Here is a 69748-nt window from a genome sequence, read left to right as displayed (position 1 = left end):
CCATCTTGCAGAGCAGGGAAAGGCTCGGGAAGGGGAGCTATCTCCAAGACCTCATGGCATCTAAGTGGCAAAGCTGGGATTCAAACTGGGGTTTGTCGGGAGTCTTAATCCTAGCACTGACTTCAAAGTTCTTCTAAAAAAAAACACCCCAACAGACTGGTCCAGGCTTCCCAGAACACTGTTCTGAAAAAACAGCTTGAAGATCAACTTTCCAGAGAGGGATGGGTAATCAACTAGCGATGTCTGTCATGAATGCTAAAAGGGATAGCGGTAATGCATGTTCTGTGTATTTGCCAACCCTTCCCCACACACTAAACTCTACTTTTTTCCCTCTACCATCGAGGAACTCTTTGCCTCCCCAGGGAAGTATAAGCTCCTTGGCAATAAGAACCTGGATTTTCTCTGAAGCACTGCCCAGAATAAAGTAGCACCATTTGTAAGATGCCAATGGTGGTGACGGTTGCATGACAATGTACTTGATACCACTGAAGTTTTCACTTACAAATGGTTAAGGTGGTAAATTTTATGTTATTTTACCACAATTAAAAATAAAATGCCCCATTGGATTGACTTCTAAGGTCACGGCCTTAAGGAAAGGCTGACTCATTGGCAGGGCCTCACTCGTGTTCCTTAAAAATACCACTGGTCGCCGCTTTCTCCCAAACTACACGTCCCTCTGTCTCCCAGGCCACAGCGAATTCCTTTGTTGCGAATTGATTTTTAATATCAGAATGGTGTTTTACACAGAAGCAGCTACATTCATGGGTGAAGACAAAAGCCAGGCGGCGCGCCATTGCTAGATCCACGTAAAAATCTGATTTTTAATCTGCAGTGAAATTTCCGCCCCCGCATTCAACACCCCCTGAGGTAATGACACGGAAGACAAACACCGTTTCTGGTCTGGTAGAGTCAAACACTGGATCTCTGGATAGAGGACAGACTCTGAAGAGGGCCCCTGTTGGGACCAGCACCCCACCCTGGGGGACCCCTAGCTCAGCATGTCACACTGCCACCAGCACAGCCCACTCCGTCAGAGCAGCCTGTTAGGAAAAGGTTGGCATAGCGCTTCAGATCGGGAGGCCAGTTGCTCAGCTCACAGTTCCTCAGCTTCCTCCTCTGCTCATGGCAACTTGGTGTTGAGTGCATTCAAAGGCAGGGTGCGTGGGGGAGAATTCCAGAGAATGTGTGTACTTGGGCTTGGCTTCTTCTGGCACTAAGTCAAGTGTCTCTGTCTGTCTGTCTCTCCCCCCTAGACTATCACAGCCAGCGCCAGCCTCGAGGTTTGCCTCACCCCAAACCTTCTGCCTCCAGGGACAGAAGGTTCGTTACCCACCAAGACATATTTTTTTTCCCTCTCTGGGACCAGGATCGGCCTCTTGGAAGCTGACTGCACACTTGAATCTCCCCCTTCCAGCCACACCAGCCACAGGGATCCCTCCTGCAATGAGACTCTCTTGCAGACTCGAGTCCTGTGGCCACGAGAGTCTCCCCACATCTTCTCCAGGGGCCACATGCCACCAGGGGATGACACGTTTCAAGACTGCTCCCTTTTCAAGTCCTCACGGTCTCCTAAGTCTTCTTCTCTTTCCAGTCATTGCTGAGCGGGGCAAGGATGTGTGCACCCTGCTTATCTCGAGATGGACCAAGGGATCCTCCTTGTTTTAAAACGTTCTAATCAGTTGTCTAAAATGTGAGCAGAGATCACTATAAGCTCCTCCAAGTTCCACCTGGGCTTAACCAAAGGACCAGCTTAAAAGTCAAATCCAACATCTCACCTTCTCAGGCCACATCCATGGCTCCTTAGTGACTTCAGGATAAAGTCCAATCTCCCTGGCAACAGGCCCAGTACTTGTCCATTTCCCCGTCTCCTGCTATGTTCCCCCCAGGAGCCTTCCAGAACCTCCTTGGATCCTCCCCAGTCCCCAGAACTTTGTGTCCATCCCTCTCATTGCTTGGAACTCGCCCCCACCCACACTCCGCCCAGCCGGGGCTCCGTTTAGGTGCCTCCCTCTTCAGAAAGCCACCTCGGAGTGGACTAAGTGTCTCCTACCCCTCCCCACCCCCACACCCGCCCAACGCGCTAGGATTAAAGCTCCCGAAGCCCAGGTGATGCGTACTCTCCACTACATCCTCGGTGCCCAGCACGGCGCCTGGCACGGAGGAGGTGGACGTCAACCATGCCTGTGTCCTGGGTGCTCCCGCAGGGCCCGAGCGGCCCTGTCATGGCATGCATCTCACTGCATCACTGTCTACTTCCCCACTGAGCTGGACAGGCACCATGACGAAAAAGCCCATGTGCACATCCCAGCACCCAGAGCACTGCTTGGCACGTAGTAGGTCCTTGGTAGCATCGGATCTTTGCATGTGAATAAAGGGCAGTTCCAGGAATGGGAGTGTTTCTGAGCGTCCTGCTTTGAGTGAAATAGGGCAAGGCAGCCACTAGGGGGCGGCAGGCAGGCGCTCGCCCACCCACAGGCATGGGCTCCATCCCCACACCAGGTCCCTGCCTGCAGCCCAGGCAACCTCTCAAAGTTCATCCTAAGGCATCTCTGTTCCCTTTGCAACTCAGGCTTCTGGATCACCCTTCAGGCCTCACTGCCAAATAGTCTGTCAGCTCAGAGTTGGTGGTTGTCAGGGAAAGGGTCTCAGCCCCAGACTACCATTCAGTGACACAAGCAACCTGCCTGTATGGCCTCCAGCCCAGCCTTTGACCTGTCCCTGAGCTGATCCAATCTCCCAGAGACTCAGCTACCATACTGAGCCAGCAAAACAGGTCTTTCTTCCCATCCCCACAGTGACCTGGTACCGCCTCTTACCCCCACCCAGAATCCATGGCCTCCTGGCTCTCCCTTTCTTTCTACTCCCAAAGGGCCTTCCCTCAGCCTAAAAGAGGTCAAAACTTCCTTCCAGCCAAACTCCCATCTCTTCATTGCAGCTAAATTGAAGAGTTTATACTAGAAGGATTAGAAATTAGAAGCAACTGAGCTAATTTACACTATGGTGTAAATGGCTGATGGATTTATAACCTTTCTGAATACTGTGATCTAACACTTACTGTCCTACAGCTTCCAAAACACTGAATTCCCCCAAAAAAAGACTCAAGGCCCTGGCCTGGTGACTGATGGTTCCATACATAATGGCATATCCTCGGTAGACACCAGATAGGTATTTCAAGGTATATAAGTGCTGCATCTTCTTGAGTAGACTATTGTAGCTATGAGGCTAGTTTTTAAATAACTGAAACCAAACGCAGATTATAAGGAGTTAATAAGATACGTCCAATGACCAAAACCTTGGCAGGCCGATTATACTTCTGACCCCACCTGGGCGGGTATCACCCCTTCCTCAGGCCTGGGCCACACCAATGCCCTGGCACCTACTTTAGAGAACTGCCACCTTTAATGACTCCTGATTGCCCTGACCCAGGAGTTACCAAGTCCAACATTACTAGCTACCCTGGTCCTTGTGTTAACCAAGTTACAAACTTGTGTTAGCCCCTTCCCAGCCATGCTGACATCCAAGCTGTTAACAGTAACGAGGAGTGTTAGACCTGTTGTTAGTCAGAAAGAAATCCACAAGCCATTAGTCTCTGCTGAAAGGAACAGACCAGGAAGGCAGGAGTTAGTCAAGATGAAGGAGACGTTAATTAAGAGCTGGTCAAAGCCAGGCCAGGAGCCTGGAGCCCCCAGACAGGCTGGGTTGGTTGTTAGTGGCCAGCCTCTGGGGCAGTCAGGGGGGATTAGCTGGGTGAGAGCAAGAGTTAGTGCGAGGGAGCCAGAGATTAGCCCAAAGAGACCCAGGTGCCTACTGGAGGTGAGACACGAAATCACTCCCAGGTGTGGCCCTGGCTTAGCGGCTGGCGGGCTCTGGGGGATCCGGCCTGGGGCAGGGACTTGGGTGGGAACAGGACAGGGAGCCAGGGATGAATTCCTGGGCAGCCCGAGGGACCGCGGAAACTCTGTGGGTCCACGCTGCTCATTTCTTGCTCCACACGTCCTCCTGCCGCTGTCTTTCCAACATGGCGACTACCGCTCTCTAGCTTCCGGGTGTGGGACCGGTCTTTCTCAATGACTTCCGGTGCAAAAAAAATGGCCCCACATCCACTTCCGGTATGGGAACCCCGCCTCTCCTAGCTTCCGAGATGGGCAGGGCCCCTCTAGCTGATTTCCTGTGTAGAAAAGGGCCCTCTCGCTGATCGCCGGCCCGCCCTGTGACAAGGGAACGCCGTCTCTCTGACTTCCGGCGTCCGAAATGCCCCTCTTCCCGGCATTCAAACATGGGAAATGCCACTTTGGCTGACTTCCTGTGTACTAAACGCTCCACTGCGTGAAAGACTTCTTTCATTGACTTCCAGTGTAGGAAAGGCTCAGAGTACTGACTGCAGCGTGGGCACGCCCCTCTGCTGACTTCCGGTGCTGGCCACACCCCTCCCCTGCCGGACACGCCCCCTCCCGACTTCCTGTGCGGAAGGGCTGGCGTCCCCGTGGTTTAATGGAGGAAGTTCTACCCTGGCTTCCTGCCAGAGAAGGCACCCAGGCCCCTTCTCTCTGCTCACTTGGCCGAGAGGAGCCCCGAGCCCCGCACTTGAGACCCACAGGCTCCACACTCACGGCCCACAGGTTTCCCTGGTCCCGCTCACTCCCAGTGGCAACCAGTCTTCTGCCCAGAGGAGCGGTGTCATGCTCAACAGCCACAGGACCACCTCGTCCTCCTCCTCCTCTGCGCACTGCCCACTAGGCCGCCCTGCCTTAGACCTGCCCCAGTGGACTCTGATCTCACAGGCAGCCAGGCGGGGCGGCAAAGTGGGACACACCTGTCTGCAGAGCCAGCCCATTGACCTCTGTTTGCCAAAAGGAGGGGACCAGCCCCCGGGGAGCAGGGGGCCCAGAGCTCGGCAGGGCTGGGGTTAGTAAGAAGAGAAAACAGGGTTAGTAGGAGCTGGGTTAGTAAGTCAGAGCACAGCACCAGCGCACAGGGGCACCTCAGCAGACACACACAGGAGTCGCTAGGAGAGAAGGAAGAACACACGCAGGTCCGTTAGTTTGTTAAAGGGATGGTCGGGGTACAGTGGAGGCACCCCGGGGTTAGACGGGTTAGTAACCGAACAAAAGAGCTGCCTACAGAAAAGAAAGCTGAGAAGAAGGAAGAATGTGAGGAGGAGACAGTTAGGGGTTCAAAGCAAGTGTCTGGCCCCAGGCAGAAGGGTCTGTGTGCAGAACACCCAGAAAGACCAGGCCTAGGCAGGAGAGATGTGATCAACCAGCTTTGGGGGGCCCCCCACGCCCATCCTCACACTTTTTTAAAGTATCTTTTATGTGCCAAGACCTCTGTATTCAAGGATCTCCTCACTGCCACCTGTGAGGTTTAGTAGCAGCACTCCCGTTCTACCACTGAGGAGACTGGAGTTCAGAGACGGGAAGCCACTTGCTCAAAGTCACCCAACAGGAAGTGGCAGGGCTGGCAAGTCCCACATGCATGCCTCATCCTGGAACGTGTGTCTGCACAAAGATCCCAGCCCACAGGCAGGGCCCTCTAGAGCCGCATCTGCCCCTTGTCCCAGCCCCTCGAAAGGCCCATGAGCTGCATGGTTAGTAGGGTTTGGCTGCGGGCGGGTTAGTAGGGCATGCTCGGGCCTGGTTAGTGGGTTAGTCGGCTGGCAGAAGGCCAGGCACCTCATCACACGCCACAGCGTCCCGGCCGAGCCCTGGGTTAGTAGGTTAATCACACCATGCAACACTGCCCGGCCCCTCCAGCTGCAGCTCCGAAGGCCTCCCACCCCCTCCAGCCTGGGAGTGGGGCTTGACCAGGGCAGGGGGTCTGCCTCCAAGCCCCACCTGAATCAAAACTAAGCCACGTGGACCCCGTCTGGAAGCGTTCTTCCCCTGTTTCTTGACTGTGGGTCTCAGAGCCTCCCCCACCTCCCAAAACACTTCACTTCCCCTGACAGTGAACCCTACTTGTCCTGGGTTCATTGTCCTGGGTGGAAACCCCCTGCCTGGTTCTGGTCAGCTCCTTCCCAGCAGGCTGGATCCTGTCACACTCAGGCACACGCACTCGCACACACACACACACACACACACATGCCCCAGCACCCTTCCACGACAGATCTGATTCCCCCAGAGCCACTATGCTCGGCAGACATCTCTTTCGTCACCGACTGCAGGCCTCTAGCTCCTCCAGCCACTGGCCTGCCCTCCCCCCAGGCAAAAACTGCATCAAGCTGATCTGGCTCCTAGAACCAAGTTCAGACTTCCCGGCCCCTCCTGGTCTGCTTCCTTTCCAGCCAGTGCTACAAAACACCTGCGTGTACCTTTGTTATGCTGTCTCCTAGCACCTCTGTATTTCTCTCACCAAAATCCCACCCTGGCTTCTCCCACAGTTCTAAATGATGCTCCATGAGAAAAGGATTCTGTGGCCAGGAAAGTTGGGGAACACTTCATCCTCTGTTCTATCCCATTAGTAAATTCCCATTAGCATTTTAAAGGGTCTGATAAGTCCCGCACTGCAGAAACCTGCTGAATTTGAACTCAGGTTTTTTTGAAAGAGCAATACCATCTCCTAGAACTAACTTTGGAAGTTTCCCCTAGAGGCTCTCCGCTAAACCACATCTTTCTTATCCTTCAAGGCCCTGGTTGGTTCAGCTGTGCCAGGAAGATGTTCCAGTCTGCCGCAGCCCCCTCTGGGGTCTGACTCCCACCCCAACCACCCCAAGCGCTCAGAACCTGTGCCTCGGGCGATTGTTTATGACACTGTCCCCTTTCCAATTCTTCTTGGGAGCTCGTTTTATGCCACCCGGCATGGCCATGAAATCCTAAAGATTTGGACCGTGGCCAGATTGCCACCTATATTTCCCCCAAGTGGCTAGCCCAAGAGTGGGCCCAAAGTAGGTGCTCCATTCTGATGACAGAAGCAACATTTAAATACCCCAGGAAGCACTGTGAGTTACTAGGGAGGCCATGAAATGCTGCTACTGCCCCAAGCTGGTTAGAGAGGGATATAGGCCAAACAGGCAGGGAAAAGGCCAGTAGAAATGCCTCTGGATCGGAAGATATACTAAGTTTTATAGCCCGGAGAGCCAAACATAGAAAAACCCTAAATCTAAACTCCCAGACGGATAGGAGCATTTATTGAGCACCTACTAAGGGTCAGGCACCGTGCTAGGCACATGGTCTCTGTGAATCCTCCCTGCAACCAGCGGGCAAGCACATGCCTCCCATTTCATGGAGCAGAAATCAAGGCTCGGAGGCCCGGTAACTTGCCCGAGGTCACACAGCAGAGAGCCCACCCGAGACGTGATCTGGCTTCAAAGCCCAGGCTCCTGTCTGGACAGCACTTTCCCGGGGGCCTCCTCCTCTCTGCACTGGGTCCAGCCAGTCCTATGTGTCCCCAAAGCACCCCAAGCCGCCTCAGTGCAGGACCTGCCACTCTTTGTGTCCCCTCCCTGTGGCAATGGAATTCTGGAGGGACATGGCTCCAGCTCTGCACGATGGTGAGGACCACCCTGTTACAGACCGAATTGTGTTCCTGCCCTGAATTTCATATACTGAAGCTCTGACCACTCACCTCCCCGCCAGTGACTGTCTTTGGAGACAAGGCCTTTAAGGGGTTGATTAAGGTCAAATGAGGTCATAATCTGACAGGATTGGTGTCCTCATAACAAGAAGAGACACCAGAGCTCATGTGCGCATGCGCTCGGGTTCTCTCTCCCCCTCCCCCACGGGGAAAAGGCCGTGTGAGGACACAGCGAGAAGATGCCATCCGCAAGCAGAGGAGAGAGGCCTCACCAGAAACCCACCCTGGCACCTTGATCTTGGACTTTCCAGCCTCCAGAACTGCGAGAAAATAAATTTCTGGTGCTGGAGCACCAGCCTATGGTACTCTGCTCTGGCGGCCACGCTGATGAACGCCCGCCCACCCCCGCCCCACCCCGGGAAAGCACATCAGGCCTTTACACCTGCCCGAGGAAGGCCACAGGTTGCTCTCCTGCAAGCTCTGGGCCTGTCCCCCCTGGAGGGGCTGTGATCGGAGCTGGAGAATGGAGAGGCGAGTGGGGGGACTGCGCGTGGAGAGGCGGGCGGGCTTGTGGCCGGCGTCCCGCCAGCCTCTGCTCCCCAAGGACGGGACACGGGCCGACGCAACAGCAGCACGGGCCGACCGCGACGGGGCGTCCTGAGATCAGGCTCAGGTGGCCCTTCAGGCCTTGGGGGAGGCTGGTTCCCTTTGAAGGGCAGGAAGAAGGCCCAAGCCTTCTAAGGAGTTTCCCCGGCCCAGGTCCCCTCAGGTGTCAGAGACCCTCTCTTCTCAGGATGGAGCACCCTCAGTCCCCTAGCTGTCCTCCCAGAGCGCGACAGCACTAAGGGGAGGCCCGGCGGCCCGGGCCCTGAGTCCTCCTCCCCGTAACCGTGGGGCGGGGGGAGAAGCACGGGAAACCCCACCCAGGAAGCGCCTACCAAGATGACAATGACGCACAAGGCAAAAGGCGCGAGACGGACGCCGGTGGCGCACAGAGGAGCTGCACCTGCCCACGCACTCACAGCACAGCCGCAACACCCATCCCTGTCCCTGTCCCTGTCCCTGTCCCATCAGGTAGGGTCCTCTGAGACCCAGCCTGGGGCGGCGGAGTGGTCAGTGGGGCCTGGGCCCAGGCCAAGCGCTGTCTGGTCACCGGCAGGGAGGCGAGGAGGAATCGAGTCCACGCGGCGTCAGGAAGTGGCCGCCAGCCCCGACGGCAGGCCCCAGGCAGGGTGTGCGCGGGTGGGGAGGGCCGGCCCCGCTCAGACCCTTCCCGGCGCGCTCCGGCCGCCGGATCCGTCCTCGGCCGGCACTGACCCGGAAGGGCTCTTCTCCACGGGAAGCTCCAGCGGGTCGTCAAAGGATCACCCAGGGTTCCAGAAAACCACCGAGCGCCGCTCCCTGCGTCACCACGGCCGGAGTCCGGAGTCAGCCGGGCTCCCAGGAGAAGGCCGGGCCGGGCGTCCCCGAGGCCTGGCGGGGCAGGGCGGCCTGGGGGAGGCACAGCGGGCGAGGATGGGGCCGCAGCTCCCCGCAGGGCCCCAGCCTCGCGCGCATCCCAGGGGACACCCATTCAGAGAGCCCCAGTCTCCTTCCCGTGCCCCCCACCCCCAACCCCCACCCCGCGCGGGCCCGAGGGCTTTAGACGCGAACAACGTGCAGAAGCCACTCAGGAATGGAGAGGGCGCGGTGGACGCCGAGAACGCGCCACCGGGCAGGGCCAGCGGGCGCCGGGGACGCGGTAAGGGAGCCCCAGCCAGCCCAGGGCGTCATGAGCAGGGAAGGGACAGGGTCTGGGTGGGCAGAGGGGACCCGCGGAGTCCTCGGTGGCTCGAATTCCTTTTACAGCACTCACACTAAGGACGTCTGCACACCACCTCCCCGACACGCACACGCGCGCGCATGCGCACACGCGCCCCTCGCAGGACCGGGAGCCACCCGGTCGCTGAGACCATGGTAAAGCGTGTTCTTACGTGAAGATCCGGGACGGGATCATGTCTCTGGTGCTCACCGCTGGATCCGGCTCGGAGAAGGTGCTTGGTCCACGTCTATGCTGAACGAAAGGACGCGCTAAAGTCTCTGCCATGCGCCCCCCCCTCCATGGTGGTCTTGGTTCCGCCCCACCCTCCGCCACCAAGACCCCCAGAATAAGCCTCCCAGCCACCTGGCTCCAGGCCGGCCTTCGCGTGAGCAGGAGTGTTATGACCAGGCCCGGGCCTGGGGAGGGGGCGAGGGTGGGAAGACAACCTGCCCCTGTGAAACTAAGCTCAATGCTACCTCCCTCCCTCCCCTGCCACCCTGCCACCCACTTACCTGACTTACCTGGCAGCAGCCAGCCAGCACGTTGGCAGCCAGCGCCTGGCTCCCGGCTCCGTCCCCACACAGCCCCCACAAGACAGACCCATCCTGGAAGACAAACAAGCCAACCACACGGCAGGGGAAAACCACACCCAATGCCCCCTGCCCAGGCCGGGCCTGGCCAGAGCTCTCTGCCTAAGAGAAGGCAGCCCAGGGGCTAGGGGGGCTGGGCCTGGGCATGGCACCCTCCACCTCCCTTGCCCCCTCCCCAGAACATCCTTGGAGAGTGTGGGGTTGTGGGAGGAGGGGCTCCCTTCACCCACCGCCCTGTTCCCTCCAACGACAGCAGAAAGTGACCCAGGAGAAAGTGGTATACACTCAGCACTTGGTGACAGGTGAGCAGGAGCACTGAACAGGGAGTCAGGAATCTGGAGTCCTGATCCCAGCTCTGCACCTGCCGCATTGTGTAGCCCTGGGAAGCCCGTCCCTCTCTCTGGGCCCCAGGGGACCCTTTCTTTTTGGTGACAGCTATGCTACCTCCATCAATTGACAGACCAGAGCCAAGAGAGTCAGGGGTCTTCTCAGCACATTTTCAGAGTTTGCCTCCAGCACCTGGGGCTTGGGCACGAGTCCAGAGCTGGAGATGTACCCAGACCCCTGCACCGAGAAGAATGTGCCCAAAGGCACCGTGCTAGGGTCCCCACTTGACTACAAGGTCAAGGAGCCCTGGCCAAGGTGTATAAACATGATCACAAAAGGCTACAACTGAGAAGAGAAGGGTCAGTCCCAGTCACCAGGGAGTCCTCAACCTCCTTCCAATACCACGTCTACAGGGACACAAAATGAAGTCATTTAACTCAGATTTACAAAAGTTCCTGACGGTGCGGTTTGTAAAATATTAGCCACAATGGCAAAAGTGGGGTGTAAAAAATCACCTTTTCTGGGGCCCCTTAAAATGGGGACAAGCTCTTTCTTTGTTCCTGGCACAGAAGTAAAAAAGTGAATGAGCTACACATCACCAACTTCCCCTTCTGCTCTGGCATTCTGTTGTGTTTTGTTTTGTTTTGTTTTTTCTGAGACAGAGTCTCACTCTGTTGCCTGGGCTAGAGTGCCATGGCGTCAGCCTAGCTCACAGCAACCTCAAACTCTGGGCTCAAGCCATCCTCCTGCCTCAGCCTCCCGAGTAGCTGGGACTACAGGCATGCGCCACCATGCCCGGCTAATTTTTTCTATATATTTTTGGTTGGCCAATTAATTTCTTTCTATTTTTAGTAGAGACAGGGTCTTGCTCTTGCTCAGGCTGGTCTCAAAACTCCTGAGCTCAAGCGATCCTCCCTCCTCAGCCTCCCAGAGTGGTAGGATTACAGGCGTGAGCCACTGTGCCCGGCCCTGCTCTAGCATTCTAGAATACTACACTCTTTCCTGCACAGACCAGGAGAGGGCAGGCTGGTGGGCTGTGGGTGGTGAGTTTCAAAACTTATCTGCAAGGCGGCTTCCAATGCGTGGCTGGGAATGTCCTCCCTTCTCTCTCCTTTGTCCCAGGAACTTGCTGCGCTCTGAAAATAGACCCTGGGCTGCTAGGAGGAACATTGCCTGAGTAACAATGACCCTTTCCCTGGCCCTGTGGACCCAGAATCCCTGCTGTGGAGACGATGCCCCCCTCACCCCATGCACTCAAGGTGTGACTCCAAGTTAATTATTTTCAAGGCTTAGCCAGTGCCTGGCATGGAGTAAGTGTTCCAAAAATTATTTTCACCAATGCATGATTTACACTTTAAATCAATGCATGTGTAATACTTATGTTCCAGAAACATGGGCCACATTTATCCTGTAGCATTATACCCCAGTTAGGCTGCACGGATCAGATTGAAACCTCCTGTCTTGGTGATGGATAAGCCAAGTATGGCATATACATCCACACAGTGGAATCTACTCAGCAATACAAAGGAACATGCTAGTGATACATACTGCAGCGTGGACAAGCCTCAAACACATCAGAACACATATGGCATGATCCCATCTATACAAAATGTCCAGAAAAGGAAAACCTATAGAAACGAAAAACAGATTAGTGGTTGTTGGGGTTAGGAGTGGGATGAGGATTAATGGTAAATGGGCGTGACGGATCTTATCGGGCCAGTGGAAATGTTCCAAATCTGATCTTTGACGATGGTTGCACAACACGGTAAATTTACTAAAAATCATTGAATGAGCAAGTGATATACGATGAGCAAGTGATACTTAACTATGCTTCAATAAAGTTGGACCAAAAATTAATTGAACTACTGAGACATACGACAACAAGGGTGAGCCTCAAAAGTATTATGATGAGCAAAAAAAGAAGCCAAACATAGAGGATTCCATACATATAGAACTGTAGAAAAATAAATCTGATCTATAGTCGTAGAAAGCAGATCAGTGGCTTACAGAGGCTTCGAGGGGACTGGCAGGGATGGGACGCAGGGGAACATTTTAGGGTGATAAAAACGTTCTATATCTTGAATGCAGTGTTGGCTACAGAGATGTATACTTTTGCCAAAACACACTGAAATGCATGGTGTTTTGTTTTTTTTTGAGACAGAGTCTCACTCTATTGCCCAGGCTAGAGTGCCATGGCGTCAGCCTAGCTCACAGCAACCTCAATCTCCTGGGCTCAAGCGATCCTCCTGCCTCAGCCTCCCGAGTAGCTGGGACTACAGGCATGCGCCACCATGCCCGGCTAATTTTTTTTCCTGTATATTTTTAGTTGGCCAATTAATTTCTTTCTATTTTTAGTAGAGACAGGGTCTCACTCTTGCTCAGGCTGGTTTTGAACTCCTGACCTTGAGCGATCCCCCTTCCTCGGCCTCCCAGCGTGCTAGGATTACAGGCGTGAGCCACCATGCCTGGCCATGAAATGCACGTTTTAATGGCGCATTTTCTTGTATGTAATGGGAGCGTTTTCTTGTATGTAAATTACACATCAGTAAAGTTATTTTTTCAATACTTGTTTAGTTGTGATGAAAGAGGACAGGAACTGAGAAGTGCCAGATCAAAGGCGACAGAGAGACCTCGCTGGTGGGTGCCAGGGCCCCAGCTTCTCAGCTCTCACTAGGCTACAAGAGACCCCTACTTCAAGCCAAGGTCAAGGAGCCCATCAGGGAAGCCTTGATTGAGGGCTTCACACCCTAAGGGGCGTCGGAGGGCTCTCCTACCTCGGAGAGTCAGGAGGTCTCAGGACATAGGATTTCACGATGGATCTGACCTCAAAGGGTGAAGCTGGGTGCCCAGGAGGAGGAGGAGGAGGAGGAAGAGAAAGATCACCTTGGTTACTCCTTTGATACCAATGGGGTCACGGCAGCCACATTAACGTGTCTGGAGCCACGTGGGTGGACAGGTGCCTCCGGCTGTCATCAAGAAAGAAAGAGACAGGGCTAAGAGACTACATATATACCTGTGGGCACGCTGGGGAATAGATACCAGGGTGCTGTTTCGAATCACAGCGTTTGCCAAAACTGATCTCCTCGGACACAAATCAAAAGCAAAAACATGAGACAGGGAGGTGTCTTGGCCAGGCCAGTGTCAACCCAAACATCCTAATGTACTCAAAGGGACATGGACTTTGTGGCCTGGATTCCTGTCCTGCTCTGCCACCAGCTAACTGTGTGACTTTGAGCAAGTCTATCACCACTGTGAGCCTCATCCTTCTAATCTGTGAAATGGGAACAATAACAGTGCCCAGGATTAAATGAGATGGTAAGTATCACCTATTAGCTTGAATGCTACCATTTCCTTACATTAGTACGATTAGCATTGCCCACAATGCTCACTAACACCGTCCATGGGGTGCCCCTTTGTCCCCTGCGCAGTATGTGCGCACCCGTCCTGGTAACGGAGTCACAGCTGCCAGGGAAACGTGCATCGGTTGCATTTTAGGATCTCCCTGGTGGTTTAGTCTTTTTTCCCTGACTCTGGAATAAAATCCCTGCTCAGAGATTTGAGGCATACAAAAGAGGCTGGCCTGAATTGCCCTGGATGAGGGAGGGCCCGGAGAGAAGGGAAGTCCCCGCGCGAGGAGACGTGCGGTCCGTCTGGCGGGAGACACGCTCAGGGAAAGTGATGCCTCTGCCAAGAGGAAGTACTGTTTCTGGATGAATCCAAGCGCAACGTCCAATCCACAAAGGAGAAGATTTGAAATTCAAACCTCCTTCAAGCAAGGGAAACTCTGAGATGGGGAGGGAAGGAAGAAAAGCAAGGAGGAAGGAGAGGAAACTAACATGTATTAAGAACAGATACTAATTGAGGCACCTTTATCTACATGGCAAAACAACGAGTTGGGTTTTACTATCCCCATTTCACAGATGAGGAAAATGAGGTTCAGAGTGAAGTGCCTCGCTCAGAGGTCATCAAACTGGAAAATGGGGCAACTGGGATTCGAAACAGTGGGTGGAGACTAGATGAGAGAGGGCCCAAGGGGCTTCTGTCCACACTGCAAACATCATGACCATTTGCATCACTCTGACTGTGAACAAACTGGCCCGTGACCGCTAAACCACGTGGGATCTGTTTATCCCAGTTGCTTTCATGGTCTGTAGGCAACTGATTAAGTCCACTTTTCTAAGAAGCCATGGCATAGTGTAGCAGTTACAAACACATGTTTCAGGGTCAGCCTGGACACAGGTTCAAACCCTGACTCTACAACTAACTTGCTGTGTGACCATGAGCTAGTCGCTTCACCTCTCTGAACATGTTTCTCACCTGTAATGGTTCATTCCCTGCCTTATCATGGGGCGTCCATGAGGCAGCACTGGGTAAGCACCTCGGTAAATGGCTACTAGATGGTAACCAGATGGTAGTTAGGCTTGGTCACCATGCATCCTCTCCTCCATACCTTTGAGTACACAATAATCCAGCCCCCTCCCTCCCTCCCGTGACTCATCGAGGAGCTCCCAGAGGGACCCACCTGGCACCACGAGAGAGAAGGGGACACCTGCCTCATCTTATCGGAGCAGTGTGTAAAGAGACGGGGCGACAGATGTCACCCTCAGCCAGCCTGAGCCTCTGCCCCTGAGAATCTCTGGCTATTGTTCCCCGAGCTCCAGCTGACAGATGAGCCAGGCCTCAGGCACAGGGGAGAGGATCCTTCTGGAACAAAGGGCTAGCCTGTAAGTTATTCACCAGCCCATTGAACCTGCACAATGGACCCAAGGCCCCAGAAACACGCTGCTCAAACAGCCCGATGGTCACCGGGGAGACCAACCCACAGCCTCGAAAAGAAAGAAAAGCGAACAAGCCGGAATCGACACAAAACCTGGACGCCCAGTGGGTGAGCTCAGCTGGCACCCAGAGGGTGCACTGTCGCATGCATTAACTATCTTTATTAAGCACCTGGGGGACATCAGGGACTTCACACACACTGGTTCATAGCCTCACGGCAGCTTTTTAAAGCCAGGGTTATGATCCCTACCGGAAAGATAAGGAGATCCAGGCTCAGAGAAGAGAAACGCCTTCCCGCTGAGGCCGACATGGGTGGAGGGAGCATGCCAACTGCTTCGCTGTCCGCCACCCTCACCGCCTTGATGAATAAACTCTGTAATACTGCCCTGGAAAGAAGCATGGGTCAGGTTTAGAGAAAGGACCTTAAAATAAAGATGTACGGGGGGGGGAAAAAAAAGTTACAACTAGCAGGAACAATCATGTTTGTGTACTCCATGAAACCCTAACATCTCTTACAATGATTTACAGTAACAGAGAGAAACACATCTCATGTAATTTTTCAAATGCAGTGTACACATAATACGACTTCAATTATTATTTTCCATCATGAAAAAACATATCAGAGGGAAATACGTTGAAAATAGTTTTCTTCTCTTCTTTTTGGATTTTCCAAAATCCTCTACAATTATCATATATTTTATTAAACTTATCACACTCGTAAAAAAAAAATCAGCAAAAATTATAAAATTCTCATTTTTCGTGCAAGCATAGAGAATGATTCTCCTGCAGCCGCTGCTAGGGGTTAGGTGGCTCCTTCCGAGGACTCTCAATTCTTCATCTTTCTCCTCTGTTAAGGGGCAGGGTCAAGGCTGAAAATGCAGCAGGAAGGACGCAGGGTAGATTTCAGCACCAGTCTCAAAGGGAAGGGTCATTAAACAATAAAATAGGCAGGCGCGGGGGACACGGAGGGTCTTAACATAAAATTCTTTCAACGTGACATTAACCAAACTCGGAGCCTGGTAAGTGCAACGGCCCCACCGCTAGGAGCTGGCAAAGTGCCCCGGAAACCGTTTGCCCAAACTGCTGCATGGCTCTGGTCTCGGGGTGAGGGGCGAGGGGGGCACGCACTGTCCCCAGGCCGATGATCCGACCCACGGCAGGGTGAGTGAGATCTGGGCAGGCAGCAGATCTGAGCAAACACCCAGATGCTCAGCCCCACCCCAAACCTGCTGACTCATCCCCGGGCCACGTGGCCCGGACATCTGCGCCCTGGAAGCGACGCCCCGCACGTCTGGGGACGGCAGTCCTCAGGTTTCCCTGTCTGTCAAGTGGAATTACTCATCCCTGCCCCGCGTCACCCCGCCCCGCTCCCGGGCCGTCGCCACGCTCCCACTCGCGCCCAAATGGGAATGCGCTTCGGAAGGCAAAGCGCTGCGTCCGCAGCCGGCGTTCTGCGTTGGGGCGTGCTTGGGCTGAGGCTGGCACCGAGAAAAAACAAAGCCGTTTCCCGCAAGTCCCCCCCCCAGGTCCTCCCTCCCTGACTCCCGCCCCTCCCCTGCAGCAGGTGGGGGTGTCTTCCCCGCGCTGCACTGCAGTGGGCTGTGCGCGCCAGCGGTCCCCGGCTCTGGGCAGCGTCTGGTCTGGAGCCAGGGCTGAGGATGGGAGTCCAGGGGCCCCAGAGCCTGCCCCCAACACAGTCCGACAAACAATTTCTCTAGCTCAGGGCCCTCCGCTGCAGGAGCGGAGAGGTCTGGCCCCTTCCCTCCCAAATTCCCAGCCTCTGGTGCGTGTGCTGGAGCCAAGGAGAGGTGGGGGACCGAGCTGAGGGGATCCGGGGTCTCTCCAGACCCTTTTGGGGATGCCACACCCGCTTTAGAAGCCGACATATCTAGATTCGAACTCACTGGCTGTGTGACCTTGGGCGTGTCGCTAACCCTCTCTGGGTCTCCATCTCCTCTTCTTTAAAGTGGGGCTCCTACCACCCCGCGGGGCTGCTGTGCTAGCGCGCAGCACCTAAGCAGGTCCCCGGCGTACGGTGACCTCTCCAAAACTGCCCTGTGGTCCTTTTTCATGGTCATTGTCACTATTCTTTTCAACCAGCGTGGCTTTCCAGCCCTTGGAGCCGCGCCGGACGCCGGACACCTGGGATGGAGTCCCAGAAGCGCAGGAAAGGCGCGGGGAGGGGGCGCTCCAGGACCCCGCCCCGCCGCCCCACCCCACCCCAGTTCCGAGGCCATCTGGGCTCTGTCCGTGGCGTGGCCAGTTAGCTGCCAACCTGGAGGGCCCGAAGGTCCGGGCTCCCTCCCTGCACGTCTGCCTGGCGGCGAGGGAAGGGAAGGGTCTTTGTTCCCCATTAGATGAGGACTGCGAGCCCTCCGTCCGCACTGGACTCCCGACGTGTCCCCGCTCTCTGTCCCCGCGCCCCGCCCCGGCCAGAGTCTCGGCTGCGTTTAACCATCGCGGGCTGCAGAGCCGCTTCCATCACTCGCGGGGCGCTCCGGGCAGCGTCTGCCATCCCCTGAAACCCCCTGGGACTCTCGGGCCCACCCTCGACCCCAGCCTCGGGGAAGGAGGCTGTCCCCCGCGCGGGGACAGGGACGCCCGGGGAGGAGGGCCGTTAGAATGTGGGCGGCCACTTACCTCGGTCCGCGGCCCTGCGGCGCGAGTGCAGAGGGCTCTTTGTGCCCCGGCTCGCAGCGCAGAACTGGGGGAGCCCCTGCAAGCGCCTCCCCTCGCAAACTCCTCCCCGCGCTCGTCCGCAGCCTCCCTCCCCCTGTCCCCCAGCGCAGCCGGCGTCGTCTTTGTGGCTGCTGCAGCGCCCATGAAATTTTAATGCGGGAGCGGCTGGCGGGCGGAGGCGCCCCGCCCCGGCCCTCGCCCCTGCCCTCCTCCCGCCTCCCCGCGCCCCTGCAACCCCACCCGCCACCCCTCCACCCCTGTCCCAGAGTCCCCGCCGGGGCCGCGGGGTGCAGCCCGGTTCGGAGGGAGCACACTGCCGCCCCCGCGTCCGTCACAAAGGGCGAGCCGGGCGGCGCGCTCAGCCTCCCGCATCCCCGCCCGCAGCGCTGCCATGGCAACGCTTGCCCGGCCGCACTTGGCCGCCCAGAGCCCAGGGCCAGACCGCGGTCGGGGAAAGCAGAAACCTGGACCCAGGTGTGAAAACAGAGAGGACACTGGCGGTGGAGTGACGTCAGCTGCTTAGCTCCAAGGCTCGGGTGTATGCCCCTCAATTAACCCGACTAGATGGGCGCATGGTTATGGTAGAGCCAAGATTTGAACCCGTGTCTGTAACTCCATGCCTCTGCACCATTTGGCCTAAGTGCATTTATAGGTTTAGTCTTTTATTTTCTTTTAACTGCCCTCTCCTTGGTGCCTACTATTTTCTGGAGCAGGGATGCCAGAAAGTGGTCCTGAAGCAGTGGCTTGGAGCAGCATTTTCACCAGAACTTACAGAATTTGCGTTGAGAACTTGTTAGACATGCAGATTCTCTGGCCTCGCCCAAGAGCCACAGAATCAAAAACCCTGAAGGTGGGTCCAGAGATCTGTTTCAGCAAGCCCATCAGGGAATTCTCATTTGCATTCAAGCTGGAGAACCACTGTGCTAGAATATTCCAAGGACCTCTAGAACCAGACTGTCCGGGGTTTAAATCTCAGCTCTTTCTATGCCCCTGACCAGATGTGGCCTTAGGCAAGCTCTACACGAAGCGTCGTCAAACTACAGCCCGCGGGCCACCTGCAGGTGTTTTTGCCCATTTGTTTTTTTCCTTCAAAATAAAGATATGTGCAGTGCGCATAGGAATTTGTTCATAGTTTTTTTTTTAAAACTATAGTCCTGCCCTCCAACGGTCTTAGGGACAGTGAGCTGGCCCCCTGTTTAAAAAGTTTGAGGACCCCTGCAGTCTACACCCTTCCTGAGACTCAGTTTCTAGTCCATAAAATAGAGATAATAGTAAAATCCACACCATTGGGTTTAAATGAGGGAGAGGTGTTTAGTACAGTGCCTGGCACTTAGTAAGGGCCTAGTATTATGTTTAACTAAGATATATTATTATTAGACTATGACATCTCCTTTAAGTTTCACACTTCTGTGGATATTGTGTATCATCTTCATTGCTCAGATACAGAGGCTCAGAGACGCCACAAGACCTGGGTCCCAACAGAGAGCACAAAAGACACAAGTGGAGTCAAGCCCATCCTTTTGGGTTCCAACTCCCCTATGTGTCTTTTAAACTACACATCACTTGCTGGAATCCCCACCCGTGGTCTTCGGAAAATGCAAACCCAGTTCAACAAATCTATAACACAATTCCAGCGTGCCCAGCCCAAGGCCATTGAAGGAAGCTGGAAGGTCGGACTCAGGTTTCCATTTCCCGGTCATGTTGCCAGTGTTAGAATTCCCCTGGAAGTCTGGAGTTGTGAAGTGTCCCTCATGCAAAGACTATTTAACTGGCAGATCCTTGAAGCCGTGGTGCCTTGCGGGGAGAGGGGAGGTAACTGGTCCAGCTTAAAGGAACAAACTTGATTCTGAAGGGCATAGGGTCTCTGCTTCCGTTGCTATGGCAACAGACGCTCCAAAATATGGCACTGGGTAATGCTGGGACCTCCTTTGGGACTCATGTCTAGCTGGAGAGCTAGGGCTAGCATCCTTCTCGTCTCCCCGGTAATTGGCTCTGCCCCTCACGTTATCCCGTGGGTAGGTCCAGGGCGTGCCCTGAGAAGAGCACACCCCGAGATTGTAAGTGGCACGCCCCCACGGCTGACCAAGGATTCCTGCCTTCCAGGAGACATTGATGGGGATAACTTGGGCCCCCGAGAGCCCACGAGCAGATAAGAGGATCCCGAAGAGACACATCAACAGTCCCCCCTTCTGCTTCTCTTGAAAATAACCCAAGCCGCACAATTTGGAATGCCGGTTGCCATGGCAACAGAAGGAGGGACCATATGCACTCCGGAATAAACTTCGTTCCTTTAAGCTGGACCAGTTACCGCCCCTCTCCCCGCGAGGCGCCACGGCTTCCAGGGGCTGCCAGTTAAACAGCCCGTGCGCGGGATGCAGCCCCAGACTCCCAGGGTCACTCTGACAACGTGCCCAGGGAGGGGGGACCTGCGTCCCTCTTGTCTTTGTCCCTCAAATAGCCCCTGGAGAAACCAGGGTGGCCCAGGAGGCCAGGGCTCCGGTTGTGACTCCATTTCCAGCTCCCTGGGTTCCTTTTTTAAAAAAAAAAATCAAGGTGAAATTCACTTAGTATAACGCTAACCATGTTAAAAAGTGTCCACTTTGGTGGCATCTAGTGCCTTCACAGGGTGGGGCAACCACCGGCTCTATCAGGTTCCGAGACATTCTCATCACCCCAGAATGATACCCCACATCCTGAAGCAGTGACTCCGCGTTTTCCCCTCCGCCCCGTTGTGCGGAACTGTGCAGTGTGCGACCTTTTGTTCCAGCCTCCTCCGCTTAGCATGCTTTTGTGGTTCATCCACATCATAGCACAGATCAGCACTTCGTTCCTTTTATGGCTGAATAATATTCCATTGCGTGAATGAACAGACCGCAATTCGTCCTTCCATTCATCCGCTGCTGGACGTGGGGCTGTTGCCACCCTTTGGCTACTGTGAGCGGCGCTACTAAAGCAGGCATGTCCACGGGTTTGTTTGAGCCCTGCTTTCCAGGGTTCTTTTGGCTATACACGCCTCTGTGCTTGATTTCTTTTCATACTCCCAGGGGCATTCTAGAGCCGGTGGCAAGGTGGGCTTCTTCACCTTGTCACCTGAGCTAGTCTCACATACCCTCCCTGCTCCCCGTGCCACTTCTCTGCCTGGCCACACCTAAGGAAGGGCCTTTTGGTCTGCCCTCCAGCCGTGTGACCACTGGGAGACCGGACATGCCCATCAGGGGACCGGGGACCTCCTCTCTGACAGCCGTTTCCCAGAGCGAACGGCTCCCAGTCTCACCCAGATAGAAAATCTCATTTTGACTCATCAAAGCAGCCGTCCGTCCTCACCCTGGTGACAGTGGGCGGGGCTTCCTGCATGCGGGAGGGTGTGTTTGTGCCATTTGGTGTGGCTCGGGAAGACTGCGCCACGCCTTTCAGTTCTCTGCAGCTACAAAATACTGCTGCCCTCTGTAATCACCTGCAGGTGCCAGGAGCCTGACCCCGTGCCACTTGCTTGCCAGACACTGTTCCAAGTGCTTTACCCAAATTCTCTTCCAGCACCCTGTGGAAGTGTTGGCACCATCTGCCAGATAAGGAAGGCGAGGCTCAGAGAGGGAAAGTGATTTATGCAAGGTCAGCCAGATAGAAAGATTGCAATCAGCGCCGATCCCAGCAGCTGCGCTGGGAGTCCCGGCTAAGCCACCCGCAGCGTGCTCCAGCCCTCCTTCCCTAGAAGGGACGCACCCCCCCATGGCCAGTTGGGCAATGGCCCCACCACCATGGTGGGGTCTCTTGGGGTCTGCTCATCACCCTGCCCTGAGAATGCACAGTGGCATGGTGTCCCACCTGAGGTCAAGGAAGCCGGGGCACTCACCCGCCAATATTCATCCGTCATGGCCGAAGGATGCTCCTGGTGCATCAGCCCCTTGCCATCTCTAGACTGCCACCTGCACGGGCCACGCATGGACCCTTGGCCAGAGAAAGTCACCGGCAGGGAGTCACGGGGGGCTGCGGGAAGAAGCCATTGGTGTGCGTGGGGATGGTAAGTGTCAAGGGAATGTCCAAGGGGGCAGTGGGTCATCCGCACCCCCATCCCCTCTACTCACTGCCCAATCCCACCCTAGCAGAGCCCACCGTGCGTCCAGGGTCTACCCAGTTCGAGAAGATTCCACCCAATACCTGCCAACCTGGCACATGATAGATGTGATCCATACAGCCCCTGCCCCTCAGAGCTCACCGCCCATCTGGGAAAGACACAAGTCATTTTGCAAGCAGAAGTCACTACAATCACTGGGCTCATAGTGGTGACACCACCAGTCTTTGAGGTCAAGAAATTGCCTAGGCCGGGCGGGGTGGCTCACGCCTGTAATCCTAGCTCTCTGGGAGGCTGAGGCGGGCGGATTGCTCGAGGTCAGGAGTTCGAAACCAGCCTGAGCAAGAGCGAGACCCAATCTCTACTAAAAATAGAAAGAAATTAATTGACCAACTAATATATATAGAAAAAATTAGCTGGGCATGGTGGCGCATGCTTGTAGTCCCAGCTACTCGGGAGGCTGAGGCAGAAGGGTTGCTTGAGCCCAGGAGTTTGAGGTTGCTGTGAGCTAGGCTGATGCCACAGCACTCACTCTAGCCTGGGCAACAAAGTGAGACTCTGTCTCAAAAAAAAAAAAAGAAAAAGAAAAAGAAAAAAAGAAATTGCCTCCCGAGTGCTAGATGATATACCAGAATCAAAAATCGTAACAATAAGTAGAACTGCATCACTTGCTTTTATTTTCAGAACCTTCTTGGTTTCAACTAGCAGAAACAAGTCCAAGCCTATGTATGCGTGGTTTCAGGCACAGCTGTATCAAGGTGTTCAAACAACCATACCCCCAGGAATCTGCCTTTCTCCATACGTTGGCTCTGCTATCCTCTGTGCCACTGGTTCACAGGCAGACCCTACCCAAGTGAGGACCAAAAGGCCCTTGGCAGCTGCAGCCTCACAACCTGCCAGTTTAGCACACCTAGCTCCAGCCCAAGTCCAAGGCCAGCTCTCAGTGCCCTGGCCTGGGTGTCATGTCCACACACCAAGAAGTGGTGAGTGGTGAAATGGAAACTCAAGGTGCTGCCACTAAAAGAAGAGAGCATGACACCGGAGGGAGTGTGTTAGTTTTCTATGGCTGCTATAATGAACACCACAAATTTGATTGCTTAAAACAACAGGTTTATTATCTTACAGTTCTGGAGGTCGAACACAGTTTGCATTCCCTTCCGGAGACTGTAGACAAGAGTCAGTTTCCTTGCCTTTTCCAACTTGTAGAGGCCGCCCACATCCCTTGGCTTGTGGCCCCTTCCTCCGTGTTCAAAGCCAGCAGTGGAGGTCTGAGTCCTTCCCCCACCGCAGTGCTCTGACCTTCCCCCGTGCTCACGGTTCCCTCTCTCCCTCCTGCCTCCCCTCCCACCTTTAAGGACTTCTATGATCACACTGGGACCACCTTCACCGTCCAAGACAATGTCCCTGTTGTCATTCTGCCAAACACACATTCTCCGTAACGTGCCAGGCTGTGCCGGGTTCCAGGTAATATACTTCGAGGCGAATAATCGCCTTCGTACTGAAGACCTACTGCGTGCCAGCCACCGTGCCAGGCCAGCCCTCTGCCTCATCCGCACTAGACTCCGAACTGCTCCAGGACACAGTTATGTGATCTCATCCAACTGTCGGAGGCGGGCGCTGTGGCCTGCACTTGGCACACAAGGAAACTGAGGCTCAGAGGGGTGGGGAGGTGCTGGGGGCCTGGTCTCCTTCCAGCTGCAGAAATAGTGGGAGGAGCCCCCCGAGGGACAGCCAGACCCTCCATCACTCAGCACGTTGTCTTGTTTCCTTTCCTTGCCTTCCTCTCAGCCCCGGCAGGCAGCCAGGACGTGGACTCGGGAGTCAGGCAGACCCGAGTTTGAACCCACCTCTGCCCCTTCCTCACCACGTGACTTTGGACAAGGAACCTCAACCTTCCCGGCTTCGGTTGCCCCTTCTGCAAAGCGGAGGTGACATAACCTCTCTTGCTTTCAAAAGAATTATGTTATCAGAGTGTAGAAAGCAGGTGGCCAAGTCACCATGCTCAGTAAAGAGTGGCACCCACCCCCTCTCTCTCCTCTCTCATCTTGGTATGAAATACAACTTTGATCTCTTATTTCTATGATTTTTTCCCATTCCTGTGCATATTCTGCGACTCCTCCTCCCAGTCCTCGTGCAAGTGATTTGAGACTTCGGTCCCATAATCTCTCTCTCTCTCTACCCTGAAAGGGTGATTAGAGACTCCCCGCAAGACCTAAAGTTCTTGTTTTATTTTTAAGAGACAGGATCTGACTCTTTCTCCCAGGCTGCTGTGCAGTGGTGCGATCATAGCTCACTGCAACCTCAAACTCCTGGGCTCAAGCAATCCTCCTGCCTCAGCCTCCCAAGTAGCTGGGACTACAGGCATGCGCACCACGCCCAGCTAATTTTTTAAAATTTTTTGTAGAGACAGGGATCTTGCTATGTTGCCCAGGCTGGTCTCAAACAAGATCTGGAGTTCTTATGCCTTGGTAGTTATTATAAGGAATCTCAGAAACGAAACAGAAAGCAACGCTGTCTGCAGAGCATGCAAATATCGAGTCTGCTGCAGGGCCACGGTTGCTGTTTTCCCTGCATGAGCAGGCGCTGCTGGTTAGACTCTGGCACAGGTTCATGCCCACCCTACACCACGTTCATTAGGCTTTTTCTCTGTTGGCAGGACCTGAGTGAATCCGCTGCCCTCTGGAGTCTATGGCCTGTTTTTCTTTAAGAAAGAAGCCATCAGACTGGCGACATCCAGGCACCCGAGGTTTCCTCCAGCCTCTTTATTTTATGGTGCACAGGGCAGGGCTCAGTGGCAAGGAGGCCTTGCCCGAGGTCACAGGGAGCCTCCCCCGCTGCCCCCCTGCCTCCTTCCTTGCTCCCTGTGCCTCACCTCTGCCCGCCTCCCTTTTGTCCCCAGCATGTGCACGCGGTGTGTGCATGCCTGCGTGCAGGCCCCTGTCCTCTGTCCCGCTGCTCCTTTGTCTGGGCTTTTGTGTCCAGACAACAGAGAAGGGGGCAGAGTGGGTGTTGTCCTTGTCCATCTGCAAACAGGCCCTCCAGATGCCCTGCACCTGCTCCCCAGCCCGCCCCGGCGCCCGGCAGGTGCTGCAGCCCGGCCAGCCCCTCCCTGCTGCTGCAGCCACCGCTGCAGGGAGACAGGCAAGACCTCAGCCACCAGCCTGCGCGGCAGCTGCCTCCGAGCCCTGCCCACCCCGCCTGCCACCGCCCTCTCAGCGGCAGGAGATGGCTCTCATCCTTTCTCCTGTGCGGGCAGATGCTGATGGAGCTGGAGTCGGGCCGGAAGGAACCCGGATGGGCGGACGAGCCCTGCAGAGGACTTTGCAGCGACACCCTCCCTCCTGCTGGTTTCACAGCCACCTCCCCCCTGTCCCCACCAGGGCTTCATGTGCGCCCCCAGTCCCATCAATGCATCCTCCTGAACATTCCGCTGAGTCATCCCCGCCCTACCCCGTCTGCACCGTGGTCCCTGCCTCCATCACCCCCTTCTGGGCCCCCCTCCAATCTGCTCTCCTTGCTGCAGATTTTGCAAATGCAAAGCTGACCTGGTCCCTCTCCCGCCCGCCCACAGCCCAAGGTCTCAGGATGAGGACGAGCTTCCTCTACCTTCCCTGGCAAGGCCGGGCCCCAGCTGGCCCCTGCCCGGGGCTCCGCGTCCCCTCCCCCACGAGCTGCCACCCCAGCCGCCCGCCTCCCAGAGCAGCCCGCCTTGTGGTCTGCAGAGAACCTTCTCTGACTCCCGGGTTAAAGTCTGTCGACGGAAAAAAGCCAAACTCTGTAAAATAATTTTAAAGAGATTTATTCTGAGCCAAATTTGAGGACCATGACCCGGAGCCACTGCCAAGAGGCCTTGGGCAAGTGGACTCGCTGTGGCTGGGTTACAGTTCAGTTTTATACATTTTCAGAGAGGCAGGGGTTACAGGCAAAGTCACAAATCAATACATGAGAGGCATACATTGGTTTGGCCCAAAAAGGTGGGACATCTCGAAGCGGGGGCTTACAGGTTATAGGTGGGTTTAAAGATTCTTTGGCTGGCAATTGGCTGAGAGAGTTAGTCTTTATCTAGAAGACCAGAAAGGATATGCTTACTTTAAGATAAGGGTATGAGCACTCTGGGAGGTCCAGACAGGAGGACACTTTAAATTTACAATAGGCGCCTGCTAGGATGTTTTAAGATGGTTTAAATTTAAGAATAGGCATCTGCTAGGATGCTTGAGTTAAGACAGGGGCTTCTTATCTTTTAGGTGATGTTAATGCCATACCAGAATCAGGTCAGGAAGTAAACCACTGCTTCGTTTGGTTAACAAAAGCCGCTTAGTGGGAATTTACTGTTTGTCAGCCTAACCCAGCTGGCCTCCTTAGGACAGAGTTTTTAGCAAAAAATTAGAGTTCAGTCCTCAAGTCAGTTCCTTTAGGTACACCTGCTCCTGGATGGCCGGGGCCCCCTCTCCCGCAGGAGTGAGTTCGGTGGGGGATTGCGTGTCCACTTGCTCGCCTGTTACACACACACACACACACACACACACACGCACACACACACACACACACACAGCCCACAGCTAACCTGTGACACTCTTCACGGCAGTAACCTGCTCTACTGTTCTACCCTGGCATCACCGGGGCTCGGGAAGGGTCTGTCTGCCACCCCGGAGACCTTCAACGCTCATCAGTCAAAATTAAAAACGAAATCCCGAAGCTTAAAATGCTGTGGTTCTGGAACTCTCCAAAACAGTCCTATAGATGAGCAAACAGAGACCCAGAGAAGAAAAGTGGCTTTCCCAAGGTCTCTGTCCCAATAAGGCCACATGGAAGACTTATCCTGGGGTCTCCGTGTGGGGGGGAGAGGGGCAGCCCCTTCCGCCCTCCAAAAGTCACCCTCTTCCTTTATAGGCCAATCAAACGCTCAAGTGCCCACCCTGACATGGCAGCAGACATGCAGGCCCCTTCAGCAACGGGTCTGGCTCCTCTGGGTTGGTCTGGCGTCTTCGTCTCTTGTTCAAACATCTGCTCCTGCCGCCTTGGTCACCTTAGCCTGTCTCGCACACAATCCTGTGGCCTGTTGTCCTCCCGCCAGGCACGGACGGAGGCCCCACCCACCCTCCTTGTTCCCCACAGGACCCACGACACAAAGCTCTTGGGGACGGCACTGAGGACATTTGGGGCCCGTGACACTTACCGAGCATTTCCTAGGTCCCAGGCTGTGCCATAAATGCTGCTACAAGTGCGATAGCTGTTAAAAGCCCAACGGCATCAGACATTGGCACCATCCCCATTGTACAGACAAGGAAACTGCGGCCAAACAGATGCAACTCGAAGGTGTCTGAGCCAAGATTCAGCCCCAGGGGTCTACATCCAGACCCCGGCCTCATGCGGCCCCCTCCCCAGCCCATCCCCCTAAGCCTTCCCAGGCCCCATCACCCCCCAGCTGACCAGCAGCCCCTGCAGGGTGCCCCCTGCCACCCGAGGCTCCTGTCTACTCCGGCCTGCCCACCCCCATGCGGCCAGGCCACGGCCACGCTGCAGAACAGGGCGTTCTTAATTTATGAGGTGCATCTGGGCGCTCCGCAGGCAAGTCAGCTGTGAATGCCACAGCGCCTCCAGGGGGGAGGTAGAGCGCTCTGGAGCCACAGTCTTCCAGAGGGCCAGAGGGCAGGCAGGGCACCTGCTAGCAGGGGCGCCCGCTGGGCCTGCAGAGCACAGCGTGGGGCAGAGTGATCAGTGCCTTCCATCCCTTCCCGTCCTGGCCTGCACTGGGCAAGCATCACAGAGCTCCGGGGGTTGGGGAGATGGGAAAGAGGGTGGACACTACATTAATCGAGCACCTCCTCGAGCCCACACAAACCCCTACAAAGCAGGGATGCTTGTGCCCACTTTATAGAGGAGGAAACTGAGGCTGGCAGAAGGGAAGCCAGCTCTTCCTGAATGTACAACCCTGCTTTGTCTCCCCTTAAGAAGAGGAGAGTTTAGGTGGCTGTAAAGATGTCCCCAACAGCACCAGAACACTCAATATAAAATAAGATAGGAAAATGAGGCCCAGGGAGAGGAGCATGGAGTCAGAGATGAAGTTCCTCTTTGAAATTCCTGCCTCACGGTTCCATCCGGTTGCTAACAGTGAACCGGGAGCCCTGGAAGCCAATGCAAAGACTGTTACAGGTGAAATGCAATTAGTTTCACAAGTGTCTGATGTCTGCAAAGAGAAGAGAAATTAGATGCATAGAGAAACAGCTATGGCTGGCCTTAAAAACCGAGGAGGCGGCTCAAGCCCCCTAATCTCATCTCAGATCCCCTCTGTCCTAGGAACTGGCCCTCAGCTTCCCTTCCTTCCCTTTCCCCCCCATCCCCCCACCCGGGCCCTGGCAGGATCTGTCTCCCTGCCGCGCCTAGGAGGGCGTGTTTCCAGACCTCACCACCAGGTGTCAGTGCGGGGCAGGTGTCAGGACGAGGCTTCCCGGGGGCCGCGGGCCTGGTGGGCGGCTGGGGTGCGGTGGGGACCTCGCCTTGCGCCTGAACCCCAGCAAAGAAATCAGCCTCCTGCGCCAGGGAACCAGGCTGCACGGCACCCCTACCGGGGACAGAAGGAAGAGCCTTAGATAGTCAGGAGTCCAGGGTTCGAATCCCAGCTCTGCTTCCAGTGCTCCGTGCAAACCTGGACACCTCAGCTTGCCTGTCTTGACATCCGAGTAAGGGGGACCCCTGATAAGGCTTATTGGGGGAAGAGGAAACTGGGACAGAGGTGGAGAACAATCATGGTTGCTGAGGCCTGGGACAGTCAGACGCTGATGGACCTGACCCGGCTCAGTAGCTCACGCCTGTAGTCCCAGCACTTTGGGAGGCCAAAGTGGGAGGATCCCTGGAGCCCAGGAGTTCGAGGCTGCAGTGAGCTATGATGACACCACTGCACTCTAGCCTGGGCAACAGAGTGAAACCATGTCTCAGAAAAGAAAGAAGGAAAGAAAGAAAGAAAAGAGAGAGAGAGAGAAAGAAAGAAAGAAAAAAGAAGTTGAAGGAACAAGAATTTCGAAGGTACAGGAGAGAAAAAACTGGGCCACCTTCCAGGAAACAAAAGCCACCCGGGGCCCCTATTTGGGTATGGGAGGGGCCGTGGTGAGCTCCTCTTTGTCTCTATGGTGAGTCTGGGGGAGTAGAAGAGTCAGGGCTTTTAAAAACCTAAATGACAGGAACCTATCTTAAAATGTCTTAAGACATTAAAAAAAAAAAAAAAAACCAGAGAGAGGGTGTTCTTTGGCTCATGTGATGAAAAGCGCATGACATGTCCTCATAACAGGACGCTGAGACTCATTCCCTCCAGCTCTGGCCTCTGTCTGCTCCCGCTGTTTCGTTTGCAGGCTGCCTTTGGTGACAGGTTCCAAGCTGTCCCCCTCATGAGCCGAGCACGATGGCAGCTGCTCTTTCAGGACGGTCCAACGGTCCAACCGCAGTTCCAGCGCTGATTCACTTCGTGCGCTCACCCCTCCTGGACCGGTTGGGGTGACACTTATTGGCCAGACCTGGATTATGTCCTGCCTCTGGCAGTGGGGTGGGGGAACGTCGTTCAATGCCTTGACTCTTAAAAACAGAAGCTTCTTCCAGAAGCTACTAGAGGTCCCAGGACACCTCCTGGAGGAATCTGTCATGACCCACGGGCCTGCCTTTCTGGCGCGTTGTGTCAAGAGAAGGTTCCTGGAGCTCACGGCAGAAAAAGGAAGGACCTCCCCGCCCTAAGCTACTTCCCCTCCATTAATGTTGTAATTATAGCAACTGTAAACAGAGGCCCCAGGAAGTGGGCGTGGTGGGCAGGGACTCGCCACTGTCAAGCAGGGCTGAAGCCACACTTGCTCATTTCCCTCCTTGGGGAGGTGGCGGTCACCGGCCTGCCCCTGGGTGGCAGCTGCCAGCTCAGAACTGCCGGATGTGAGAGTGCTGGCCCGTGTCCAGTGCGGAGAGGGCCCTCGGTGGCTTCTGTCGCTTTCTGCGTTGCACAAACGGCCGCGGAGAGATGTTCCCTTCTGTGATCTGCAAGGCTTTGGGCTTTGTGTTCTCAGGGAGCCGCAAGAGAAAGCTGCTCCCTCCCTCCTCCCGCCTCCCCGCCCTCCCTCTCATAAACAGACCCCAGACGTGTAAGAGCGTCAACTTTTCACCCCCTTTCATTCTAGGTAGTTTCTTTACACCTGCGGTTCCCACTTTTTCACAGCTTCTTTGCTCGGGCGGGGACTTGGTGAGAAAGCAGGTAGACCAGGGACAGGAGGCAAAAAGAAAACCTTTCATCTTGTCTAATTGCTCTGGCTAGAACGCCCTGTTCTGTGTCAAATGGCAATGGTAAGGCTTGGCACCCTTGTCCTGTTCCTGGCCTTAGAGGAAAAGCCTTGAGCTTTTTGCTGTTGAGAATGATGTTAGCTGTGGCTTTTCACACTCAGACTTTGTTATATTGCAGGGCATGCCTGCTGGGCCTCATTTGTTGAGAGTTTCTATCAGGAAAAAGATGTTGAATTTTTTTCCGATGCTTTTTCTGCATCTGCAGAGATGATCAAATGGTTTTTGTCCTTCGTTCTGTTTATGTGGTGTATCCCATTTATTGTTTTGCGTGTACTGAACCATCATTGCATCCCAGAGTTACTTGATCATGATAAATAATCCTTTCAATGTGCTGTCGATCCTGGTTGGCTAGTGTTTTGTTGAGGATTTCTGCGTCTGTGCTCATTGGGGACATCTGGCCTGGAGTTGTCTTTAATCCTGTCCGTGTCTGGCTTTATATCAGGGTAGTGCTGGCCTCAGAACATGAGCTTGAAAGTATTCCTCCTTCTTCAATTTCTTGGAAGAGTTTGCAAAAGACTGGTAATTGCTCTTCCTTAAATGTCTGATAGAATTCCATCGTGAAGACATGTGGTCCTGGGCTTTTCTTTGATGGCAGAATTTTGGGGGGCAACAGACCTCAGTGCACACTTCTCAAAAGAAGACATACAAATGGCCAACAAATAAATCAATGAAGAAAATGCTCGATGTCACTCATCATCAGGGAAATGCAAATCAAAGCTCTGGTGGGCTTTCACCGCGCACGCGTCAGAATGGCTGTGATCAGAAAGAAGGAGGATGAGTGTGGGCGAATGTGCGGAGAACAGGGAACCCTTGCACGCGGTCGCTGGGAATGCAAATGAGTGCAACCATTATGGAAAACAAGGATGGAGGTTCCTCAGGAGGCCGAAAATAGAAATAACATATGATCCAGCAATCCCACTGCTGGGCATTTATTCAAAGAAAATGAAATCAATGTGTGGAAGAGACATGCAAGCTCCCAAGTTCATGGCAACATTACTCGCGACAGCCCAGACAGGGAATCAACCTACGTGCCCATCAGCGGATGAATGGGCTTTAGAAAATGTGTATGTACACGATGGCTTTAAAAGGGGGGGGATTCTGTCATTTTGGACAACCTGGTTGGACCTGGAGGACATTATGCTAAGTGAAATTGGCAAGGCCCAGAAGACAAAACAAATACTGCCTGGTCTTTAGATCCATTTACATGTGGAATCTAAGAAAGTTGAATCACGGACATCAAGAGTGGAATGGCTTTTCTTGTTGACAGTATGTAAAAAAAAAGAGAAAAAAGTAATAAAATTTAAAAAAAGAAAAAGAAAGAAAAAAGAGTGGAATGGCGAGGTGCGTGGAGAAGGGAAGATGTGGATCAAAGGGTGCAAAGTTTCAGTTGGACAGGAGAAGTAAGTTTTAGGGATTATTGCACAGAATGGTGACTATAATAAATAATAATGCATTGTAAAATTGCTAAGAGTAGGTTTTTTTTTTTTTTTTTTTTTTGAGACAGAGTCTCACTTTGTTGTCCAGGCTAGAGTGAGTGCCGTGGCGTCAGCCTAGCTCACAGCAACCTCAAACTCCTGGGCTCAAGCGATCCTCCTGCCTCAGCCTCCCGAGTAGCTGGGACTACAGGCATGCGCCACCATGCCTGGCTAATTTTTTATATATATATATCAGTTGGCCAATTAATTTCTTTCTATTTATAGTAGAGACGGGGTCTCGCTCTTGTTCAGGCTGGTTTTGAACTCCTGACCTTGAGCAATCCGCCCGCCTCGGCCTCCCAAGAGCTAGGATTACAGGCGTGAGCCACCGCGCCCGGCCTCTAAGAGTAGGTTTTAAATGTTTTCACCACACACACAAAAAATAAATCTGTGAGGCGATGGGTTTGTTAATTGGCCTGATTTAATCATTCCACGTTGTAAACATATATCAAAACACCACATGATACCCCATAAATATATGCAATTATTGTTTGTCAATTGAAAGCAAATTTTCAATAAATAGATGATTTTTTTAAAAAGAAAGAGGAGCTTCATATTATAATACGTAGCATCTTATTTTCACAGCACGTTTCCAAGTATTAACTTCCTGAGCCCTCACAACAGCCGTCCCCTTTTAGAAGTGAGGAAACCGAGGCTCAGTGAGGCCAAGCAGATGCCAGAAGGTCACCCTCTCTGGTAAACTAGGGACCCAGGGGGCGCGCCCAGGTGTGTGCGCCTCCGAAGGTATTGCCTTTCTCTGTGACGTGCCACTGGCTCTCAGGTACAAATAGCTGGTCAGTGAGGCCGAAGGAGGCGGCAACATGGACAGCGCTTGCTGTGTGCACTTGGACAAGTCCCTCCCCCTCTCTGGGCCAAGAGTTTGCTGGTTTCAGATCCACCGTCCTGGGCTCTGTGGTCAGTCCTGTTGGCTGTGGGCAGTGTTCCAGGTGATGAGTGTCCCATGCCTACCACTTACTTCTGACCAAATAGCATCAATAACGTAAGCTCTCTTCCCTTTATAGCCTGGGAAAATTGGTCTCTTGGCAAGATATGAAAAATAATTTCACGGTCTGTTTCCTCCTCTCTCAAGAAAGTCCCTGACAAATTGTGTCTTTATCGTCTGTTGCTCTAGCATCATCTCACATTTGGGGTCTCATTTTTTATGGTTGCCAGCCTTACTCTTGGCTCTGACTGGGGCTGGCTCTTAATACAGCCACCATCAAATTCCAATGAGGCTCCTTCATTCATTCATTCATTCATTCATTCAGCAAATATTGCCTGTTTTGCCCCAGGATCTGAGGTTTTCCTATGATAGATAAGAAGCTCCATAGCTAATTCGTACTAAAGTGTGAGGGGCTACTTTCTTAATTCTTTTAACGCAGAACATGAATGAGGCCAGCAACTTATTGTTTATAAATTTAACTTGTGCGCATTATCGCTTTAATCCACTCCCAAAACCTTGCACAACGCATAGTGGGCTCAATGCCCCTATAGGCTGAGTTGCCTCAGGCAAGTTACTTAACCTCTCCGAGCCTTTGAACCTCAAATTTCTGATGGGTTTCAAGGGGATAATAATTATGTCAAGAAGTTACTGTGAAGTTTAAATTATCAAATGTGAAAGGAATGAACACAATATGTGCCACTGATATTATTATTATTATTATTATCATTATTACAAGAAAAGTATGCTCGAGGTAGAGGGATTGGGGTGGAGATGAGGGAGGAGGTGAAAGCGAGGGACAGAGAGAGGTAGAATAATACTAATAAAAACACTAAGGATACTAAGGACTTCCACCAGCCTTTCCTGAGAGCTTGCCAAGTACTTGGCTCCTGCCCTGGGCACAGGCGTGTATAATCCGTCATTTAGCTTTTCACAAGCAAAGAGGTGAGTGCTGTGTTCCCCCAGCGAACGGATGAGAAGACTGAGGCTCCACACTGCCAAGCCAGGATGCAAACCCAGGGCTATGACAGCCTCTTCCCCGGAGGCTGGTGCCAAGTCTGTGTTGTAAAGGTCAGAGGGCAGCCCCTCTGTGCTGTGTGCAGCCGAGCCCCTACATCCCTATATCCGGTGCCTTCCAAGGTTTCAGGGTTCAGCTTGAAGACACATCTGGCTGGAAGATGGTGGCCAGGCCCAGCCCCCATCTCAAGCCTCGGCAAAACCTCAAAGTCCACAGAGATTGACTTCAGGCAGTCTCGCTAAAGTGTCCTCACCCTATGTCTTCCTAATGCCCATTCCCTAGGACTGAACCTGAGACCACTTCCTAGGCAGTAGCCTACCCCCACAGCAACACTTACCACTTCCACAGTCCATTTTCTAAAGCCTTTTAGGGAAATAATTCATACTAGACTGTGAATGGCTGCCATGCCTAACTCCAGCATTTCCTGCCTTATATTCCACAGGTCACTCATAATGCAAGATCCTCCACAAAAGAAAAGGGAAAGAAAGAAAGGAAAGAAAGGAAGGAAGGAAGGAAGGAAGGAAGGAAGGAAGGAAGGAAGGAAGGAAGGAAGGAAGGAAGAAGAAAGAAAGAAAGAAAGAAAGAAAGAAAGAAAGAAAGAAAGAAAGAAAGAAAGAAAGAAAGAAAGAAAGAAAGAGAAAAGAAAGAAAAGAATAATAATTATTACTTGGTCAAATAAGTTTGGGAAATTCTACTCTATTTTCCGTTCCAGAGATTCACAGTACATGTTAAACTAGTGCAGGCTCTCAGAAATCCTGCAATACAGACACCAACAATATCCAAACCTACTGGACATAATTTTTTTTCAAGGAACAGTGTAACAACAACTATGTAACAGTCTTTGATAAATGCTGACTAAGGATTCCTGAAAGTATGGTAGTAATACCTCTCTCCCCCGACAAATATGTGAAACCCTCAAGGCAAAGAATTGTGTCTGTTTTGTTCCCTATTCGATGCTCAGAGCCTGTAGACATGTTTGCTATGTAGTAGACATCTGGTAAATGTTTGATGAATGAATGAAGAAAGGAGCAGGTAAGATCTGTGTTCTAGTCTTGGCTTTGCCTTCAACTTGCTGTACGGCCCTGGGCAAGTCCCGTTTCCCTACATGTTAAAAAGGGATGAGGCGAAATTATGCCTTCTCCATAGAGGCACGAGCACAATAGTCAAGAAGTGAAAATTCGTCCTCCAGAGCAAAAAAAAAAAAAATCTTACACTTTATGTATATAGCACAGATATACACACAGGGCATATCCCTTACATAGACGTATCTGTGGTATTAAAACTTCATGGGGGGAAGCGATTAGGAAAATAATGTCAGGCCGGGCGCCGTGGCTCGCGCCTATAATCCTAGCACTCTGGGAGGCCAAGGCGGGAGGATTGCTCAAGGTCAGGAGTTCGAAACCAGCCTGAGCAAGAGCGAAACCCCATCTCTACTAAAAATAGAAAGAAATTAATTGGCCAACTAAAAATATATAGAGAAAAAATTAGCCGGGCATGGTGGTGCATGCCTGTAGTCCCAGTTACTCGGGAGGCTGAGGCAGGAGGATGGCTTGAGCCCAGGAGTTTGAGGTTGCTGTGAGCTAGGCTGATGCCACGGCACTCTCTAGCCCAGGCAACAGAGTGAGACTCTTGTCTCAGAAAAAAAAAAGGAAAATAATGTCAAAAAAGACTCCTTAGGGAGGTGATAATGAAAAAAGCCAAAAAGGCTAGAAACGCTAGACTTGATGATCTAGAAGGTTCCTTCCAGGTCTGACAGTCTATGAATGTTTGACTCTAGCGGGAGGGTGTTGGTGGGGAATCTCCGAGGAAAGAGTGTTCTAGAAACAGGGAGCAGCAAGAACCAAAACCCTCCGATGGGAATGACCCCGGCGTCAGGGACTGAATCGCGTGTCCCCACTGCAGTGGAAATGGCTTCTTTGGGAGAGCACGGGACCAAATCGTGTCCCACCCAAGCCTGTGAGTTGTCGCCCCACCCCTGGCAGCTCAGAATATGACCATGCGTGGGGATATGGTCTTGAAAGGGACGATGAAGTTAAAATGAGGCATCGGGGACAGGGCCTGATCCCATACGCATGTCCTCTTAGGAGGAGGAAGAGATGCCAGGAGTGCACACACGGGGCAGGGCCACGTGGGAGAAAGGCGCCATCTTCTAGACAAGGAGACACCTTCTGGAGAAACTGACCTGGCTGCCACACTGAACTTGGACTTCCAGGCTCCAGAACTATGAGAAAATACATACTTGTGCTTTAAGCCACCCAGGCTGTGGTGTTCTGTTGTGGCAGCCGAACAGAGTCACACACCTGGCGTCTTTAAGTAACAACCCCTGTAGGGACATGAGGTTAGAGGGGTTGCAGGGAGAGGCAGATGATGGTGGCGAGCCTCGTAGGACTGGGATAAATATTGTTGTTGTTTTTTTCTTGGAATGGAATGGGGAGTGTGGGAGGGTCTTGAGCAGGAGAGTGACAAGGCCTGCCTCACATGTTTGTTTTTTTTTGAGACAGAGTCTCACTCTTGTTCCCTGGGCTAGAGTGCCGCGGTGCCGGCCTAGCTCACAGCGACCTCAAACTCCTGGGCTCAAGCGATCCTCCTGCCTCAGCCTCCCGAGTAGCTGGGACTACAGACCACCATGCCCGGCTAATTTTTTGTGTATATTTTTAGCTGTCCAATTAATTTCTATCTATTTTTGGTAGAGACGGGGTCTCGCTCTTGCTCAGCTGGTCTCAAACTCCTGAGCTCAAAAGATCCTCCCACCTCGGCCTCCCGGAGTGCTAGGATTACAGGCGTGAGCCACCGCGCCCGGCCTGCCTCACATTTTTAACAGGACCAGGCTGGTTGCTGGGTGGAGAGGAGATGGTTCAGGGACAAAGACAGAGCAGAGAGACCATGAGGAGGAGGGAGAAGGGGCTGCCTGGGACCAGCATGGCAGCAGTGGGGGTGGGGAGGTGGTTGGATTCTGGTGCACATTAAGAGCAGAGTCTGTAGGCATCGCTGGGGATTAGATCGTGGGATGTGAGAGAAAGAGGAGAGCTATGGATCATTCCGAAGGTTTGGCCTGAACACTTGTAAAAGGGCAGCTTCGGTTTGGGGCGGGTTCCGTTTGAGGCGTGCACACTGGACTCCCAGGTGGAGGTGTGGAGAGGCCGTTGGGTATTATATCCAGTGACAGAGCCCGGAGGGGAGGTCTGAGCAGATGCAAGCGCCAACGAGGGTCACCCCCACCCCCACATCTGCCCCAGCCCTACAGCCCCCTGCGCCTCCCCCACCACGACCCCATCACAGAATATTTGCAATCCGCTAAGAGCTTCTCTGTCTCCCCCGTCAAACTGAGTGAGAGAAAGGACTGAGTGTGTCTTGTTCACCACTGTACGTCGCAGGGCTGGCACCCAGGAGGTCCCAGGCAAATGAGCTGTTGAACAAATGGGACAACGGTCCAATGAGGGGTTAAAAATGACCCAAGTGCGTGTGTTTCTAAACATTCCCTTCCCTTCCAGAGCCAGATAATGTTATCTCCTCCAACAGGCCGCTCAGCTCCCCACCCTTCCTGTCTCTATCGGACTGACTGAGGACATCTGTGGGCAGAGGAAGGTGGCAAGAGAGCCCAGAAAAAGAGCCAGAAGGCTCGTGAGAGAGGTCTAGACAACCTATATAAGAAAGAACCAGGAAAGAGTAGGAAGGGAGGGAAGGGGGAAAGAATGATCTTAGCACTCAGGCTGCAAGTGGAATGGGAGTTTCTTTGTTTTCTAGGCTTTCTTTGGATCGTGGAGGGAAGGTATTAAATGTGAGACTCCAGGGGAGGGTGTGTGAGAGAGAATTTGGAAGAGAGGAAAGGGGTATGAGAAGTTTTGCTAGGAGACACACAGTCCCTCTGTGCACGGCTTTGAAAACCCCAAGCTCAGAACAATTTATCGGGAAGACATAGCAATCATAAATATATGTACGCCTAATAACAGAGCGCCACAATTCCAGAAGGAAAAAAAAATCAGGCAGCGAAATGGACAAAACTAAGAGGAGAAAGAGGGTAAATTCAAATAACTAAGAGCCCCTTCTTGGTAACTGACAAAAGTGCATTTTTAAAAAATCAGCAAGGATATAGAAAAATCTAACCAACACTATCAACCAATTTGACCTAACTAACATTACAGAACACTGCACCCAACAACCGCAAAATACACAAAATATAAATAATTTTCAAGTGCACCTCGAAGTCGATCAAAGGTAGACCATCCTGGGCCGTAAAATGAGTCTCGATTCATTTTAGAAAACTGAAAATCTTATAGAGGATGTTCTCTGACCACACTGGGACTTAAAATCCGAATTAGTAACAGTAAAATATGTACCAAATCCCCAAGTACTTAGAATCTAGATAACATACCTTTAAATAACCCATGGGTCAAACGAAAAAAAAAAAAAAATCACCAGAGAAAACTAGGAACATATCAAACTGAATGACAATGAAAACATATCAAATTAAAATGTGTGCAAAGCAGCTAAAGCCATACCTTGAGGGAAATCGATAGCTCTAAAATGACTAGATTGGAGGAGAAAAAAAAAAAAAAAAAGAGAGAGACCTAGAATTAACGACCCAAGAGTCTGACCTTAGAAAGGCAGAAAGACCTAGAAAAACCTAGAACAACGCAGACCTGAAGTAAACAGAAGAAAGGAAACACTCAATGTCGAGGGTAAAAATCAGTGAAACAAAACACACACACGATGGAGGAAATTAGCAGAGCCAAGCATCGGTTCTTTGGAAAGATTAACGAAATTGAGGAGCACGGGGATCACCGGGACCTTCTTTTTTTTATTGCTTTGGGGCGTTTGCGCCAGCCGCGCGGGGACTGTTCTGCGCAGGCGCCGGGGCCACGCGGGTTGCCAGGAGCGCGAGCGCGCATGCGCCCCGCCGGCCCCGCCCCCGCTCACTGCTGGATCCGGCGGATGCTCTGCACCTGGAAGGTCTGCGCGTGGGAGCCCCACTCCCGGAAGTGCTTGTAGTCGCCCGAATGGTGGTCACACTCCAGCACGTACTGGAAGCCTCGGTAGCCGGGGAACTGGGAGCAAACCCAGCTGGAAAAAGGGGAGAGGCAGACGGTCACCCCACCCGCAGGGGCCCCGGCAGGGTAACAAGACGGGGGGCAGAGGGGCCCGCGCCCCGGACACATCCCGGCCGTCCTGCCCTAACTCCGGAGCCCAGACGCCCTCCCCTGCCACTAGGCCTTCCACCGTGCTGTTCCCTCTGCCGGGAACACCATTCCAGCCCTTCTCTGCCCGGCCGAGTGGCCTTTGTGCTTCAGGCCTCAGCTGAGCCGTCGCTTCCTTGGGGCAGTGTGACTCGTTCCACATACCAGGCCCCTGGCACTTACGGTGCCTTCGTGGCACTCGTGTGATGTGTTAATTTTCAAATTATTTGAAAAACATCCGCCTCCATTTCCCTTTCTGTAACAGAGGAAGTGGACTCAGGTGTCACCAGGGGTCCACCAGGGGTGACAACGTGGCTCTCTGGTGGTTCCTGGGAAAACTAAAGACAAATAAACCAACCCCAAAAGACCTACCTCCCACCTTCACCCCTGCCCACCAGGAGCCAGAGGGAAAGGGGCTCTCATTTAGATCCCTAAATAAGGATCTCACACCTCAGCTGACAGTTTCCTTATGTCTGGGCGTCCTGTCTCCCCTCTTCAGGTCGCTGCACCTGTCACCCCTCTCCCTCTCTAAGTGAAGGTGGGAAAATAGGGCTGACTCTAGCCCTAATGAGCATGTGACCAGGCCCAGCCAACCAGAGCACCACATTCCTGTGGGCATGGTGATTGGTTCAAAGTTGAGCACATGGTCTGAGTTGGACCAATGAGCACCTTCCTTGGAATCTTGGATAGAATCATTGAGAAAGGTCCACTGTCTTTCCCTGGGGCTGGAATGTAAAGATGAAGCTGCCATCTTTGCCTTTACAAGAAATAGCTCATCGGAGAATGTAGCCACACGGTGGCAGGCAGAGCAAGAGGGGGAGAAAGATGGATCCCTGCTGTAGCTCCTGGATCCAGCTGTGCCTGAAGCTAATTACAAGATCCCATAAATATCCTCTGGGTTTAAACCAGTTTGTTCTGGGCATCCGTCACTTGCAATCCCCCAAATTCTGCCTGATACCTCCCTGTGCCTTGGTGTTCTCTGGAATGTAGGCATCAGAGCACAAAACCCCCCAGCACGGTTTTCACAGGAGGTAGCCCTGCCCCTCCCAGCATCCTCTCTTTTCCCTCCCAGGCAGAGCCTCATATACACTTACGCCCCAGAGTGGACGTGGAAGGAGCCCACTTCATTGCCGTCCCAGCCCATGGCCTGGAGGGAGGGGTAGTCATCACTCAGCTCTCCCTTCCTGCCCAGGAAGTTCTCTTGCTCGAAGATAGTCAGCCTGGAGTCCCGGTGATTCTGCAGGCACAAGGGACAGGGTTACACTGCCTGGTGCCCAGATCCCCACCCTTGTCTCCCAAATCAGCCTTCCTTGCAAACCTTTTGGAAGGACAATAAGGCAACAGGTACCAGAAACCTTACAAGAGGGATACCACCTGCCCTTCTAGAAATTTACACAAAGAAAATAATCATGAAATGAATATGCTCCAAGGATGTTCATCATAACAGTAAAAAAGAAAGTCTCAACCTGAATGTCCAACAATGGGGGATTTGCGGAATAAATGATACAGTTAACGTATTCACAAAATGGAATGGGAACTGTGAAAAGAGATGCTGCAGGTGAGATTTAATCACTTGGAATGATGATCGTGATACATTCGCTCAGTGAGAAAAGCTTGTTCCCATGCCCTAGGTTCATTATGATTCCAGTTTTATAAAAAAAATTACAGGCCGGGTGCAGTGGCTCACGCCTGTAGTCCTAGCACTCTTGGAGGCTGAGGCGGGCGGATTGCTCGAGGTCAGGAGTTCAAAACCAGCCTGAGCAAGAGCGAGACCCCGTCTCTACTATAAATAGAAAGAAATTAATTGGCCAACATATATATATAGAAAAAACTGGCCGGGCATGGTGGCGCATGCCTGTAGTCCCAGCTACTCGGGAGGCTGAGGCAGCAGGATCGCTTGAGCCCAGGAGATTGAGGTTGCTGTGAGCTAGGCTGACGCCATGGCACTCACTCTAGCCTGGGCAACAAAGCGAGACTCTGTCTCAAAAAAAAAAAAAAATTACATATGTGTAAATATATAGATAGAGAAGATGAATGTAGATCTAGATACGTGAATGTAGATCTAGATACGGATATAGATCTAGATATACAGGTGAAGCATCCCTAATCCAAAAATCCAAAATCCAAAATGCTCCAAAACCTAAAATTTTTTTAGTGCTGATATGACACTCAAAGGAAATTGCTCATTGGAGCATTCCAGATTTCGAATTTTTCTGGATTAAGGATGCTCAAAAGGTAAGTACTGAAAATATTGCAAAATCCAAAAAACTTCTGAAATCCAAAACACTTCTGGTCCCAAGCATTTCAGATAAGGGACACTCAGTGACAGTGTAATCTGTGAATAGCAAAAGAGACCAGAGGAAATGTATATGTGATACAAATACATGGCAATCTCTAGCACTGTTGGCAGCGGGCTTCTGGGTCAGAGGTGTGATGATGAGCAACTTTTGTTTTCTTATTCTGCCATATCAGGTTTTTCTTTCTTTTTTTAAATTTTTATTTGTTTTAATATTAATTTTTATTTTCTTTTTAAATTTATTATTATTTTTTTTAGTTCTTAATAAAACGTCTTCAGTGGGAAGGTTTTTCTTTCTGAATTTTGGGTGATAAATATGGTGACTTATGTAATTTTAAATTAATAAAAGTTGCCTTAAAATAAAAAAACACACCTTTCTGAGCCTCAGTTTTTTCATTTGTAAGATGAGGATGATAATGCCCACTTCCACCCATATTCTACGAACAGTAGTAAAGTATAAAATCAGGAGCACTGGTGACGAATTAGGAGCAGGGAATGGAACCCTTCTCCCCCCCCCCCCCCCCCCCGAGCCTGCCATCTGTGGTACCCGGTTTCTCCGAGGGTCCCTGAGTGGCACAAAGGTGTCTCGCAGGGGCTCGCAGCAGTCTCTGGCCGGATGCTATACGGTCCCCTTCGCCCCAACACAGGTGTGACGGCCCCATTTCAAGATGAAGAAACCCAGGCTCAGAGAGGAGAGAAACAGAAAAGCCCGGGAATTCTGGGGCACGCGCTTCCCAGGTGCCCACTGGAGGGCTGATGCCTCCCGGGGCGGGGCGGTGGGGGGACTCACAGCGCAGGCCACGGGCCGGAAGGAGGTGAGCCTCTCGGAGGGGTACGCCGTGTTGCCGCTCCACGCGTCCCAGCTCGGGTACTCGCCCCTCTCCAGCACGAACTGCTGCCCCTGGAAGCCGGCGTGCTCAAAGCCCACCCACCTGCGGGCGGAGGGCAGAGCGTGCGGGAGGTCAGCGCTCCCTCCCCGGGTTCGGGGTTCGAGACCCAGGTTGTTGTTATCCTTCCAGTGCGACTGTGCCCCCAGGGGACACTGGCAATGCCTGGTGACGTTTTTTTTTGGCTTGCACAACTAGGGAGGGCTGTGATTGGTGCCTAGCAGAGGGAGGCGGCTAAATGTCCTGCAATGCACAGGACAAGCCCCACCACGAAGAATGATGCAGCTCAAAACAGCAGCAGCGCTGAGGTTGGGGAACCTGCTCTAGACCCAGGGAAACCGCCCTGCGCGGGCAGCTGCACTGGGCCGGGCGGGCAAGGCCCCACCACACGCCGGCCTTAGCCTTGGTGGGTTCCTCGTGCTCCTGCAGGGACGTGGGTAAACAGGGCCATCTCATGAGCAGCTGCCATGTGACTGTTTCTCATTTACACCCCCTCTGGAGGGTGGCGTCCCCCCCCCCCGGGCAGTTTCTCATCTGCCTCTGGTTCCCACGAGATATGGGGCGTCCCACCCCGCCACCCCCTAAGGGACAGCGGCAGGCTACAGCTGAAACATGCAAGTGACCCCTCAGCTACCGGGTGCCCACCATTCCTGCTGTCTGTCACCCGGGCCCCCTCGGTTTTGGTGTCCTCCTGTGAGACAAGGGACACAGGAGGCTGACGCCATGTGCACCCTGTGTTTGCTGTCTGTGTAGGTGACGACCTGTCTGAATCTACCCGGACTCAGTGTCTGCATACCAGCCAGTCTGCCAGCCTGCTGCACGCGTGCCTAGACAGGCCACCCGGCCCATCGAGCCCCACCCCCACCTGTACGAATCAGAAGCCAGAAGAACGTTTACCACCTTCTTTTGTAACATGTAAAAATTGCCCCAGATGACCTCAGGTGGCACCCACAGTCCGAGTATTAAGTGACTCTGAATCACATAGACAGAACATGTTCCCCTTCCAATCTAACCTTCCAACCTTCTAGAAACTTTTATCCAATATGGCAGCCACTGGCCACATGTAGCTAATTACATTTAAACTTAAATAAATTTTAAGGGTAAATGAAACAAAAAACTCAGTTCTTTAGGCATGCTTGCCACATTTCGAATCCTCCGTGGTCCCACACGGTCAGCTCTGAATTGCACAGTGCAGATGTGGGACATTTCCGCCATTGCAGAAAGTTCTACTGACGGCACTGGCCTAGAAACCCTCAGTGGGTCATGAGTGTGTCCTTGATACCTCTCTACAGCTTACTAATCTCTTTCTCTTTCTCTCTCCTTTTTAATAAAAAGAGATCAGGCCGGGCACGGTGGCTCACGCCTGTAATCCTAGCACTCTGGGAGGCCGAGGAGGGCAGATCGCTCGAGGTCAGGAGTTCGAAACCAGCCTGAGCAAGAGCGAGACCCCGTCTCTACTATAAATAGAAAGAAATTAATTGGCCAACTAATATATATAGAAAAAAATTAGCCGGGCATGGTGGCGCATGCCTGTAGTCCCAGCTACTCGGGAGGCTGAGGCAGGAGGATCGCTTGAGCCCAGGAGTTTGAGGTTGCTGTGAGCCAGGCTGATGCCACGGCACTCACTCTAGCCTGGGCAACAAAATGAGACTCTGTCTCAAAAATAAAATAAAATAAAATTAAAATAAAATAATAAAAAAATAAAAAGAGATCAGGTCTCACTCATGCTTAGAGTCTCAGAGAAGCAACAATATTTAGCTAAAAATTAATAGCTTTTTAAAATTTTCACAGTTACCTTCTTTTGTTTGGTGAGTGATATTGACTTTTGATTTATCCTAAGAGGGACACTTGAAACCCAACCCCGGACTCTAAGGGTCTACCCCTACAGGGCTGTCCCATCCAGTGAGCAGGGTCTATGTGAATGACGTCCCTAGAGTTGGGCAGTGCGCAACACGTGTAACCTTGCGTGGCAGTCCTGTACACTCCTTAGCACTTCAGCAGGGCACTCGGGCACAGTGCGAGCCTGGGAAGATAGGGCCTAGAGTATCTAAAAGTTCCAGCATCTCTCTCTGGAGCCCTTCCTGTTCACCCCTCGACCCGACTCGGTAGCCCCCTGGACTCACGCTCCGCTCAGCACTTTCAAAGATCGCACGGTCTCAAAGCCGAGCTCCAGCACGCTGGGGCACTCGGCCGTGAACTCGTGCCGCCGGCCCTGGAAGCCCTCCTCGTCCCACACCACCATCTGCGAGGAAATAAAAGGTGGAGATCTACATCAGAGGCCCGTTGGGGGTGGGGGCTCGGGGGCTCACCCCAAACTCAGGGCGGAGCAGGGCCGGTGAGCAGGGACTGCAGGCTCAGATGCCTCCAGGGGCCAGGCAGGCACGGGAGGTGAGGGCCGTGGGACACTGCACAGCACAGGCCCCGGGCAGATGGGTGGCCTCTGCTCAGTGCACCAATTGCTGCCGTGTGGGGCAGGTGAGCCAGACTTTTCGATGTCTCGAGCCAATCACTAAATCTGGACTTTAATACGAGTCCTCTGGGTTTTTAAAGGCTGATGACATGATGACAAATTCAAAAGTTTTTTGTTTTTTGTTTTTAGAATACAGAGATGGTCAAAGAAATCATGCCCCAAGACTGTGTGCAGTCTCTGCCAGAGAGAGTGTGAACAGTTCAAGTTCGGAAACCAGGAACCCCGAGTTCAAGTTCGAGCTCCCTGTGCGCCACCTTGCATGAGTCCCTGCCCCACTCCGAGCCGTGGCTGCATCCTCTAGGGAATGGGCATAAGCCCCTCCTCCTGGAAATCAGTGGAGGTGGAGATCGGGGTTCTGGGGGCTTGGGTTTAACCTGCGCCCTCCCCTCCCTGGACAACCCCCCCCCCAGGCCTCTCCCTACCTTCCAGTGTCCCGCTGACTTGGCGCATTGCAGGGTCATGCTGGCCCTTCCTACGGAGGAGGAGAACGTGATTATCTTCCACCAGACTCTGCTCTTCTCCTGGATGCCGAAGGCTGCTTGGGCCAGGTCAGGACCCGGATGGGGCCCTGGTATGACTGGCTGGGGCCAAAGCGTGGCTTTGTCCTGTCCCTCTCCTACCCTTTCCATCTCCACCCAATGCCATCTTCTGTCCTGTCTCCATCTCAAACTTACCTGTTCCGAGGCCCACTGCCTCTGAGCCCCTGCTCTGTATTGTTTTGTCTGCCTGCCACAGGAAAGTTTCTGTGGCTGCCAGGGGGTGGCTGCGTCACTCTAGAAAGTGCCAATATGCCCAGCTTATGAGAGCCCTTCCAAAGACAGCACCTAACCCCAAGACGTGGCTCTGGTGGGAGAATCTTAGGCACCAGGACCACAGGAATAATTGTTTTTAAAATGGGGGTAGCAGGCTCTGGTCTTGATGGTTGGGGCCTGTCCTTGGTTAGGATGAGGTTGGCATTCTGGATGACATGGTGACATCCCCAGGATTGGGGACCTGAGCTCCCCGCCCCACTCCCCCAGCATGCTCACTCAGAGCTCTGATCCCACCCCTTCTCCAAGCCTGGGACTTACCAGGATGGGCCCAGAGAACAAGTCAGACCTGAGACCAGCCGAGGTCAGGCTCTTATAGGCAGGGAGGGGAGAGGGGCCCCTGGGGCACAAAGCCCCGACTCAGCAAGCCAGCCGCAGAGACAAAAGCCAGCCCTGGCTGGAGCACCAACGGAGAGTAGTCAGCAGCTCTGGCTCTAGCTGGGAGGGAACGGGTCAGGTCGCCTGCCCCAGGGATCAGCCAGCAAGAAGGCAAGAGGTGGCTGGTCTGCCTTCGTCAGTTCCACAGGGCTCCTGACTCGAGCAGGAGAATGAGCACTGGATGAGGAGTCCAAAAGCATCCTTCCTGGCTGTGTGGCCTTGGGCAGGTCATTTCCCCTCCATTTCTGCATATAACATGGGACAGAAACAAACTCCATCACAGGGTGGCTGTGAGGTTCTGTAACATGCCTGGCACAGAGTAAACATTCAACAAATGCCTATTCCTTTCTTCCTCTCATCCCCCTTTCCTCTTCCAGCAGGAGCAATCAGGGCAGGCTGCATGTAGGAGGTGGCATTTGAAGTAGACTCTGAAGGGTGGAGAGGTTTTGTACAGACTGAGTTGGAAGGAGGGGCATTCTAAGCGAAAGTGCAGAGGTAGGACCATGGGCACTAGCATGAGAAAGAGCTGGTAGCACAATTGAGCTGGAGCTCAGGGGACCCCAAGGCAGGAGAGCCGGGCTGGATCAGGCCTTGCAGAGTCCACAGAGCCCAGAGGTGAGAGCAGACGGCTCTGGGGGCAGAATGAAGGAGCTGTTGGGTGCTGTTGGGTGCAAACATGTGTTGCTAACTGTAGCAACCTGCCAAATGGCCGGGGCTTGTCAAATTCTCTATGTGCATCCTGTCCCAGCACCCTGCCCTCCGAGCTGGCCGAAAGGGGCCTCCACGGCATAGAGAAGAGCACGGCTGGGAACTAGATCACCTAAGGCAAAATCCAGCCCTGCCTCTTACCATCTGGGTGACGGGCACAATATCTAAGTCTTGCACATGACCCGTAAAATGGCACAGTCACTTCCCTCCTGGGAGGGTTAAGTGCAGCTCTATCAAACGCATTACACTGGTGAAGGGTTGCCATGAAGATGAAAGGTTAAGAATGCAGCCTCTCTAGCCAGACAGGCTGGGTTTGCACCCCACCTGCGCTGGCCGGGTAACCCTGAGCGTGTTACTTAATCTCTCTGAGCCTCAGTTTCCTTGCATATGAAATGGGTATAACAAGGCAAGTTGGGTTTAGCCTAAGAGAGAGGGGTATTATGAGGATGGATGTGAATTGCCCATGAATAGGATTTGGAACTGTTCCTGGAAGATTTAAAAAAAAAATTATGTCTCTCTATCATCTTCATCATCATCATTGCTAATAGTAAAAACGATTACTATTCAATAATTATGCATCGGAAAGCAGGAGTGCATAGATTCCGAGAGCTTGGGTGGAGGAGTTTAAAAGATGACAGCCCCCATTCCGTTTTGCAGAAGAGAAAACAGGCTGGGCGAGTTGAGAGGCGTTGCCTCAGGCTCCTCCTCTGCAAATGGGGCAAACTTCAGAAACGCCACCTCCCAGGGAGGACCCGGCAGTGCAATGCGCACAGCGGAGCCACCAGGCGTGGTGGGCCAGCTCCCATCTCTGTCCCCACCGGCTGGCAGACGGCCCACTGCCGAGGTGGCACGGAACTGCCCCAGACGGCCTGGCCTTGAAGCCCAGACCGTGGGTGGCCCCCACCGTAGGCGTCTTGGCCCCAGTTTCTGTGGCGGCTCCGTCCTGGGTTCCTGCCCCCGCTCTGGGCCTTGGCCCGGGATGAAAGGCTGAGGGGCGGCTGGAAGTGGGGGAGTGTGGGGGTGGGGACGGGTGTGGAGGGCAGAGGCAGAGCTGGCCCCAGGCCAGGGCCATCGCAGAGCAGGGCCGGGCTTCGCTGGGGAGCCTGGAACCTGCACAGACACCCCACACACACCCTGCCTGGGGCTGGGGAGTGGGGCTGCAGGTGACCTGGCTGAGCCATCCCCTGGGTCCCTCTGAGGCCAGCTCTACCTGCCTGCGACCTTATCGAAGTCGCTGGTTCCACCTGGGCCTCAGTTTCTCCACTTGCGAAATGAGGGGATTGGTCCCTGTGATCTCTGACGTCTGTCCTATTGTTCTGAGTCCCTGTGCCCTGCCTTAGCCACTGTCTCTCCAGCTCTGTCCCTCACTGTCCCTCCCTCTGCCCCCATGTCTCTGTGTCCGTCCTCTCTCTTTCTGTCCCTCTCCACTTCTTCCCATCGGCCGCCCACTTCTCTACTCACCCTGGTTTAATTCTCTCCTCTGTCCCCCACCTTCTGCTGCAATTCACTGGAATGGCCATTGAGTCCCCACATATTGGTTGAGGGCCTACTGTGTGCCAGCCCCCCGCCAGGTGCCGGGGCCAGTGGGGAGCAAGGCACGGTGGCATTTGGGGCTTCCTAGGGGGTAAGGCTCCAAGGCAGGCAGGCAGTTCCTGGCCACCAGCGCTGTCCCTGGGGTCAGAGAAGGGGATTAGGGGGGCAGTACAGGCAGGTCAGGAAAGGATGGGGCCTAGTGTGGACAAAAGAACAGGATCCAGGTCTTGACTGTCAACCCACCTGAGTGTGTAACGCCTTCACCTTCACTTTCACCTCTATGCCTGCTTCCACTTAGAAGCAGCCAGTCAGGCAAGGCCAGGGGCCGACGGCGTGAGAAGGAAGCACACAGCCCAGAGCCAGCCGGCTTGGCCTGACTCTCACCCCTCTGTGCCCTGGCTTTCCTCATCTGTGAAATGGGTATAACCAAAGTACCAAACAAGGCAGGTTTTCCCGAGGATCGACAGAGCGGGCCCGAGCAAAGCACACAGTAAGCACTCAGTAAACGTGGCTGAGGATATCGAACCTTCATCTATCTGCCTTTATTATTATTATTATTATTATTATTTTTGAGACAAATTCTCACTTTGTTGCCCGGGCTAGAGTACCATGGCATCAGCCTAGCTCACAGCAACCTCAAACTCCTGGGCTCAAGCGATCCTCCTGCCTCAGCCTCCCCAGTAGCTGGGACTACAGGCATGTGCCACCATGCCCAGCTAATTTTTTTCTATATATATTAGTTGGCCAAGTGATTTATTTCTATTTATAGTAGAAACGGGGTCTTGCTCTTGCTCAGGCTGGTTTCGAACTCCTGACCTCGAGCGATCCTCCCGCCTCAGCCTCCCAGAGTGCTAGGATTACAGGCACCGCAACCAGCCTATCTGCCTTTAAAAACATTTCTCCTATGCGCATTGCTAGTTTTCTGTGCAGCATCCAGTAGGGACGCTGTGCCCCCCCTGTAACTGGGGACCCGGGGGGTAAACAGCTACTGAAAGCCCCCCCCCATCAGTGCAGTGTGGCTGAGTCAGGATTCACACCCAGGGCTCCCTCCTTCCAGGGTCGCACCCGTTCCCGGGCCCCATGTTGGCAGCCAGCAGGGGCGAGGCTGGGGTTATTGAGAGAGGAGTCAGGGCAGGGGCGGGGAGTGGAGCTGCCCGGGGTTTCTGCTGTGTGCGCGGGGCGCACAATGGAAAGTGCTGCCGTCCGCAGTGACCCAGGCGAGGCCGGGCCCCAGTCCTCGCTGCCAGCCCAGGCCTGCTGAGCCAGCTCCCACTTTGTGCCACAGACTATAGGGTCTGATGTCTGCCAGACTATAAAATGGGGGGTCGGCCCCAGCCACCCAGAGCACCTGCCCGCTCGCCTGGCCACCAGCAAGAAGTAGCAAGCCCCCAGGTAAGAGAGACCCACCGTGCAGCTGGGAGTGGAGGGGAGAGCACAAGGTGGGCAGAGAGAGGGAGGCAGGGGCAGCAGTAACGTGAACGCCAGGGAGGCAGGGCGTGGAGGAAGGACAGGGAGAGAGAGAGAGAGACAGACAGACAGACAGAGAGCAAGATATTGGTGGAGAAAGAAGCAAGGAGAGAGAAAGACAGACAGAAAGACAGAAAGATTGGCAGGGGGTGAAAGTGAAAGAGAAGTGATGACAGAAATAAACAGATATGGCCAGCCGAGCGGAGGCTCACACCTGTGATCCTAGCACTCCGGGAGGCGGAGGCAGGAGGGTTGCTTGAGGTCAGGAGTTTGAGACCAGCCTGAGCAGGAGCGAGATCCCGTCTCTATGAGAAATAGAAAAAACTAACTGGGCGTGGTGGTGCATGGCCTGTAGTCCCAGCTACTCTGGAGGCTGAGGCAGGAGGATCGCTTGAGCCCAGGAGTTTGAGGCTGCAGTGAGCCATGATGATGCCACGGCACTCTAGCCTGGGTGACAGAGTGAGGCCCTGTCTCAAAAATAAATAAATAAATAAGAGAAATAAACAGAGGCGGAGAAAGGGAGGAAGAGAGGAGAGAAAGAGGGAGGAAAGAAGGAGAACATCCGCAGGAGGGAATGAGTCCGGCTCCCAGCCCCCAGGGGAGTGTTTCAAAGCCCCAGATGTGGTCCAGATGTGTGGCCCAGCCACAGTGGGCAGAGAACCCGGAGTACGCAGCAGCCTTCCTCAGGGGAGGCTGGGGGAGGGGTCTGCTTGCTCGGCTAGCTCCTTCTTGCTGAGAGTGCTCAGGAACCGGCAGGGCCGGAAGGTCTTAACTCTGTGCTGCGGGGTCTTTGAATCCCTTGACGTTGTCTCCAAAATTAAAGGGGGCATCTTATTTCTGGAGACAAGGTCAAGGTGGTCATCAAGCACTCAAAGTAATCCTGACGGCCGGGCGCGGTGGCTCACGCCTGTAACCCTAGCACTCTGGGAGGCCGAGGCGGGAGGATTGTTCGAGGTCAGGAGTTCGAAACCAGCCTGAGCAAGAGCAAGACCCCCGTCTCTACTATAAATAGAAAGAAATTAATTGGCCAACTAATATATATAGAAAAAATTAGCCGGGCATGGTGGCGCATGCCTGTAGTCCCAGCTACTCGGGAGGCTGAGGCAGGAGGATTGTTTGAGCCCAGGAGTTTGAGGTTGCTGTGAGCTAGGCTGATGCCACGACACTCATTCTAGCCTGGGCAACAAAGTGAGACTCTGTCTCTAAAAAACAACAACAACAACAAAAACAACAAAGTAGTCCTGACCCCAGAGCAACGAGGAACCACTGGAACCGACCAAAAACCCTCTCCACCCAACGCTTGTGCAACCACAGTCCTCATTTTTAGAACCTTTGCCATGCTCTAAATATGTCGTCTCCCTGGGTCCTCCCCAGTGTCAGGCCTGGATTTGTGCCCATACACCCACCCCCAGAGAATGTCAAGGGCAGCTGGAGCAGGGAGGGAGACAGGAGCATGCATTCATTCACTCTCTGAGCAGGTGTTAACTGAGCATCTACTATGTGCCAGGCACAAAGCCACGGGTAGGGCTGGAGGGTGGACACACCAGAGCACGTACACACAGGGCACTGGAGACCCTGTTGCCGGGTCCATCTGCTTGAGTGGAAATCAGAGCCTGACCACTCGGTAGCTGCATGGGCCTGAGCAGGGCACCTCCCATCCCCCACCTCGGCCTGCTCCGAGGGGACAATGACAACAGTGACTCTGCGGGGTTAGAGTCTGGGTCAGATGAGTTAATTAACGCGTGTAACAATGCCTGCTGTACTTTAAGAACTCCCAAATGTGACTTTTTGTTGTTAATCTGGGAGGCAAGGTGAAGGCGCATGAGCAAACCAGTGTGATATGGGGTGTGGAAAATTGCGGGGGCCGAGCAAGGGCCGGGCTGAGCCCCAGAGGGTAGGGCAGCTGGCGGACGGACAGACAGACGGACGGCACAGGCAAGAGGATGGATGGCGGAAGGACGGAGCAGGGATGCGAGTTGGCTGGGGGTAGGGCGGCACGAAAACCTCTGAGGCTTGTGTTTCGGAAGGAGAAAGAGAGGACAGGAGCTCAGGAAGCTGAAAGCACAGGGAGGGGCTGAGAGCAGGGAGGAAGTTTGGGGGTGCCACCCCCGAATCCACCTGGCCACAGGTTTCTGCACAGACTCTTGCAGGTGGGAGCCATGTCGCAGGCTACAAAGGCCTCGGCCTCGGCCACAGCGGCGGTGAACCCCGGGTCCGACGCCAAGGGGAAGGGGGGACCCCCCACGGGAGCAGCCCCTGGTGCCGGCTCTGCCCTGCCCCCCGCATCCATGCCTGCGTCCAGTGCCAAAGCCGGGGACCTGCCTCCCGGGAGCTACAGGGTAAGGACCTGCGGGGTGGGGAGGGGGTTCCGCCCTCCGCTTACCCCCCTTCCTCTTCTTCCTCCTCCTCCATGTTCTCGCCTCTTCCTCATTTTCTTCCTTCTCTTCCTCTTCCTCCTCCTTCTCCTCCTCTTCCTCCCCTCCTCCTCTTCCTCCTCCTCCTCCTCTTCCTCCTCCTCCTTCTCCTCTTCCTCTTTCTCCTCCTCCATGTTCTCACCTCATCCTCATTTTCTTCCTTCTCTTCCTCCTCCTCATCCTCTTCCTCCTCCTCCTCTTTCTCCTCCTCTTCCCCCTCCTCTTCCTCCTCCTCTTCCTCCCCTCCTCTTCCTCCTCCTCTTCCTCCTCTCCTCCTCTTTCCCCTCCTCCTCCTCCTCCTCTTCCTCCTCCTCTTCCTCCCCTTCTCCTCTTCCTCCTCCTCTTCCTCCTCCTCCTCTTCCTCCCCTTCTCCTCTTCCACCTCCTCTTCCTCCTCCTCCTCTTCCTCCTCTCCTCCTCTTCCTCCTCCTCTTCCTCCCCTCCTCCTCTTCCTCCTCCTCCTCTTCCTCCCCTCCTCCTCTTCCTCCTCCTCCTCTTCCTCCCCTCCTCCTCCTCCTTCTCCTCTTCCTCTTTCTCCTCCTCCATGTTCTCACCTCATCCTCATTTTCTTCCTTCTCTTCCTCCTCCTCCTCCCCCCTCACCTCTTCCACACTCTCTTCCTTTTCCTCGTTCCTCTCCTTTCCTCTCTTCTCCTTCCCCACCTCCCCGTCCTTTCCCTCCTCTGTCTCTTTCCCCCGTGTCCTCCCTCCTTGGCCTCCTCCCCGCTCCTGCATCCCGGACACAAACGTGTGGCCCAGCCAATCTGGGAGCCCACGAAAATGGCCTGGGACTTTTTCAACACACCTGGAAAGAGGGGACGCATTCTGTGGTGGTGACATAACCACGACAACAACGAAAACGTAACACATCACAACTAAAGGGACACCTGCCAGCCAAGCTAGACCTGCACAAGCAAGTGCTTAGAGTTTCTCGAAGCAAGAGACAGAAGGTGAAGAAGAGGAAGTGGGGGCTGGCTTAGCAGCAGGAGCCACCTGTCCCCAGGAGGGTTACCAGGGCAGGGAGATGGCCTCAGTCCCTCCTGAAAGTCGCTCGAAGCGGTTCAGGTCGGAAGGGCTGCAGGGGAGCAAGGCGTCCAGTCCCCTGGGGTTGCGTTTGGTTCGGTTTCAACTCAGCTGTGCAGAACCGGGGTCTTTCACTTCCCAAGTTCGTGCCGTGCTGTCGTGTGGCCGGTGTGCAGCTAGCTTTTATTCATCCACTTAGTTACTCACTGACCTTATATAATTGCTGATAACACCTGTGTAAAAGCCAGGACTTGGTAAAAATCCTCTCCCTAACTCTAAGGTGTCTCCCTTGAGCCCACTGTGTCCCCTCCACCCCCATGCCAGGAAACCACCGTCCCCACCCTGTGCCTGTAATCTGCTGGCTTCCTTTTTTATATACTTAACTTCCGTGCAGTATTCCTCTAACAGTAGATATATTTATATGTGTACTTAACTCACCGAAATATGTATGTGATTATTCTGGGTTTTTCTTTTTTCTTTTCACGTACTCAGAGACCCCTAACATCCATCCACTTGCTGTGCACTGATTGCCGTGGGTCATTCGTTTTGGCTGCCATATGATATTTCAGAGTGTGACCGTCACTCTCCCGCCAAGAGCCATTTAGGTGGCTCTAGCTTTGTTCCCGTGAGCAGCCTGGCCTGGATGTTCTGATTGTGCCTGTCTCCCTGGGCACACAGGAATTTCTCTTGGGCAGCCAAGTGTAAGAGTACAAGTCCTGAGTCAAGGCTATGTGAACCTCATCCTTTTATAGCTGGGGAAACTGAGGCTCAAAGGAGGCAGACAATTGCCTCAAGTTCAAGTGAATGGTAAAAGTTTTCCCAGCTCGGGGCAGCCAGTGGACAAAGAACCGAACCAGGAGGCTCAGCGACAAGGGAAGGCCAGCTCAAGTTGTGGAAGGTAGATGGGCAAGTGTTTCCTGGCATCAGTCTGCGTGGCAGGTGCCTCTGGCGGCTCAAGCTCAGGTCCTGCCCTGGAGGAGCCCTTGGTCTTTGGAGGGGTCTGGGTAAGGCGGGACAGGGGTGCATAGAGAGAAAGAGAGAGAGAGACCCAAAAGCAAAGTAGCAGTGACTGTTTGACGTGTTACTTGTGCTGCTAATGAAAAATGCCAAGTAGGGGGCCACTCAACCAAGCCCACATGGGGGCAGGGGGCAATCAGGGAAGGCTTCCTGGAGAGGGTGACATCTGAGCCCAGCACAGAAGAGGGAACATGACACCCAGCCTAGAACACAAAGCAGTGGGAGCTCCAAGTTGGGGATGAGTGGTGGAGAAAACATTCCAGACAGAAGGAACAGCTCAGAGAAAGTCCCGGAAGAAAGGTCCACCGGTTAATAATGATGGTGTAGACCTTAAGTTCAGAAGTGGGGGCACAGGAGGACAGGAGCGTTTCACAGACTATGGCTCGTGACACACTCCCACGTGACCCATGCGCAGCCAGCTTTTTGCTCACCTAGGGACTTAGTGCGTTTTTGACCGGAGCCTGTCCAGCCTGGAGGGCCCCTCCCCGCCCACTCTGCCCCTCTGCACGGCGCTTCTCTCCTGCAGCTGGTGGTCTTCGAACAGGAAAACTTCCAGGGCCGCCGGATGGAATTCTCGGGGGAGTGCTCCAACCTGGGGGACCGTGGCTTCGACCGTGTGCGCAGTCTCATTGTCACCTCGGGACCGTGAGTGTCGGGCGGGGGAGGGGCGCGCCCCCTGCCACAGGGAAATCGGGCACGACAGCGGCTGCCATTTGCCAGGTGCCCGCCCCGTGCCCGTGACCATGCCAGCAGCGCATACGTCACGCCCACCCTTACTACAAACCTGGGAGAAAGATATTGTTCTCATTCCTATTTTACAGATGAGGAAACTGAGGCTCAGGAAGGTGACCCGATTAGCAGAAGGTCACACTGCCAGTAAGCCACGGTTCCTGGGCGCCAGAAAAATGTCGCTTCTACCATAGAAAGAACCCGAGGGCCAGGTGCAGTGGCTCACGCCTGTGATCCTAGCACTATGTATGGGAGGCTGAGGCAGGAGGATCGCTTGAGGCCAGGAGTTTTAGACTGAGCTGAGCAATATGGCAAGACCCTGCCTCTACAAAAATAGAAATATTAGCCAGGCGTGGTGGTGCACACCTGTGGTACCAGCTACTTGGGAGGCTGAGGCAGGAGGATCGCTTGAGCCCAGGAGTTTGAGGTTGCAGTGAGCTATGATGATGCCACTGTACTCTAGCCTGGGCAACACAGTGAGACCCCATCTCAAAAAGAAAGAAAGAAAGAACCCTAGCCCATCACTGAGGGCAGGAAGAGGCCAAAGAGCTAGTTTCTACTCACTGTCCCCCTTCCTAGGCATCAAGTAATAATAACCATCTATGGAATATTGTCTAGGTGCCAGGCACTAACTGAGGGCTTTACTTAGATGATTGTACAATGCTATAGGAGAGATGGGCTATTCTCACTCCCATTTGACAGATGGGAAAACTGAGGTTCAGAGGGGTTAAGTCTCTTACCTAGTGGTGAGTAACACAGCTAGGATTTGACTCACGTCATTGATTGATTTCATTCTTTTTTTTTTTTTGAGACAGAGTCTTGCTCTGTCACCCAGGCTGGAATGTAGTGGCCCTATCATAGCTTACTGTAACCTTGAATTCCTGGGCTGAAGGGATCCTCCCGCCTCAGCCTCCTGAGTAGCTGGGACTATAGACACATACCATCATGCCTGGGTGATATTTTTTTATTTTTTGTAGAGATGGGGTCTTGCTATGTTGCCCAGGCTGGTCTTGAATTTTTGGCCTCAAGCGATTCTCCTGCCTCAGCTTCCCAAGGTGCTGGGATTACAGGCATGAGACACTGTGGCCAGCCTCCCATTCCCAAAGCTCTTAATTACCGTGCTTCATTGCCTGTTCCTGACTCTCTGGGCTTCTCTGGGTTTTGAGGACCATCATAAATTGCAGAAATAGCTATTCCTCCAAAAGAAGGGCTGCCCCGGGTCCAGCGCCAGTGTTCTGAGGTCAGGCTGTGGGGCCAGCCCCAGGACAAGATGCACATGGCCGCTTTGCCCTTGTCTCTCCTCCTAAAAGCCCCGAAGAGCTCTGGCCAGCTGGGCTGTGAGCTCAGATGAGCCTGGGTTCGAGTCCCGACACCCCCATTTGCCTCTTTAGTCTTCAAGCCTCAGCTTCCTCTTCTGTGAAATGGGGAGAGTGACGGCCCCACACCCCTCTCGGCGTCACGATCCCGGGACAGAGTGGGCCTGGCGCTTCGTGGGCACCCAAGCAAGGCAGGGGACCGTGATGGTTACTGCCCTCCTCGTTGCCCCGTGAATTCACCCGAGTCACCCGGGCCAGGGCAGGCTCTGGGGGCCGTTTCTCTCCCCTGCACCCACTTCGCCCCCGGCATGGTCAACACAAGCCCGCCCCACCCTCGGCCCCAAACGCAGCTGGGAACAGAAGCCACCGGATGTGGCCAGCTTGGGGTTTCAGGCTTTTTTCGGTTCCAGTGACTCAAACCCAGAGAGTTTCTCCTCAAACAAAGATGCAGCTGGCCCCGGGGGTGTGTTTGGGGGCTGCTCCCGCCCCACGTGGCTCTGCGTGGGGGCGGCAGGGCTGTGAGGGAAAGAAAGAGGAAAAGGACTAATTTGGCAGGCGAGGAGAGGCAGCCTTGGGTGCAGAGCCCTGCCTGCCTGAAACCTAGAGAGACATCCCGACACCTGACCCCACCGTGTGACCCAAGCTGGGGACTTAACCCCGCTGAGCCTCAATTTCCACACCTGTATATTAAAATTTCTGCCCATCCTCTATCCTTGCTTGTGGGCTTCAAATGAGCCACGGGAGATGAGCAAAGGCGCTGCATAAATATTTTGAACTCCTCCCTGATCCCCTGATGAGGACAGGGGAGGTTTGGGGGAGGCTGGGCAGGGCGGCGGGGCCACGTCTGTGTCCATCTTCCCACAGACTCAGACCTCCGGCCACTCCCCTGCCCCCCTTTGATCATAAGCGGTGTCATCTGCAGGGCTTGCTCTGTGCCGGATCTGTTCCATGCACTCCCTCTTTTAGGCCTCCTAACCTCCCGGCAGGGGAGATGCAATCATTCCTTCTCCTTTGCTGAATGAAGCTTAGTAAGCTTACATGCTGCCCAAAGTCACACAGCCAATAAATGGTGAGCTGGGATTAGAACTCAGGTCTGTCTGTTCCCAGAGTTTATGCTCTTAACTCCTACATGGTACCACCTTCCAAGGCTCCCTTCCCGTTCATCCATGTATCTCTCCATCCATCCATCTATAGATTAGTCTGTCCATCCATTCTCCATCCATCCACTTACCCCTCCCTCCCTCTGTCCGGCCATTCCCCACCACCCATCCATCCATCCATCCTTCCATCCATCCATCCATCATTATATCCACCCATAAATCCAGCCAGCCAGCCCTCTGCCCAATTATCCACCTACCCATTTACCCATCCACCTATCCATCCATTCAACCATCTCTTCATCCATCCATCCATCCACCCATCCATCACTATATCCATCCATCTATCCATCCATCCATCCATCCATTACTATATCCACCCATAAATCCAGCCAGCCAGCCCTCTGCTCAATTATCCACCTACCCATTTACCCATCCACCTATCCATCCATTCTACCATCTCTTCATCCATCCATCCATCCACCCATCCATCACTATATCCATCCATCCATCCATCCATCCATCCATCCATCCATCCATCCATCACTATATCCATCCATCCATCCACTCATCCATCACTATATCCATCCATCCATCCATCCATCCATCCACCCATCCATCACTATATCCATCCATCCATCCATCCATCCATCCATCCATCCACCCATCCATCACTATATCCATCCATCCATCCATCCATCCATCCATCCATCCACCCATCCATCACTATATCCATCCATCCATCCATCCATCCATCCATCCATCCATCTATCCATCCATCCATCCACCCATCCATCACTATATCCATCCATCCATCCATCCATCCATCCATCCATCCATCCATCCACCCATCCATCACTATATCTACCCATAAATCCATCCATCCAGCCCTCTGCACAATTATCCACCTCCCCATCTACTCATCCACCTATCCACCCATTCAACCATCCATCCTTCCATCCATCCTTTTCTACTCCAGATCAGGCAGGGCCGAGGCAGATTCAACCCTATTCTAGAAGGATAAGTGTACATCTTCAATTCTGTCACTCCAGTGTGGTTCTCCCATCTCTCAGACAAAGACCTGAGGCTCCTGGGACTCATTCTGTCTCCGTCCATGGTGGTGGCCCACCACCCCAACCCCTTCTGGGGAGAGCAAGGTCCCGGCCCCCTCCAGGGAGATGGCACTAGCATCAGTGTCCCCTCAGCCCTCTCCTGCTCCCTAAGAACTCCTGAACACACATAGAGCCAAGGTCAAGGGGCTCCTCAGTCTCAACATTCTCATCTATGAGATGGGGACCACCCTGGTGCCTCTACACAAGCTCACTCCCTGTCCTTAATCAGGTTGCACTGGGAAAGCCAGGAAAAGCCCCTGTTTGACTTCAAACTTCTAATTAGTCCTTGTAAAGCCTGGAGAAGGACTGAACACCTTCATATGCACTATCGTGTTTAATTGTCATAGCCACCTGAGCAGTAGATGTCACCATCGCCCCCTTCCCACTGACCTCATACCAGTCAATATCTACAGCGTGCCGGGCTGGTCTTTCTCCCATGTAGGATTCAAGCACCTGTGATCAATTTCCTCTTACCCCTGTTCCTCCAAGACTGTTATTTACTTAATTAATATATTTCATTTTAAAAGTGTCCTTTTAAACACAAATAAACATTTTTAAAGAAACTTTACAACACTTTTATAAATGGAAAGCTAGTATCATTTGCTGTAAGTAAAAGGTATCCATAAAAAAAAAATCAACATAATGAACACAAAAACGATACTGTTACATGGTGGCTAAAATATCCTAGCCTGGCCGAGGCTCTAGACTGGTGGTATGTTCCGCTCTTTGTTACAAAAAGAGAAATTAGTAAGTGCTAAAGGCATGTCAACATAGAGACTTTGTCCCAGCTGCCATCAGGGTTAAAATGTATCTTTGTGTGTTATTTGGTCTTAAGTCTTTACAGTACTGAAAGCATGTGTAAATTCTACATCTGGGGGGAAAGAGTTTGCCCAGGTAATTACACACATCATCTCATTTAATCCTTCGGCAACTCCAAGAAAATAGGTGTGTTAGTGTAGATGAGGCAACCAAGGCTCAGAGAGGCAAAGTCACTTGCCTGTAGTTGCACAGCCAGTAGGTGGTATAGCCTAGAATCAAACCCAGATATGATCAGCCCCCTTTGGGCTTGCCTGCTGGCCTCAGGGCTGCGGTGCCAGGGGAGGCAGGATGGCAGGTTGTGTGTGTGTGTGTGTGTGTGTGTGGTGTCCGGGGTGTCTGCTAACTATTTTTCTCCTCCCTGCCCTCCCCACTCTCGCGGTCCTCCTCGTGTCCAGCTGGGTGGCCTTTGAGCAGTCCAGCTTCCGCGGGGAGATGTTCATCTTGGAGAAGGGCGAGTTCCCTCGCTGGGACACGTGGTCCAGCAGCTACCGCAGCGACCGGCTCATGTCCTTCCGGCCCGTCAAGATGGTGAGCGGGCCCCGGGCTGGGGCCGGGAGGCAGTAGGGGGGGGGCAGGGGTGCCACCTCGGCCTGAGGGTGAGCAAGGCGAGAGGGACAGAAGGTGGGGGTGGAGGCGTGGCGGCTCTGGCTTGTCTGATGGCCGTGGGCTGGCTCCTGCACGTGTCAGTTCACGAGCATCCCTGGGACAGGTGCTCTGTCCCCGCCCGTGTGGGAACCCTGGGCAAACGATACCCACAAGGCCCTGCAGCCGTTAGAGCCAAATATCTCAGCGTCTTCCTCGATTCTCTTTGCAGAGTATTTCTAGTCCCAGGCTGCACATTGAGACCCTTGTTGGGAGCTTTTAAAATCCCAATGCCCATCCGAAACACCAAGCACACAGGTTGAAAATTGTGCAATGGCTCAGAAGAAGGATATTGTAGAAAGGCAGCTTGGGGACCTCTCAATAATAGGACAATATGCTGAATCAGTTTCTTATGATATTTAACTAAGACCGCCTCAAGAAGAGTCAAGGCCAAGGTGGGTGGCGATATCCCCAAGGGAGGCACGGTTTTTCCACAATGATGTTGACGGTGAGTCACAAACCAGTACAGCTCACTCATCAGGGTCAGTCTCCCAGGGCAACCAGCTCTTATCTTCCATCGTGGGAATATTCATGAATATTTATTTGAGGCTGTCAGGTGCCAACGATCAGCTGTTCTGGCATCGCCCAATTTATCTTTAATGAATTATCTAACCAGATCATTCCCAACGCTTTTCTCAGAATTGGAGGCTGAATTATTAGCCATCATCGTGGACTCTGTGTATGAATTCACGGATTTGTCTCTCAGCCGTTGAATGATCCTTATACGGCAGTCTCTGTCAAGGGAGCTTGTTTGGAAGCCAGGGCATGTACAGTAGCTTCTAGAAGTTTGCTGTCCAATATAGTGGGCGCTAGCCATATGTGGCTATTGCTCACTTCAAGTTTGGCTAGACTAAATGGAGACATGCTATCAGTGTAAAATACACAATAGGGTTTGAATGTATAGCAAAAAAAAATTTTTTTTTAATTTAAAAGAATATTAACAGTGCATTGATATTGTTATATTGGCCACATATTGAAATTATAGTATTTGGGGCATATTTGTTTAAATGAAATATATTATTAGACATTTATAAAATCTGAGTGCCTAGCTCCTACTCCAGACCAGTGAATTCTGAATCATTTGGGGCTGGGCCCCAGGCACTGATACTTTTCCACGCCCCCTCGGTGGTCTGTCTGTGTGGCCAGGGCTGAGCTCGAGGGTCTAATCTCCCGAGGTCCCCCCAGCCCACCCCCGTGCTGGTCCAGACCACCACATCCCAGCCACGTGGTGAGCAGGCGGAAAAGCTTCCAGGGAGCAGTGTGCGCTGAATTCTGCCGCTGGGGCGAACTGGTGTGACCAGGAAGATTGAGAGCAGCCAGCGTGGCTGCAGCAGAGGGAGTGGAGGGGAGGCGCTGGCAGAGGCTGAGGCCGGTAGGGCCTCCCAGGTCATGGCAATGAGTTTGGCCTTGACCTCACTAGTGTCGTCGGGGAGCCATCAGCCGGCTTCACCTTCCCAAGGCTCTCAGGATTGCAACAGTAATACGGGGCCGGGCGCGGTGGCTGTAATCCCAGCACTCTGGGAGGCCGAGGCAGGAGGATTGCTAGAGGTCAGGAGTTCGAAACCAGCCTGAGCGAGAGCAAGACCCTGTGTCTACTAAAAATAGAAAGAAATTAATTGGCCAACTAAAAATATATAGAAAAATTAGCCCGGCGTGATGGCGCATGCCTGTAGTCCCAGCTACTCGGGAGGCTGAGGCAGGAGGATTGCTTGAGCCCAGGAGTTTGAGGTTGCTGTGAGCTAGGCTGACGCCAGGGCACTCACTCTAGCCCGGGCAGCAGAGACTGTCTCAAAAAAAAAAACAAAACCAGTAATAAATAATAGTTGTCTTCGTGAATTAAGCACTTGCCGCGCGCCGGTTCTTGCACGAAGGCATTTGTTATACTGTGGCTCCAAGGGTCCTCGTGCTCCCACCCCGTCTTGTACCACGTACCCACCCCCGTGCACCCTGGCCACACGGATGTTTGCTCTGCACATCCCGCGTCCAGCCTTTGCCCCTGCCTTCTCCTGGGCCTCACCCTCCTCCCTCCTTAGCCTTGCACACTCCTGCCTAACCCCTAAGGCCCCTCCCGAGTGTCACTTCCTCCAGGAAGCCTTCTTTGGTCCACTTTCATTCCGTCTGGGAGAATCCATGAGTCCTTTCTTCATCTACAATCTCCCATTGGAGTCTTTTGTAGAAGAATCCACTCACGTCCCGGGCTCCTCCTCCTCCTCCCGGTGGCGGTGAATGATCGTAGAGAGTCGTCATGCCCATTGATTGAGCACCTACTGCGTGCTGGGTGCTTTGCCTGCCTTTCATGGACTCCCTACAACAGTCCTATGAGGCAGACACTGTGGCGACATTCATTTTAAAGACAGGGAAACTGAGGCTCAGAAGTAGAAAATGCCTGGCTTAAGGCCACACAGCTGGTGGCACGGGGGCAGGGATTTGAATCCAGGTCTGTGGGACAGTATAGACACTGAGGTTGGCAGCACTCTGCTATGATTTCCTGTTCATCTCTGTGCTTCTTCACACTCCTGGGCCTATAACAGCCTGTGGTACATTTTTTTTGTGTGTGTTTTTTTTTTTGAGATGAGTTCTTGCTCTGTTGCCCAGGCTAGAGTGCAATGGTATGATCATAGCTACTGCAGCCTCCAACTCCTGGGCTTCAAGTGATCCTCTTGCCTCGGCCTCCCAGAGTGGCTGGGACTATAGGCATGCACCACCACACCCAGATAACTTTTCTATTTTTGTAGAGACAGGTCCTAGCTATGTGGCCCAGGCTGATCTCAAACTCCTGGCCGCAAGCAATCCTCCCGTCTTGGCTTCCCAAAGTGCTGGGATTACAGGCATGAACCACTGTGCCCAGCCAGCCCGTGATTACTTTTGAAAAGGTGGATGATCCTTGCCTTCAGAAATAACAGGCAAACTTAAAAAATAAGACACATTTCTCACGACAGCATTAAACGTCCGTGTAATCCAGAACTGAATTATATGCCCACATTCGAGGCTGGGCCTGTTACATAGTTACTGCTCAACCATGAGTTGACTAGTTGTTACTCATAATCCCATGAGGCAATCGTAACCCCATTTTATAGATGAGCAAACTGAGGCTCAGAGGGGCAGAATAAAATGCCCAACATGACCAGCACATCAATGCCAGAGGCAGGATTGGAACCCAGATCTGTGTTCCACCAGTGTCCCACGGTGCCCCCAGGCTCAGTTCGTAACTTTCACCCAAGCTGGTAAGAAGCATTTACAAAGGGGCAATCGGTTAGACTCCCGATGGCACAGGGACACCACTGGGCTTAGGAATGAAATGTTTCTGTGAACGGTTCTGCCCCCCACCCCCCGGCTGTGTGACATTAATCAACAACCTTAACCTCTCTGAGCCTCCGTGCCCCTGACTGTAATCATAAAAGCCATAGACACACTTTGGGGGCACTTGATGCGAGCCAGGCATCACACCCAGCGCTCTACGCGTACGAACTCGTTCCATCCCCATGACAACCGTATGACACAGAGCCGTTGTCCCACGGTCCTTACGTCTCCTTCCAGACCGGATAGCAGTGATGGGGGGGGAGTGCCCCAGCGGCCAGGGCAGGCCCGGCCCTCTCTTTCCCCACCCGGGACACCCCACCGCGCCACTTCTCTGTGGCCCGCTTGCACGCCATGCGCCTGACCCGGCCTCTGCCCGCAGGACACCCAGGAGCACAAGATCTCCCTGTTCGAAGGCGCCAACTTCAAGGGCAAGACCGCGGAGATCCAGGAGGACGACGTGCCCAGCCTCTGGGCCCATGGGCTCTGCGACCGCGTGGGCAGCGTGAAGGTGGCCAGCGGAACGTAAGCCTGCTCCCGCCTGTCCGCGCCCCGCCCGAGCGCAGGGAACAGTGTCAGGTGCCCAGGAAGGGAGGGCCGGCCCGCTCTCGCCTCTTGCTGCCCTGTCCGGGGTTTCTTTGCTCCTCTGGGGAGCCGAGCTGTGCTGTGAGGAGTTCCCCGTCGGCGTGAGCAAGTCTGCCCACTGGCTCCCAAATGCAGGAGGAGGGAGAGACTAGGAGCTTCTAACCCCAGAGGGTCAGATAACGGCGTCAGGATTGGCGTGGACCGATGGGGCTGGAGATGTCCAGGGAAGGAGAAGGTTCGGGGAGGTCCGGGGCTCCTGGGGAAGTGAGCAGAAGGACTCTGAGCAGTGACCCCGTGTCGGGAGAGGTGCCGGCCGCCCTGCTGCCGACACGAGGAGGGACCCGCGTGAGCCCACGCCCCTCTCGGCATCTCGGTGCTGCCAGCTACACAAGGGCACATCGAGTCCCCTGATCCAAAAGGGCCCTCTCTGCTCTGAGCTCTCAGGACTTGAAGCTTCCGAAACAGAGCCCCCTGACACCATGTCCTTGAGAACACAGGGAAGGGCTCGATGCCCAAAGGAGGTTGCTTTGTCCGTGCCCCTGCCCCCCAGCAACCATGCCGGACACCCCTGCTCTTCTCTAGCCCAATGCCAGGCACCGTCTCACCGCCCCCAGACTCATTCTGAGCTCCTGTAAAGCCATCAGGGCCCTGGCCCTTTTTTGTTGTTGTTCTTTTCTACATCCCTGAAACCTGTCTCCCCACCACTCGAGCCCTTTGACGTCCACTGAGCCTTGGCTGTGAGCCAGCGTCTGGGAAGGCAGAGAGGAGTGAGGCCGAGTCCCCGCCCTCAAGGAGCTAGCTCAGCCTCGCAGGGGCCCCAGATACACTCGAGAGACAGTGTCCACCAGGACTAGGGAAGAGAGGGTCCAGGCAGAGCGTTTGTGTGCAGGAGGTCAGAGGAGGAAGGACGGTTTCTGGGACCTGGATGTGGTGAATGTTGGGGTGCAGGGCAGGTCAAGAGTTTATCTGAAAAGGCTGGAACTTTGAATGCTGAGCACAGGGTCTGGGACCGGCCCAGAAAGACCCTCCGCACAGAGACAACGACAGAAGTTAGAAAGGAACCATTCATTATAATGATTAGGATTCATTATATGATTAATGAATTAATCATTCATTATAACTTGTATTGAAGGCTGACTGAGTACCAAGCACTATACTGAACGCTTTCAATGAACAATTATTATAACAAACCCATGAGGGTTTGTCATAAAGGGTTTGTTATAATCATCCCCATTTCACAGACAGCAAGCTGAGGTCCTGATAACTCACCTACCTAGATTTTCACAGCTAATAACTAAATGGCAGAGCTAGGATTCGAACCCAGGTATGTTTGAGAACAGAGTGTGTATCCAACCACTACACACAAATTCACTTACATACAAGACCCGTTTTTTTGTCTTTGTTTTAAATAAGGCTCCTCCCTCTTAGTTACCCCGTAGTCCCTAACCCTGTCCTTGTGTCCCTTGACTCTGTTCCCTGAGCCCGGCATGTCCCCGGTCCTGGGGGCTGAGTGCACCTCCCTGCCATGTGCAGGCAGCGTGCTCGGGAAACCCCGCAGGTGCCTTTGTTTCATTTGGCCCCCACAATGCTCATAATAAACCAGCCACGGTGACCGGGCCCACTCTCTGGAAGGGGACATTGAGGCCCACCCAGCGAGGTGAAGTCCTTGTCCCAGGGCACACAATGGGAAGGGGCAAAGCCAGGACACAGGAGCCCCGTGTGGCCCCAGCCCGGGCGCCCGCAGGTGAGAGTTGGGAGCAGACTGCAGGGACGGTGGGAGCGCGGGCGGGGCTGGCTGTCCCCACTCTGTCCTTCTCGCTTCCTTCCCAGCTGGGTCGGCTACCAGTATCCCGGCTACCGTGGGTACCAGTACCTCCTGGAGCCCGGCGACTTCCGGCACTGGAACGAGTGGGGGGCCTTCCAGCCACAGATGCAGTCCTTGCGCCGCCTGCGTGACCGGCAGTGGCACCGCGAGGGCTGCTTCCCCGTCCTGGCCACCGAGCCCCCCAAGTGAACCCGCACGGCACTCCACTCCCTGGCTCCACCCCTTCTTCAGGCTCAGTTTCCCCATCTTTCCCAGGCAAATAAAAGTTCCTAAAACCACAATGTCTCTTGGGTCTGTGAACAGACGTGTGGGTCCAGGTGTCCCATCACTGCCGGGATGCGACTTCCTCCGCGTCTTAGCAATTGAAATAGTGATAAAAACAACAACTGAGACGCTGAAAAGTTCCTTATACACATGATCTTAGTCTGTTTTTTAGACTGCTCCAGGAGGTTGGTATTATAATTATTTCCATTTAACATGGCAGGAAATATGAGGCTCAGAGAGAGGAAGTGATTTGCCCAAGGTCACACAGCTAGCAAGTCAAGGTCGGACCTCAAGCAGCCTGACTCCAGAGCCTGCACTCTTCAACCAATCTGTGTTTTCAAACTCTAGTCCCTTGTGCACCACCCTAATGATTTCTTGCCTTATCTGCATACCAGCTGGTCTGTTATTTACTTAGTATTTTTATTTAAATAGACTTAATATTTTGTGCTTAAATGCATTGATTTGTAAATAAAACGTTATAAGCCTACGGGATGTGGAAAATCGGTATCATATACCACAGATAGAAAAGCAGTCATATAAATAAATCAGGTACAATTTAGAGAAGGCCAAGTATCAAATTCCCAGCAGACACTGCCTACTGCCTGCTGAAGGCTCTGAGCCTGCAACCTGCTCGCTCTTTGACAAAAAAATGGGTGATTAGCGAATGTTGGAAAAAAAGTGGGAAAGATAATGCCTGCACCAAACAGCTTTTTTTTTTTTTATACAGTCCTTGATTTAATCAATAAAGGTTGAAAAGAGTATTATTTTCTTGCATCTGATTTGATGTTATTTAATCCTAGAATCATTTCTTTTGGAAATCTCCACCAGCCACTATTGACTCCCATATCAACAGTGAATATTGATTGATGTTATTAATCATTCATCTATGCAGGAAGCCTGGTGGAAGGGGGTGTTGCTATGGATATCTTCCCAGGGGAGGAAGTATTTGAAGGGGGGGGCCTTGAACAACGGAGCAGCAGCCCGCTTGGTGGAGAATACGAGAGATGGTAACTCCAGGCAGAGCAAACGGCAAGGGCCCTGCGACCCCACACGGCACCTTTGTACAAATGATAACCAGACGCCTTTTGTTCGAGACATTTTACTGCCATCTGCCACAATGACTGGTATAAATCTGCGATGTCCCCAATGTGAATGTGGCACCTTGTGTTGTGCCCGACTTGCACAGCTGTACTTGGCAGCCTGGGAGCACCACGGACAAAGGCACAGAGGTTGAGAGGGTTTCCGGCGGGCCCAAGCCAAGTTTTCTGAGATGGGAGCAGGAGCTTGGTGGTTGTGTGGGCAAAAGTAGGGGGTGGGACGAGGACACTGAGTGTGGCAAAGGAAGCTGGCAAGAAAGGCGGGGACTTGTGGCCCCCTCCCCACTCTGTGGCTTTTCTGAGCTTCGAAGTTGAGGCACCTCCTTGAACAGCCTTCCATGGATCTCACTCCCCTTCCCTCTTCTTCCCACACTAGTTCTCCCCACCTCCTGGCCAGCATCTTGGACTAGGAGACAAGGTTGTCTGTGGGCAGAAATTAGGAGATAAGAGCATTAACTCTGCTCTTCTGTTAAAAGCTGGAAAGAATTGGGCAAATAGTTTCCATTCCCTGAGACTCATTCTTCCCTTCTGTAAAATGACAGCTCAAATATCCTCTGTCCAGCCCCAAGATCCTGTGGTTCCGAAGTTCTGTGAGTCTCTGGGATTCTATTATACAGTTTATCTCTAAGCTTCTGTGATTCCCTGATTCCAAAGTCAAGCTACATAGACTGCCATCCTAAGTTCCCAAGGTTCGTGAGTGCAGCTCTAAGTTTCTAACGTGATGGAGTTGAGCCTTATAACCACGTGAGCTGCAGGAAATTAACTTTCATATTTCCTCAACTCCAAGGTCCGATTAAGACCTTGCATTGTGATTTTATGATTTTAAGATGCATCGTGATTTTATGATTCAAGAAAGAAAAAGAGAAATGCCATCCATTAAAATATAACACCATTGCTTTCTGATCACTCAGAATTTTTATTTTATCTTTATTTAAAGAATTAGCTGGGATTTACTTAGACATAGCAGGGTTTTATTTTTTTGATTTTTTTTGGTTTTTGTTTTTAGCATATCAATCTGGCGAGTTCTATGAAAGGAAAACATACTAGTAATTCATCATTTAAGTTAGCATTCACAGTCTACATCTTGTGGATCACTTTCAGCTCAAAAATGTTTTTATTTTCTCATAGGTATTAACATATGAAAAAATGTGCATATTAGTATTCCTGAAACAAGATACATACACTTGGCAAAACAAACAAAGGCAAGAAAAAAAAATAACAATTAAAGTCATTATTTGATGACTTTATTTGATTATTGTTTTGATTATTGATCAAATAATTATTTGATTATTGTTTTGCTAATAAATTTATGAATAAAAATGTCATAATAAAAAGCAGAGAACATATAAAAATCATAAGAAAAATAAATAATAAAGATACAAAGAAAGAAGTAAAAGAAAACAACATGTTCAAAGGCCAAGAGTGAGCGTGACTTAGGAACTATTAATACAAACCTGGTGTTCCTTCCCTGGGTGCTAGTCCCAACACGCCTCTTGCAACGTGAGTCCCACACCACCTGGAGCAGGATTTCAGAGCTTAAAGATAAGTGACATTTTTGCCTTGAAACTGAAACTTTTGAGTTTCGACTTCATCAGGTGCTCAACCCAAGAAATGTTAATGAGTGCAGTACTGGGGGAAACCCTTCATGATGCCCCCAGCCTTCTTGGGGAGTCCTCCAAGGTAATTTTGACTCTGTATGAGTTTGGCCCTAAATACCGACTGAGCCAGGGACCTCATCATGTTTCAAGGCTAGATTCCATGAATCTTAGCATCATAGGTCTTTGGAAAGGCAAAGCATTTTGGTTATGAAACATCATCTCCCATCCACGATGATAGGAGGTGACCCACAATCTTTTAGACACAAAGGTGGAAGTGTGTACGTGGGGAGATGGGGACAGGAGGATCACCTAGAAGCATTGACAGCTTTTGGGCCAGTATGAGATGCTGCTAGACAATCAGCAACTGAGTTTTGGGGGGGGGGGGGATGTGGTTCCAGGATGCCCTGAAGAGGTTCTAGAGAGATGAGCACCTTGTTTAGAGCACCAGTCACCTGGGGCAGACACCTAGGATCAAAGTGTGCTTCGGAGAGCTAGATACCCGGCTGCGAACAGTAACCCCACAGCCAGCAGGAGAAGAGAACCTGCCCAGCCACCCTCACTTCCTGCCCACTGTGGAGTCGCCTCCTTCTGCCAGCGTCCTGGGAACGGTGAGAGAGACCCGCTGTTGCATTCCAGCTCTGACGACGGCCAGCTGTTGTCCTTGGTCCAAATTACCTGATGGAGCTTCTGTTTCCTCATCTGTCAGATGGGAGTAATGATCATAAAACCTCAAAAGATAGTTGGGAAGGGCAAATAATCAACTTAAGTATAATACTTGTAAGTTGTGTGGCCCATGGGAAGCACCTGAGTCAAGTGTAATTACTGATATACCAACAACTTCATCTCTTGGACGTCAGAGCAGGAAAGAGTTTTAGAATCAATATGTTTTATGCTACATTTACTGTTCCTGCTTTTGACAAATATTGATTGAAGACCTCCAAAGTGCCGGGCTTTGTCTACTTTGCTGGGAAGATAGGTTGAGGACGAAGGCGGAAGAGGCCGCTGCCCTGGCCTTCCCAGGCTGGGCATGCAGACAGGAGAAATGAACTCCTTCGTCTGCCTTCAAAGTCACGTCCAATTCCTGGGATGCGTGGTCCAGGGTCCGAACCACCAGGATGTCCTGGGGAGTGGGAGCAGTTAGCTTCCTCGAAGAGGTGACAGCGAGATGGAGACCCGAAGAGGGTCACTAACTGGGGCTGCTGAGAGCAGAAGGCACAACCCACAGAGAAGAGGGTCATTCTGGTCCCGTTCCTTTGCCCCACGACGGAAATCTGCCAATTCTGTCTTCCAAACATCCCTGGAACTAGAATACTCCTTCCATGTCCTCACCCCCTCTCTGGGTGGGCTAAGCTCCCCTGAATTATTTCAACAGCCTCCAAGGCAGTCTCCTCGCCTGTTTGTCCTCTGTGCAGCAGCCGAGAGATCCGTGCAGAAAGCGACGCTAACCACACCCTTCTCCTGCCGAACACCTTCCAGGTCTCCTTGTCTTAAAAAAGCCCAACTCCTTCCCACAGCCCAGGACGCCCCTGCAGCTTCCGGCCCTGCAGACCCTCTGAGCTCCGCCCTCATTTGCACCACATCCTGTCCACCCTGCGCTCATGCAAGGCCACGTTCACCTCCTCCCTGCTGGGTCTTTGCACCTCTGTTCCCTGTGACTGGCACGCGCTTCCACAGCCCCCATACCATGCCTGGG

General features: G+C 53.0%; 2 protein-coding genes and 1 long non-coding RNA gene across 10 annotated transcripts; 1 reads left to right on the top strand and 2 right to left on the bottom strand.

Moving 5' to 3' along the window:
• Positions 1-7111: 7111 nt before the first annotated feature.
• On the bottom strand, positions 7112-17765 carry LOC105870884 (uncharacterized). Of its 8 annotated transcripts, none has more exons than XR_012914270.1 (7): positions 17647-17765; positions 15257-15392; positions 13005-13196; positions 11779-11858; positions 9835-11387; positions 9486-9565; positions 7112-9003 (listed from the first exon to the last, which is right to left on the bottom strand). It is a non-coding gene; the product is annotated as an uncharacterized LOC105870884 (long non-coding RNA). The 8 variants fall into 8 exon arrangements; XR_001153805.3 differs by having other exon boundaries at positions 9835-11366; positions 13114-13196; XR_001153804.3 differs by having other exon boundaries at positions 9835-11366; positions 17647-17764.
• A 20513-nt stretch (positions 17766-38278) lies between these two features.
• Positions 38279-44799, bottom strand: CRYBA4 (crystallin beta A4). The gene is made up of 5 exons (XM_012763799.2): positions 44750-44799; positions 43981-44099; positions 41761-41902; positions 39769-39911; positions 38279-38561 (listed from the first exon to the last, which is right to left on the bottom strand). Exons 1-5 carry the CDS (start codon positions 44786-44788, stop codon positions 38414-38416), a joined length of 591 nt encoding a protein of 196 aa, XP_012619253.1. The 5' UTR covers positions 44789-44799; the 3' UTR covers positions 38279-38413.
• A 6512-nt stretch (positions 44800-51311) lies between these two features.
• CRYBB1 (crystallin beta B1) lies at positions 51312-65377 on the top strand. The gene is made up of 5 exons (XM_012763797.2): positions 51312-51561; positions 54201-54319; positions 59143-59275; positions 63069-63211; positions 65102-65377. Exons 1-5 carry the CDS (start codon positions 51382-51384, stop codon positions 65283-65285), a joined length of 759 nt encoding a protein of 252 aa, XP_012619251.1. The 5' UTR covers positions 51312-51381; the 3' UTR covers positions 65286-65377.
• Positions 65378-69748: the final 4371 nt, after the last annotated feature.

The sequence above is a fragment of the Microcebus murinus genome, chromosome 22, assembly GCF_040939455.1.
Source record: "Microcebus murinus isolate Inina chromosome 22, M.murinus_Inina_mat1.0, whole genome shotgun sequence".
Lineage (NCBI taxonomy): Eukaryota > Metazoa > Chordata > Mammalia > Primates > Cheirogaleidae > Microcebus > Microcebus murinus.
Note: the sequence above shows the minus strand (reverse complement) of the source record. Positions and strands in the feature narration are given on the sequence as shown.

Excerpts from the sequence above, each read along its gene's own strand:
- CRYBA4 (XM_012763799.2), bottom strand. The coding sequence starts at position 44,788 with ATGACCCTGCAATGCGCCAAGTCAGCGGGACACTGGAAG. Across the intron at positions 39,912-41,760 it reads TCCGGCCCGTGGCCTGCGCT|AATCACCGGGACTCCAGGCT; the intron begins GTGAGTCCCCCC and ends TTGTGCCTGCAG. Across the intron at positions 38,562-39,768 it reads TTCCACGTCCACTCTGGGGC|CTGGGTTTGCTCCCAGTTCC; the intron begins GTAAGTGTATAT and ends CCCTTTTTCCAG.
- CRYBB1 (XM_012763797.2), top strand. The coding sequence starts at position 51,382 with ATGTCGCAGGCTACAAAGGCCTCGGCCTCGGCCACAGCGGCGGTGAAC. Across the intron at positions 51,562-54,200 it reads TGCCTCCCGGGAGCTACAGG|CTGGTGGTCTTCGAACAGGA; the intron begins GTAAGGACCTGC and ends TCTCTCCTGCAG. Across the intron at positions 54,320-59,142 it reads CTCATTGTCACCTCGGGACC|CTGGGTGGCCTTTGAGCAGT; the intron begins GTGAGTGTCGGG and ends CCTCGTGTCCAG.